Source organism: Sinohyriopsis cumingii, chromosome 13, assembly GCF_028554795.1.
Source record: "Sinohyriopsis cumingii isolate HCF-2022 chromosome 13, ASM2855479v2, whole genome shotgun sequence".
Taxonomy (NCBI): domain Eukaryota; kingdom Metazoa; phylum Mollusca; class Bivalvia; order Unionida; family Unionidae; genus Sinohyriopsis; species Sinohyriopsis cumingii.
This window is the reverse complement of record NC_142973.1, coordinates 63776374-63848462: the sequence shown is the minus strand read 5'-3', so window position 1 is coordinate 63848462 and position 72089 is coordinate 63776374. Positions and strand designations below refer to the sequence as shown.

General features: G+C 37.5%; 1 protein-coding gene across 1 annotated transcript; it reads left to right on the top strand.

The window, feature by feature from the left end:
* The first annotated feature begins 30674 nt into the window (after positions 1 to 30674).
* LOC149785717 (atrial natriuretic peptide receptor 1-like) lies at positions 30675 to 68663 on the top strand. Its single transcript, XM_089979924.1, has 12 exons — positions 30675 to 31708; positions 52124 to 52243; positions 52758 to 53048; positions 56950 to 57254; positions 58048 to 58183; positions 62480 to 62571; positions 63291 to 63435; positions 63872 to 63956; positions 65269 to 65374; positions 66228 to 66308; positions 67404 to 67481; positions 68547 to 68663. Exons 1-12 carry the CDS (start codon positions 31438 to 31440, stop codon positions 68661 to 68663), a joined length of 1827 nt encoding a protein of 608 aa, XP_089836050.1. The 5' UTR covers positions 30675 to 31437.
* The last annotated feature ends 3426 nt before the right edge of the window (positions 68664 to 72089 follow it).

Below are 72089 nucleotides of genomic sequence, written 5' to 3'. Positions count from 1 at the left end.
GGATGGGATATGCTCTAGTTTGGGGGCATGATTGAATTTTCGTTTGAACCTCCCCAGAAAAACTGTTAGAAATATGGAACAAGAGATCTCAACATAGGGTTAAGTAGAGGATAATGTAAAAGTAGAGACAATCCAGGGACAATTTTGGGCCATCTGAAATGAGTGTTTTAACATTACATTTTCCAGAAATAGTTTTGAATATAGTCAGAACAGAGATAATTATTCAAACTTCAATGGACGTGTTAAGCTTTTGGCAGTAGGACAAAGTTGATCCTGATTGGCTAAGCTAAACGAGGGGGTGTTTCCCAGACGAAATTCAAGCTTTTAAGTAATTTTCCTCGCAACAGCAGTCAGTCCAAGTTTTTCTTTCGAAAGAGATGTACTTTTATCGTTAACTTGTCCAAGGGACTGGTGTCTGGAAAGTTAGCAATATAGAAAATGGAGCGAGTCTCGGAAAAGCACAATGTATGATCTAAATCACCTACAACATGTTCATCGATGTACGTTTTTAATTATTTGTTGAATTTAATCATTTTAAATTCATACATCAACTTTCCGCGAGTTCAGAAGTTAATGGTTTGCATGCCTTTGTCTCGAATGTTTTATGACTCATGTATTCTAAGGATTTTATGCATTACGTCTGATACAGATTGTGTGAATATGTGAATTTATCGGTCTTAAATTATATGTATCATATATGTTAGGGATTTTACTAGATCTGGAAATATTATGTCAAGGAATTACTAGTTAGGACAAGAAGTGAAGTCTATTAATTCATTTGTGTAATAAAGTTGTGAATTATTTTCGCGTATAATTTTGTTACGGTTCCAGTTAGGAATGAGGCTAGCAGCTAGTAAAAAGACAATAATTTTATGATGATAGGTTGTATGTATATCAGGTTGCAAACTGATCATATTGGCTTTAGTTACGATAATACAATATCTGACATAACAAGAGTGGGAATACTGTTCAATAACAGAAAAGAAAAACCTGGCGAATATTTAGGTTGCGTTTATTCTATTTTTTTGAAGGAAAAAATAGCTCCATACGTGCACCAAACAGTGGAAAGGAGAACATACAAACAGTTAACAGTTGATGAGCCAGAAGAGGCTGGAGAACTAGAGAGAAGAGGAAAAGGAATACGGCAACTCTGACCTCTCACCAACGTTGACATCGAGAGGACCGGTAGCTAACATGTTATACTGGCATACTGAGCAATGAATTCGATCGTTCACTCGATTTAATGATGAAATTTGTTCTATCGGTATAACGGAACGGCTAATTGCATTTCGAATAAAATATTGTAATTCTGTTTCTAAGAGAAAGTGATTGAATTTGTATATTGTGTTGTTCTATTCTATATCTCTGCTCAGAATTCTCTTATTCCATCCATTATTTTCGTACTTCATTATTATTAATTACTCGATTCAGGCAATACCACAATAGTCGAACATCTCCTAGATGACGATAACCAAAGAAAGGATCCACATAGCAAGTGGAAGACTCTTAGCATTATAACAAAATAACGTTGATATTAAATAAAAAAGCAAACATTTCTGAAAATATTCGAAGATAATCAGGAGGACAGTGTAAATTTTACCTCAACCCTTCGACCATCTTAGCGTGTTGAGCTTAATTTGTAAGGATTAATTACAATGGGGAATTTAAACCAATGTTAATACAAGTTACAATAATCTCAAAGTTAAATTAAAGTTATACAGGTTTAACTAATCTCAAAGTTAACTAATAGTTTGTACACGTTAAAAATATCTCAAAGTTAAACAAAGGTTTTATACGGCTTTAACTAATCTCGAAGTTAACCGAAGGTTTATTCAGGTTATAATAATCTCAAAGTTAGCTTGGTATGAAAACTGATGCACAGTTATTCATTAATAATACAGTTTTTTGTCGATGATTTTGAATTAATTACTTATTCTAAATCATTAAACATTTTATTTATCAAAATAAAGTAAAAAAACACGCGCGTCCTAATACTTCCGCACCTATAATTATTGGATAATTTTGGAGCATTCAACAATACGTTTTTTCATTCGGTACTCGTTGGGTAATGGTATTTCAGTGAAAATGTTAAGTTCCGCTTGTCCTCTCCTCTACCTACCCAGCTACCCAATTGGTATGGGAACAAACCTGTTAGTGCGATTAGTGTAATCCTTGTGTGTTCTTGTTGTCATAGTTCATGGTGTACCGTATTTACTAGCTTATAAGACTAGTTCAACTGGAACAAAATACAGACCCTGGTCTGCCGTAGTATAATGTGACAGAAGACCAGGGTCAATTTTGTTTGTTCTAATGATTACTCGTAGCAATCTGCACAGATCCAGATTTGCCGGCGCATTATGCGAGGGCAGAACTGGGTCTGTGCAGTTTGTTGTTCTACTCGTCTTCTAAGTGAGTACATACGGTATTCTTTGCTTTGACAACAACAATGAGAATCTTCGCCGTATCATATCAGTGCTGTACGTCCTCAGTCTCATCACAAGCAGAGTGTTGTCTTCTCTGTACACTTCGTTTCTCTTTTTGGCGGTGATACAGGCGACCGTTAGTGTGCGATACACGCTACAGAAAAGGCTGGAGTTCGAATCCTACCCTTAAATCAGCCAACCACGTATGTTATGCAGGGTAAAGGTTCAATGAATTATATAGGGTACCTACTTGATACTATGCAGGGTAAAGGTGAAATGGATGCCCAGGAGACCACGTATATTATGCAGGGTAAAGGTGAAATCGATGCCCATGAGACCACGTATATTCTGCAGGGTAAAGGTGAAATGGATGCCCAGGAGACCACATATGTTATGCAGGGTAAAGTTTAAATGGATTCCATAGGGTACCTACTGTATACTATGCAGGGTAAAGGTGAAATGGATGCCCAGGAGACCATGTATATTATGCAGGGTAAAGGTGAAATGGATGCCCAGGAGACACGTATATTATGAAGGGTAAAGGTGAAATGGATGCCCAGGAGACCACGTATATTATGCAGGGTAAAGGTTAAATGGATTCCATAGGGTACCTGCTGGATACTATGCAGGGTAAAGGTGAAATGGATGCCCAGGAGACCACGTATATTATGCAGGGTAAATGTGAAATTGATGCCCAGGAGACCACGTATATTATGCAGGGTAAAGGTGAAATGGATGCCCAGGAGACCACGTATACTATGCAGGGTAAAGGTGAAATGGATGCCCAGGAGACCACGTATATTATGCAGGGTAAAGGTGAAATTGATTCCTATTAGACCTACTGGATACTATGCAGGGTAAAGGTGCAATCGATACCTAGGGGAAATGTTGGATAACATGCAGGGTAAAGGTGAAATTGATTCCTATTAGACCTACTGGATATTATGCAGGATAAAGGTGAAATAGATGCCTATGAGACCTACTGGATATTACCGAGGGTAAAGTTGAAATGGATACATAGGAGGAGACCTACTGGATATTACCCTAAGCTGCTCAACCAACTCTTCAGAGTATGGTGCCTGTAACTCATCTGATACCTGCTGAAGAATTACAGAAAGTGCGGTTGCTTGTTCCAAATTTTAAGGACTTGAGTTAAAAGAAAACAAGATTCACAGTCTTAATCTGAAATTTTAAAAGAAATAAAATGGTTGTACTTTTTAATTAAAGTAAAGAACTTGTTGTTATTAAAATTTAGCATCGTTAGTTCCTACCAGCCTGTAAGTATTTTTAGATATAATTCATAATTCTGTTCTCTAGTTGTAGCCCATCTAGTGATGTACATTATACACTCCATTATAAAGCCCATGAGACATGCACATCACACACTCCATTGTAAAGCCTATGTGAATTATTCACATTACACACTCCATTATAAAGCATATGAGACTGATGCACATCACACACTCCATTGTAAAGCCTATGTGACTGATGCACATTATACAATCTAATATAAAGCATATGAGAATGATGCACATCACACACTCCATTGTAAATCCCATGAGACATGCACATCACACACTCCATTGTAAAGCCTGTGTGAATTATACACATTACACACTCCATTGTAAAGCTTATGAGAATGATGCACATCACACTCCATTGTAAAGCCTATGTGACTGATGCACATTACACACTCCATTGTAAAGCATATGATAGTGATGTACATTACACACTCCATGCTAAAACCTATGAGAACGATGCACATCACACCCTCCATGGTAAAGCCTACGTGAATGATGCACACTACACACTCCAATATAAAGCATATGAGACTGATGCACATCACACACTCCATTGTAAAGCATATGATATAATATTTAAAACTGACGGTTTAAAGCTTTAGTTAGAATACATCGCTAGTAAGGTCCCTTGAGAATAAAACGCAATTAGGGTTCCATGAGATTACATCGTAATTAAGGTCACTTAAAATTTTTGATTTCACTAAGTTGTAGATTGGATAATAGACTGACGTAATATTTACGGCAAGAGCCAAGGTAGATATAACATTATGTCAAAGCAAACTTTCTAATTGATTGCAATCATATTTTGCGACAATACATTTTTATTGCACGCAAAACAAACTGGCAAATTTTGCAGTATCTCTGCAGCTTGTATAACGATATTCTTCATGGGCGGATCATGGATATTGTGTTTGTGAGTGTGCATGCATGACTGCGAGTGTGTGTTTGTTTGAGGGGGCTATAGAAGTAAACAATGAATTTGGGGGATGGAACCATTGTTGTTAGATCAGGAGGAGATACATCCGGAAGCTCATGTATTTCATGCCATACTTTGAACCAACTAACTGCAAAGGAAACTTACTATAGGAAACTTTCCGATTCTTTCGCACTTATTTTTCTTTTTTCGGGGTGGGGTTGCAACTGTTTTTGTCAAATATTCGCTCATATCTCAGTAATGTTTGAAATCTACACTCAAATTCTTGATCTTTTGATCTATAATAAATGTTATACGTATGAAAATGTCTATTTCAATCATCTATATTAAGATTGAAATCACTATACAGATATCAGAAAACGAAACTGCACGATCAAAATCAATTTATTTATTGTATTTCTTTCTTTAATAATTAAAGAGAGCACAACCAATTGCAACCAGCCAAATACATCATTCGTTCATGTTAGTGTTGTACAAAATGATGCCATTGTGTACCAGATAATATCACATCCATAGAAATGTATATTTTACGGACATGGATGCTTATTTTATTGTTTTGTTCCTAAGTTAAGCTTCGTAATTTGGTTCATTAAGGTTGCGAATAGCTGAGTTTTAAAGTCTGCTTGCTTATATAGTTCTCATTGGCCTCGAGTCCTTATCTTTAACGTTTTTCGACTCCATGTTTTGGGAATAAGCGTACAGCGCGGTTAAGGCTGTGGTGCATGCGAGCTGGACGATATGTGTTATTAGTACCCGATATAGGATTTATTCATGTCTGCAAAGAATGGCAACTTTTTAAATTGTAATATCAAGAAAAGAGATTCATTACATTTTTAATCCGAAAAATGGAACTTTAAAACGGCCCGAATCCTAAAAGGAGGTTTTCATTGAAGTCTAAATTCTATGTTACAACATGTATGGGTTTATTTTTCACTGTAACTAAGCCTTCTATTTGCAACATAACCTCGTTTATCCAAATTACTCCGCGGAATACGAAAGAAGTGACAGAACTTAGTCCAAAATAAATCGACTCGTCGTAGATAAACACGAGAGGTTCAGCATAGACTAAGTGTGGATAAACACGAGAGGTTCAGCACAGACTAGGTGTGGATAAAAGAGGCTCTACTGTGCTACAAGCCTCAAGATTCATTATTAGACATAATTCATCTTTTGAATTTGTTTTCTATCCGTATTGTATAATTTATACTTCACGGAAAATTTCAAAATGACTTGTCATATCAACACAAGGAAAACTTACAGTTATAGTTTTTATTTTGTCAGCAACAGAAGCAAACTTGGATAGAAGTTGCCTGCGCATACGTGTATGAATACACTAAACTGTCTCGCCTGCATTACTAGTCTATCTTCATATCAGGCCATGGTATCTGCTTTACGTTGATGTGTGTACCCGCTTTATATTTGAAAGTTTAATTGAATTTTGTTGTATTCCTGATTTTTTTCGGAACGCGATCACCGTGCTGAACATGTAAAATCGATTAAGTTCGAGCTGTTCTTAGTAATATTCTTATAAAAATCGATCGGCAACTTCCACGTACGCTAATCTGTTGCTTTGAATGTTCCATATGCCAGAATTTTTGTCTGAAAATGTTCACTTGTTGGAGAAAAGAGAGTGAATTCACAATAAAAACGGCTGTATGTAAAAATATTCCCAATATCATAGATCTTGTATTTGAGATGGTATGCTCGTTTTCTTTACAGGAAAATATGTACGCTTGAAACTGATACAAAGCATTGTAGAGTGATGTACAGAATGACAACAATTTAGGTTCTTTGCCAGAGCTAACGTGTTTGCACGCGATGTTACTAAAATGGCATATAAATCAGAAGTGGTTTAAAAAAAACTCGTATGATAATTTAATCAATCACGTGATCAAAAAGGAGATTCACGCTATTCTATCGCCCAAATGACATAGTTTTATCTTACCCTTTGATTAAAAGGCCTACAGGTACATAGTTGAAGCAAATAAATTCCTGATAGATAATTAGTCATTGAAAATGCTTTTGAAGACAAACATAGTCTCAACTGATTTTGGACACGCGTTTGCAACTGAATGCATTAAAACTTCCTCTTTGCATTAAATTACATAAGATATCATACACCGGAGAAAACTATGGAGGATAGGAGTATCTTCCTTAAATGTCTTTTATTTCACGAAGCAAACAAAAACAATTGGCACGTGGAAGTTAAATATATAATCGTGTGTCCTATTTAACATCCATTAATCCGAGTTAACATATCGATTTTAAAAAAAAAAATGCTTTTTTTTTATATAATCAGTACCATTGGAAGACTTCGCATACCTGTCGTCAGAGGGAATCTGAGTGATTGAAACAATGTTAATAACTTCAGTGAGCCCTTAAATTAGTCGCTTATAGTACGAGACAATCTGATTAAAATCAGATCTCCACTATCCTACATGAAGATCTGACAACGACCTCTTAGGGGTCATGTTCTTGTGGCCTTTGAATTAACCAGCTGAAATACATCTTTCGGAAATTTGGAAGTGAATCAAATCGTTCGGCACACACTGATTCTCTTCTTTCATATTGTACAGTCTCACAACCGCAAACATATAAGCCTTCATCTGATTGGCTGATTTTTTTTATTTATAGCGATTATAGTACTAATATGGGTCACTAGAACATGACTATCACGTAGGAAAGAGGGGTTCTGATTTTAATCAGATTGTTGTACGAGACAGTTAGACATTTTCCCTGAGGCCTTAATTTCCTCGGTTCTTGTACGAGACAATTAGACATCCTCCCTAAAGCCTTAATTTCATCGGTTATAGTGTTAGACAATTAGACAAATTCCCCGAGGCCTTACATTCATCTGTTATTGTACTACACAATTAGACGCTAATGGAAAACAGCGATTGTGCTTGTTAATATTTGTCGTGCAATATTCATAAAGGACAGAAAATGATTTGTTGTTATATGTCAACTTTGTCAAGCATGTACATTTATACTGTACTTACTATAGCATTTTTCAAATATATGTATTTGCAACACACACACACACACACACACACACACACACACACACACACCCCACAGAGGGAAGAAGAAAAAACAAACCCCAAATATACTAATCCCAAATATACTATCTACATAGGGGAAGAGGGACAAAAAATACACTATCCACACAAAAGTACGCGAACGCATACAGACACACACTCTACTATCCACACAAACGTACGCGGACGCATACAGACGCACGCACACACACACCACAGACAGAAGAAGAAACAACAAACCCAAAATATACTAACCACACCAAGGGAACAGGGAAAAATAACCCCAATATCTACTATCCAGACAAACGTACGCGAACGCATACAAACCCCAAATATATTATCCACACAAATGTACGCGAACGCACACACACACACACACACACACACATAAACACACACACACACACACACAGGGAAGAAGAAAAAACAATGGCCTAAATATCTGGGAGGACCTACCCCAAAAGAATTAGCCTGAGCCGAATATTTCTACTTTGGCGAAGGGGATACAGTCAAGAGCTTCAGTTGCAGTGTGTCACTTCACGAGTGGGAGAAGAAAGATTCGTCCTACCTGGAACATGCTCTCCGCATTTCCACTACCTACCTTTAGTGGGACGACCTCAATAATCTCTGGTTGGATACTTTACAAGAGAACATTTATGACTTGCCTGTGGAGTTGAGAGAACGCATTTACCGAGAATTGATCAAAATACAAATGAAATGCAAACTCAGAATCATATCTCCATTTTTAAATTATGTTCTTTTCCAAAGCAAACGAAGACTGATTATGAGAGGACAATAAGAGACCGTAAGAACATTACACACTGTCCCTAGGACACCTTTGTTACCAAACACTTGTTGTACAGTGACTTGTTTATATTCATTCCACTCTGATCGTTTTGATGTGTATTTTATTGCTGTACTTAAAAATTTGGCTTTTATGTATTTATTTGTCTTTCGTGTTGTTCCATTTTAAACATGTGTTGAAATAAACGTGTAATGAAAACGTATAAAACTCTTGTCTTGTTTGTTTTCGTGTCAAAAGTAACATTCCCTGCACTATGGCTACCTCTGCTGGGAGCTGCTCATAAAGTACCTGCCCCCAAAATCAAAGTCCAAGATAGATCGGGCATGTTACAGGGTTTATTGAATTTGTTTAAGCAAGAACTGTCCCGATTTAGTCCGTTGAGAACCCCTCCACGACGTATGATGCCTGTCATCAAGTTGGTACGACGTAAAGATAATCAGTGGCGACGCAATCTAGTATTGCCAGTAGCTTCTCGTAGGTCGGTGGTTCTTTCCGGAATTTTCCCAGGTTCTTCTTCCACCATTAATACTGGCCGCCATGTATAGCCTATCGTGTGCTGAAAAATGACTTTAAACCCAACAACAACAACAACAGCAATCCAGTATAAAAAAGACCTGCGGTAAAGGATGGGGATCAGTGTTTTTGTGATCCTGAACACCCAAAGATATCCCCTAAAGAAGTGCACACCACTCTCTGGCTAAACAAGGAAAGAAAAGGAAAGGAATGCCTCCTAGTTTAGCCAAACATTGGGACATGTTGTCTGTCCTGTCCAAAGCTCCTTCACCCATGCGAAAACAACTGATTCAAACAGCCTCCAAAGACGTCGTCGATACTGTGTGTGAATGTTGCCTGAACATCTTTAAAGGCACGATACCTTTGTGTCCATATCAGAAAGAATGCTTAGCCAAGCCTCCACACGTTCTTCGCCAAATGGTCCAAAAGTAAATACCCATCCGTCAAAAGAAGATGTTGGTACAACGCGGAAGAATTTTGCTTATGTTGTTAGGAACCTTGCTGAAAGGAGTATTGGGAACAATGGTGGGAGCAAGATAAAAAGGACCCAGAACATAAAAGGGACCTCTGGAGTCAAAAGATCTCAGATGTGACCATTGAAATCCGGTGGAAGGACGAAAACTGGCTCTAGTGCCTTACAAACGTTGGATGAAATACCATCGTTGGCAAGAACAACGGACGCCGCATTTGCCTCTCGATCCTCATTTGACCGATATGTCCCAGTTACAACACGAATTACAATCCCTGATGTATCGCAACGATTTGTCCAAAACAGAAAAATCGCAAAGGTACGGTCAACTGTTGCAACCACTGCAACTCTTTCACCAGGGAGCTTTAGACGAAACAGCTCTACCAACTCTGAAAGTTTTTAAAACCCTGATGAAAAGTCCATCACTACCAACACCGCCACCATCACCGCCAGCGGCCAAGACAGACGCAGTGCCACGAATGCCTGAGGAAGAAGAGGTCCAAGAAGTCTTTCAAACAGCGTCAGCAACTCACATTCCTAGTAAGATATTGCAGCGTCCTTGTTGACCTCCTCCCATACTCCCCAGCGAGAAGAACTTAAAGCTTGGGTTAAAAAGATGATGTCCACTCATTCCTCCTTCGACAGAAGTCAAAAAGAAAGAAGGGAAACCAGAAGTGAAACAAGAAAATAATACCAAAGCCATCCCATTACCACCACCACCACTGCCACCACTACCATCGACTTCTACTCCTGTTGCACATCGAACACGTAAAGCCGTTTCCAAACCACCATTTCGCCCGATCCAAAGTAGCATTAGCGAGGAGTGGGTGATTTATAAAAATTTTGAGGTGTTAGCCAGCCCCCATCCTGCAGGTTACGGAGGAGTTCAGAAATTGTATCGTGCTGCCAAAACCCGTCTGAAAAGTCTCCGTTTACCTAAAGTGCAACGACGGTTACAAGAACAAGTTACGTACATTTTACACAAACCCATTCGACGAAAATTTTCCATAAGTCGAACCCGAGTGGAGGACATCGATCAACAATGGCAAGCCGATTTAGCCGATATCTCCCATTTAGCCACCTACAATCGTGGCTACAAGTACTTGTTTGTGTGATCGACATCTTTTCCGAATTTGCCCCAGTCGTACCATTGACTTCCAAATTGAGCAGTGAGTTAGTGCGAGCCCTCAAACTGGTATTGAAACAAAGTGGCGTCACCCTCTTCGACGTCAAACCGACAAAGGGCACCGAATTTTTGAGCCAAGCTTTCCAAAAAGAATTAAAGAAACGAAACATTCATTTTTTCACCACCGAGAATCCCGAAACCAACGCCAGCATCGTGGAACGTTTTCAACGCACCGTGAAAGAACGCATGTGGAAATATTTTACGCATCAACACTCAAGTACATCAACGTCTTACCGTACCTAGTCCAAGCGTACAACCAATCTTACCATCGGATCATCGGATGTGCCCCCAAGAAGTGACTCCCGACAACGAAGTGACTGTTTTTAAGCGCCTGTTTGGTACATCCCCGACGGTGGCTGTCCCCAAGAAAGGTGGAGTGTTGGCAGCAGGAGATTGGGTGCGCATTGGCAAAACCAAATGTACTTTCGATAAAGGTTACTTACCCTACTGGACCACCGAGTTGTTTCGTGTCACTGGACGAGTGCGTGACCGTCATGCTACCGTCTGTAAATTGGAAGACATGAACGCATGACCAAAAAAGAAGACGAAGTGTACGACATCAGAAGCATTCTCGAAAGAAGAACTCGAAAAGTGGGAAAATGCCGTGTCAAAGATGTCAAAGTGAGTTGGAAAGGATATCCTCCCAGTTTTGATTCTTGGGTCGCCGCGTCGCAAGTCATCGACTATAAAAAGAAGTGATCATCATGCCCTCCAACATAGCCTCAACTGCTACCACCTCAGCGACCACTCCTTCACCCACTTCTTCTCTGCAAAATCTACAAAAGCAACCTGTGGGTGTGGTGTGGAAAACGTGTGCCTAAAACGCAAGTCGTCTTTTTCTGCCAAATCTTTGTGGTGTATTGTGTCATTGGTGCTGCCATTACCAATTTGAGTTTGCAACAAGGAGACAAACAATTGTGGACCATTTTACTGAGCAGTTGCATCGGTTACCATCTCCCCAATCCTTCCCTGAAATATGCCTCAAACGGGAACATTGTGATTCTTGTGTCCAGCGTCAGTCACCACTCGAACAATAACCACAACAATAATTCTCTTTTAGACATTCTTCTAACTTCGAGTGACCCCTCGGACATCAGCAGAACTCTGGAAATATGAACAACAACAACCAGTTTTACTTAACGTTACCCATTGACAGTTCCATGGAGGTGTTTCCGAACAATACTTTGTGTTGTTACACGGCCAAATTACCTTAGGCCATCCAATTAAATCACGAAGCCCATTGGGAAGTGGCTTTGGTGGAAATGATTTACCCTACACAAATCAAAACATCCCTGAAACTCAAAACACTTTCCAGGTCGAAATCCTGAACGTCCCATTGCAAGAAGAAATAAAAAAGTCGGGATTTCAGGTGACACTAAGTCAGAAAGCAATTCATCATTCAGCATCTACACGTCGAAAATTTCGGCAGGCTATTATTTTAGCGGTGAACATTTGGTGGACACAATTGCTGACAGGTTCGAGGCAGAGTTTGGCAAATCCCTGAACAGAGTCAATAAAAGTGTTAAGATTGAGTACCATAATGTGGCTCGTCGCCTACCACGACCAATGACCAGGAAGGTGGAAACACATATCACGTTCAACGCGAATTTGTACATCCTCACTATTTAACCGTTAGTAAGTCAAATTTTAACACTATAAACATTGCTATAAAAGGAGATCTGGGACAAAATATTCCTTTCTTTAAAGGGAAAGTCACGGTGAAAACTCCATTTTTGAAGATGAGTATCTAACGAGTTCTATGTCATTCAACCAGTGTACCGAGGCGCCGCTCGACAGGGAGGACATGGTTTAGGAGATATGCTGAAATCAGTCTTTCTATCGGTGGCCCCAATTTTGAAACCGATGGCATCACGATGATTACACGCTTTGAAAGATGCTGCATTGACGCACGGCAAAGAATTTCTCCAAAATGTCATCATCGAGAATCAAAACCCCAAAGAGGCATTCTTGAGAGGAGGCAAAAATGTCTTGCTTTAAACGGGCAAGGACATTTTGGGCCGACGAGAAACTCCTATAAATGCCATGGACATTGCCGAGTCAGGCATTCCTGCTTCCCTGACGCCACAGCAAGGACAACGCAGAAAGAGACGACGAAGACACCCTTCAAGAGGACTTCACACCCATAGAGCTAGAAAGACCAAGAAAAGAAGAACCGTTCGAGACTTAGACGTTTTTGATTATTATAAAAATAGAGTAAAAAGAAAGAAAGAAAATAATGCACCGAGGGTCTTGCACCTGTTCCAAGTCGGATATGGATCTGTTTGACATGCCACCCATCATAATGACGATGCAAGAGTCCCGATGGGTCGAATTTCATCCCGTTTCCTCTGTCTAGAACTCAGGATCAGCTCCCATCGAGTTTGAAATCAATGGACAGCCCGAAGATTACATCGATTTGAATAGCAGTTACTTGTACTTGAAAGTGAAAGTGATCGATACATCGACGGATGGTCCCGATATAAAGGACGAAGATAAAGTAGACCCCGTCGTTAATTTCATGCATTCCTTGTTCAGTGGAGTGGATCTGTACTTGATTAACAAACTGGTCACTAGCAGCATGGACACTTACCCTTACTGAACGTACCTGGATAATCTCTTGACGTACGGAAAAGAAGTCAAGAACACCCATCTAGATGCTTGTGTGGTATGGAAACCTGACACAGCAGGGAAATTCAAAAATACTGATTTGATTACAGTTAAAGAACCAAACCACACTGTGTGATTCAACAGTCGACGAAACAAAATCAAAGGACCCAATACAATTTTAGAACTGATGGATCGTTTGCATTCAGACATGTGGTTGCAAGAGAAGTATCTGCTGAACGGAGTGGATGTCCGTCTTCGACTGAATCGTAGCAGTGCCGCTTTCCAGTTGATAGTTGAGTCTGCCTATTATAAAACAGTCATTCAAGAAGACAGACTCTATGCACGACGTGTGAAAGTGTTACCTAAAGTGAGAAACGACATCAGTCACACTTTGAGCAGAACGACCTTAGAGTATCCGATACGACGCATGGAAGTGAAAACTTTTACCATTCCTGCTGGACATCAATCGAAGATCGAAGATCATCTGTTCCAAGGACAGTTACCCAAACGTTTGATCATTGATATCGTCAAAAATACAGCCTTCAATGGAGCCTTCGAGGAAAGTTCTTTTGAGTTCAGCACTACAACCCGTCCAAGATCAAAAATAGTTTATTTCTTTGTAAAATTGTTTGGTTTCTTGCTTGAAAAAGTGTTTTATGGTTAATTGTTGGTTGTTAGTTGTTCGAATAAAAATGTTGTGGTTTTAAAAAATGTGCCTGTCGTTTGTTTTCAGTTTGTATCAGTATATATACTCTTTGACTTCTCTCCATGCCTCAACCTAAAATCAACTCTATAGTATTCTGATGTAACAAAAAATCGTAGAGATGTTTTCTATCAAGTCCGCGCTTGAACCATATAAATTGAGGCAGTCTCCAGTAGACCATAGTGTCGATCAAGAGATCAGGAAGCATCACATAATCAGTAAGCATATCAAATATGATGTACTTATTCGCAGCAAGCCCTGCATGCGATATGAGGGGTTGGCTTAAATATCGCCTCAGGATGGAGAATACGAGCTCAAGTAAGGCGGACTACGCTCTTTCTAATATGGGAAGAAAGTTCACACAGCAATAACTGGAGAAGTGGCCCCAGAGACGATCGATGTACAGGAGACCACCAAACATTCAACAAAGGGAGCGAACGAGGGATTCGCATAACCAATATGCTAGTAACATCGATACCACTAGAACCCCCTACTAGAGTTGAAACATCAGAGACGCAATATGTCAATGAAAAAACAACTATGGAGGCCCGCCTCAACTTGCCAATAATAACATCAACTTTAACGACTCTGTGAGCAATACTCAACAAGCAGAGGCACCCCAAAGGAACAAGGAAGTTAAAAACAAAACAACAGACACAACTAAGGGGGCAGAGGCAACTGAGGTTAACCTTCAAAGGAAACACTATAGACAATAAGAACGAAAATCCGAAAGACATTAACAAAGAATCAAGGAAATTGTCTTCAGTAATCCAAGCTGTAAGTTTGCCCATTCCAACATCAACGTGGTCATCATCATCGACTGAGGTAAACCAACTCATCGCCATGGCAAGGCAAAACTTACAAGAGAAACCAAATGTCGACTCGAGGGCAACAATGCTACAGTCACATATGAACTCAACAACAACAACATCATCAACAACAACAACACCAGTCGTAAAAGTGGCACCAAAGAATATCAAGGCACTAACACCAAGTAAACTTGAAACATCAAAAACAGCTACTAAGGCTATTGAAGAGAAGGCAGTAAAAGAAAAAGAAAACCCAAGAAAAATTGCCTACCACTCTAGATTTTCCAGAACAGGCTATACCAAGACATTTGCAACAGCAGCATCAGCAACAACAACAACAACAACAACAAAGACGGAAAACCCGACCTACAGCCAAACAAAGTGCAGAGGTGGTCAACTACATATTTGACCAGGAAGAACAAATTGGAATTGGCTACATGATGACTGACCAAACTGCTGCACTAAATTTCGTTGAACACCTAGGACGGTAGGTGGACAAATACACAAAGACAGAACGCCAGGGAAAGTTAGTTACACCATGAGAATTACCTTTCCTGAAATCAGCATACATTCTCCACAAACTAAATGATGAACTCCGATGCCACTAGTGATATTGATAACCAAGGAACTGATAAAGATACATAGCATGGCAATCCCAAAATTCAAAGTAACACCTGAATTTTAACACCTGACCATCGGCGATATCATCTGCCCGGATATCATGGAGACAAAAGAAGATGACAAATGGGAGTTTACACCACCCAAACATCTGAAGGGACTACTATTTCCAGATAAGGATTAACCTCAGTCCTTTTTAGGGCTGCCTAATCATTGACTCTTATCAAGAGATTTCAATTTGGCTTGAAATATCGACTCGATAATACCATTGCAAACCTAATACGATCCTTTGGCCACCGTTCAAAATTAAAACCATAATTCCTAACTAGACACTCCAAATTTTTTTAATGGTCACTCAGACCTAAATTTCTTTTGATTTAAATAAATTAATACACACTATGTGCTTTTGGAATTAAACTAAGATAGGAAAATTTAAAACTTAAATCCGACACTCTAATCACGATTGTGGGTAACACAGAATTGGTAATAAGGAATACCCAATATATAGGCAACTGGGCTGAATTCGGCATTATTAATTTTGGCGTTTCAGGTACGTGCCGGGGACGTTTGGTCCTTCTTTCCGGGTTCCTGTCCTCCCAGCCTGTTCGGACATTAAAAGACGAGTGTGCGGGCCGATTACCACTCATATATAAATCAGGTGCCCCGACGAGCGTGTGCGCACGGAACCGGTGTGACATTATAAGAGCAGTGCCCAATCCTGCGAGACGTCTTATCCTGCAGTAATACAGACACACAGACATTTATTTACCTTGAGTGCGTGTTGGGTCCAATCCCACTCAAGATAGCCTTTCATGCAAGTCGAAAGGGATGTAGTTTCCCACGACCTGTCGGCTAAACAAACAGCACTCTATGAATGCATAAAGGTGTTGGGGGAAGTGGCACTGTTCCTTCCCCCATCGAAAAAATCACTCGGCCCCATTTCGGGCATTAACCAGTCGTGCATGCCCGTATGGGTGAATACGACTCTAATTAAAACGACCGACCGACCGACAGTGGAGCATCCTCATTCGATTCAGCAAGAGGACGTCGACCAGCGAACATTGTGGAGCACTACATCCGAGCGTCCACGGGCGGCTATGAATTAATCACGAAGAATGAAGAAATGATGAGCTACCAGCCAAACAAGCACTGACATGTTTGGTCGGGACAGCAAAGAGTAGTGCAGGATTACTTCGCTGGAAAGCTGCCCTTGCTGAACCATGGTTTTCTAATATGCCATTGATGGTTATTTCAGAGCCGATCCTGGTACTGTGACGAAGTTGCATGACAGGGGCATGGAAAGCATGCTGCACGAGCGGACAATGGGACTCGCAGAATCGTGGCAGAACAAAGACAGTTGTCCGTCAATACCTACACGACAACGGGTCTCTACTATTGAATAATAGTGGAGTATACTGTTGTTAGTTAAAGGAACCTTACTCTGCAGTACTCAAGCAAGTACATACCAGCTGGGAAGTTAGCGGTCCGCTCGTCGATATGGACCCTAAGAAGAGGTAGTTTAAAGAGTGGGACAAGCGACGAATGTGGGACTGGACGATAGCTCACCATGAACCAAGTGTTGCCTTACTTCTGAAGACCCCGGCTATACTCGATATTGGAAAGGTCAAGCAACCTACCAGAATTGCCTTAGAAAATCATGCAGTTTCCATTTGGCTGCAAACTGCTTTAGATAAAATGTCTATCTTAGAACTTAATTTGATAATTTTAATACCGCCATCAAAATGTAATTACTGTTTTATTTCTTATGCGTGATTCAAAACATTCCGTAGTCATTGTGACTTAACTGATTGGTATATTTCTGTTACGATGTACACTTTGAACACAAAATTCTAACTTTATTTAAGAATCATTTTTGAAAATTTCAGACTCAGTTAGTTGGATTAATTGCACAGGTGGCTTACACATTATTGTTATTTTCATGTCCATTCGAATAAAACTGGAGACGATTTGTTTAAGTACAATCTGGCATTTGAGAGCCCTGTGTCGTTTGCGTTACCTTTCCTCCCTTGCCTCTCCCGGAATATTGTACCACGACGGAGATGTGGAACTATTTCCACCCGTCTAGCCTGGGTGTCCCTATGTGACGTCATACTGGCGACCAATCGCTACCGGTGTCACATACTGCTTTGGTTGACACCCAGCTCAGTGATGGCAGACTGAAATTCTTCTACTTAGGCATCAGTGTGTGTTGGGTCCTTTCCCATTCATGTAAGCCCTACATTCAGGTCGTTAGGGACTTAAAATAATAGTACTACGACCTGACGGCTGAATTAATCAGTGCTCTGTGAGCACATAAATGCATGGGGGATGAGGTACTTATTCCTTCCCCCAGGAGTAAGTAAACATCCTGCCATGCAGGAACAAAACTGTGGTACATGTACAAAAGTACGAATACCACATTAATTCAATTAAAGATAGAGTGAGCCATCCGTTGTTGACTCGTTCACCTATGAAGATGGCTTCTAATTTAGTTAAACTAAACGAAGCTTACATGCATTTGTATCGTGTCAGGCAAAGCTTCATATCCAAACCTGAAGAGATAGAGAATGTCAGGATGCTGAAAGTGTCCAAGGACCTGATAGAAGAGGTCTTCAGAGAGGAAATCAAGAAAGAGAAAGAACAATGGACGGAGAAGTACAGACTTCAGAAGCAGAGAGAGCAGCCGCAAAACAGCAGGAACCAGACAGAGGTTTTGTCGACTGCTGTGTGGACACGAAGAGTTCTCCTTTTCTTTCCGAAGAAGCAGACCATATCCTGTGGGAATGCAGCCTACAGACGGGGACGCAATCTTAGACGATAAAAGATTGCCATAACTCCCCTTCCACAGAAACAGCCCTTTTCAGGGCTACCACAATACTCCAGAAAAGAAACTATTCAAATTGGCAATTAGTATGAATGTGGAGTAGTGTGATTATAAACACTCACTCCTTTACTGATATATGTGTGTGCTTGTGTTTGTGTGTATGTATTTGTGTGTTTGTATGCGTTCGCGTTCGTTTGTGTGGATATCAGTGTGTTTTTCCCCTCCCTTCTATGTGGATAGTAGAGTAATTGTTTGTATGCGTCCGCGTACGTTTGTGTGGATAGTAGATAGTGTGTTTTATTTTCTTTCCTCTTTCCATGTGTCGATAGTAGATTTGTGGTTTGTTTTTTTGCTCCTTCCCGTGTGGGTATAGTAGATGTGTTTCTTACCCTCTTCCCTCTGTGTGGATAGTAGAGTGTGTGTGTTTGTATGTGTGCGTGTACGTTTGTGTGGATAATATATTTGGGTTTTTGTTTTTGTTTTTTATTCCCGTGTGTGGATAGTATATTTGGGGTTTGTATGCGTGCGGGTACGTTGTGTGAATAGTATATTTAGTTGGGTTTTTTTTCCTTCTTCCGGTGTGTGGATAGTATATTTGTTTTTTGTTTCGTCTTCCCTATGTATGAATTGTATATTTTGGGTTTGTTTTTCTTCTTTCCTCTGTGTGTGTGTGTGTGTGTGTGTGTGTGTGTGTGTGTGTGTGTGTGTGTGTGTGTGCGTATGTATGCGTTCACGCACGTTTGTGTGGATAGTATATTATGGGATTGTGGGGAGACAAATAATGTAACCCCTTGACTGGGATTTCCTTGTCTCGGTCCAAACCCCAACATAGATTCTATATGTCTCTACTGTATTTCTCTCTCCCTAGGGTAGTGCGCATTCAGGTCAGCCACTTGCAACATTGTTACCAATCTCCAGTGCCCTGACGTCTCCTCACCTGTTCCATTCCTATTGTCCCTACATAAAAAAAAACTTTTGTCTTGTCGCTATAGTGAACCAGGGTGATTTCAAAAATGTTGTCGCTATAGTGGCCCGGGGTGTGTGTCTTGTAATGCTAATTCCCATTGTTGCTAAAGTGGCCCCATTCACTACTGACCTGCTAAATGATCATATGATGCAATGCTGTGTTTTACCTGCCAGAGGTCAGATTTTCTAAATGATTATGTGCTGTAATAATGAGCTGTACCAGCTAGAGCTCAGACTTGCTAAATGATTATGTGCTATAATGCTGTGTTGTACCAGCTTGAGCTCAGATTTGCTAAATGATTATGTGCTGTAATGTTGAGCTGTACCAGCGAGAGCTCAGACTTGCTAAATGAGCATGTCCTCTAATGCTGTGTTGCACCAGTTAGAGCTCAGACTTGCTAAATTATTGTGTGCTTTAATGGTGTTTTGTACCAGCTAGAGCTCAGACTTGCTAAACGAGTATGTGCTGTAATGCTGTGTTGTACCAGCTAGAGCTAAGACGTGCTAAATGACTATGCACTATAATGCTGTGTTGTACCAGCTAGAGCTCAGACTTGCTAAATGATTATGTCCTGTAATGCTGTGTTGTACCAGCTTGAGATCAGAGGTGCTTAATGATTATGTCCTGTAATGATGTGTTGTACCAGCTAGAGGTCAGACTTGCTAAATGACTATGTGCTATAATGATGTGTTGTATCAGCTAGACCTCAGACTTACTAAATGATTATGTGCTGTAATGCTGTGTTGAACCAGCTTGAGATCAGACTTGCTAACTGATTATGTCCTGTAATGATGTGTTGTACCAGCCTGAGCTCAAACTTGCTAAATGATTGTGTGCTGTAATGGTGTGTTGTACCAGCTAGAGCTCAGACTTGCTAAACGATTGTGTGCTGTAATGCAGTGTTGTACCAGCCAGAGCTCAGACTTACTAAATGATTATGTGCTGTAATGCTGTGTTGCACCAGCTAGAGCTCAGACTTGCTAAATGATTATGTGCTGTAATGCTGTGTTGTACCAGCTAGAGGTCAGACTTGCTAAATGACTATGTGCTATAATGATGTGTTGTACCAGCTAGAGCTCAGACTTGCTAAATATTTATGTCTTGTAATGATGTGTTGTACCAGCATGAGATCAGAGCTGCTAAATGATTATGTCCTGTAATGATGTGTTCTACCACCTAGAGCTCAGACTTGCTAAATGATTATGTCCTGTAATGATGTGTTGTACCAGCTAGAGCTCAGACTTGCTAAATGATTATGTCCTGTAATGCTGTGTTGTACCAGTTAGAGCTCAGACTTGTTAAATGATTATGTCCTGTAATGCTGTGTTGCACCAGCTAGAGCTCAGACTTGCTAAATGATTGTGTGCTGTAATGATGTGTTGTACCAGCTAGAGCTCAGACTTGCTAAATGATTGTGTGCTGTAATGCTGTGTTGTACCAGCTAGAGCTCATGCTTGCTAAATGACTGTGTGCTGTAATGCTGTGTTGTACCAGCTAGAGCTCAGACTTGTTAAATGATTATGTCCTGTAATGCTGTGTTGTACCAGCTAGAGCTCAGACTTGCTAAATGATTATGTCCTGTAATGCTGTGTTGTACCAGCTAGAGCTCAAACTTGCTAAATGATTGTGTCCTGTAATGCTGTGTTGTACCAGCTAGAGCTCAGACTTGCTAAATGATTGTGTGCTGTAATGCTGTGTTGCACCAGTTAGAGCACAGACTTGTTAAATGATTATGTCCTGTAATTCTGTGTTGTACCAGCTAGAGCTCAGACTTGCTAAATGATTATGTCCTGTAATGCTGTGTTGTACCAGCTAGAGCTCAAACTTGCTAAATGATTGTGTCCTGTAATGCTGTGTTGTACCAGCTAGAGCACAGACTTGCTAAATGATTGTGTGATGTAATGCTGTGTTGTACCAGCAAGAGCTCAGACTTGCTAAATGATTATGTCCTGTAATGCTGTGTTGTACCAGCTAGAGCTCAAACGTGCTAAATGATTGTGTCCTGTAATGCTGTGTTGTACCAGCTAGAGCTCAGACTTGCTAAATGATTGTGTGCTGTAATGCTGTGTTGCACCAGTTAGAGTTCAGACTTGTTAAATGATTATGTCCTGTAATGCTGTGTTGCACCAGCTAGAGCTCAGACTTGCTAAATGAGTATGTGCTATAATGCTGTGTTGCACCAGCTAGAGCTCAGACTTGCTAAATGATTATGTGCTGTAATGCTGTGTTGCATCAGCTAGGGCTCAGACTTGCTAAATGATTATGTGCTATAATGCTGTGTTGCACCAGTTAGAGTTCAGACTTGCTAAATGATTATGTCCTGTAATGCTGTGTTGTACCAGCTAGAGCTCAGACTTGCTAAATGATTATGTCCTGTAATGCTGTGTTGTACCAGCTACAGCTCAAACGTGCTAAATGATTGTGTCCTGTAATGCTGTGTTGTACCAGCTAGAGCTCAGACTTGCTAAATGATTGTGTGCTGTAATGCTGTGTTGCACCAGTTAGAGCTCAGACTTGTTAAATGATTATGTCCTGTAATGCTGTGTTGCACCAGCTAGAGCTCAGACTTGCTAAATGAGTATGTGCTATAATGCTGTGTTGCACCAGCAAGAGCTCAGACTTGCTAAATGATTATGTCCTGTAATGCTGTGTTGTACCAGCTAGAGCTCAAACGTGCTAAATGATTGTGTCCTGTAATACTGTGTTGTACCAGCTAGAGCTCAGACTTGCTAAATGATTGTGTGCTGTAATGCTGTGTTGCACCAGTTAGAGCTCAGACATGTTAAATGATTATGTCCTGTAATGCTACGTTGCACCAGCTAGAGCTCAGACTTGCTAAATGATTATGTGATATAATGCTGTGTTGCACCAGCTAGAGCTCAGACTTGCTAAATGATTATGTCCTGTAATGCTGTGTTGTACCAGCTAGAGCTCAGACTTGCTAAATGATTGTGTGCTGTAATGCTGTGTTGTACCAGCTAGAGCTCATACTTGCTAAATGATTGTGTGCTGCAATGCTGTGTTGTACCAGCTAGAGCTCAGACTTGCTAAACGATTATGTCCTGTAATGCTGTGTTGTACCAGCTAGAGCTCAGACTTGCTAAATGATTGTGTGCTGTAATGCTGTGTTGCACCAGTTAGAGCTCAGACTTGTTAAATGATTATGTCCTGTAATGCTGTGTTGCACCAGCTAGAGCTCAAACGTGCTAAATGATTGTGTCCTGTAATGCTGTGTTGTACCAGCTAGAGCTCAGACTTGCTAAATGATTGTGTGCTGTAATGCTGTGTTGCACCAGTTAGAGTTCAGACTTGTTAAATGATTATGTCCTGTAATGCTGTGTTGCACCAGCTAGAGCTCAGACTTGCTAAATGATTATGTGCTGTAATGCTGTGTTGCATCAGCTAGGGCTCAGACTTGCTAAATGATTATGTGCTATAATGCTGTGTTGCACCAGTTAGAGTTCAGACTTGCTAAATGATTATGTCCTGTAATGCTGTGTTGTACCAGCTAGAGCTCAGACTTGCTAAATGATTGTGTGCTGTAATGCTGTGTTGCACCAGTTAGAGCTCAGACTTGTTAAATGATTATGTCCTGTAATGCTGTGTTGCACCAGCTAGAGCTCAGACTTGCTAAATGAGTATGTGCTATAATGCTGTGTTGCACCAGCTAGAGCTCAGACTTGCTAAATGATTATGTGCTGTAATGCTGTGTTGCACCAGCTAGAGCTCAGACTTGCTAAATGATTATGTGCTATAATGCTGTGTTGCACCAGCTAGAGTTCAGACTTGCTAAATGATTATGTCCTGTAATGCTGTGTTGTACCAGCTAGAGCTCAGACTTGCTAAATGATTATGTCCTGTAATGCTGTGTTGTACCAGATAGAGCTCATACTTGCTAAATGATTGTGTCCTGTAATGTTGTGTTGTACCAGCTAGAGCTCATACTTGCTAAATGATTGTGTCCTGTAATGCTGTGTTGTAGCAGCTAGAGCTCAGACTTGCTAAATGATTGTGTGCTGTAATGCTGTGTTGCACCAGTTAGAGCTCAGACTTGTTAAATGATTATGTCCTGTAATGCTGTGTTGCACAAGCTAGAGCTCAGACTTGCTAAATGATTATGTGCTGTAATGCTGTGTTGTACCAGCTAGAGCTCAGACTTGCTAAATGATTGTGTGCTGTAATGCTGTGTTGCACCAGTTAGAGCTCAGACTTGTTAAATGATTATGTCCTGTAATGCTGTGTTGCACCAGCTAGAGCTCAGACTTGCTAAATGAGTATGTGCTATAATGCTGTGTTGCACCAGCTAGAGCTCAGACTTGCTAAATGATTATGTCCTGTAATGCTGTGTTGTACCAGCTAGAGCTCATACTTGCTAAATGATTGTGTCCTGTAATGTTGTGTTGTACCAGCTAGAGCTCATACTTGCTAAATGATTGTGTCCTGTAATGCTGTGTTGTACCAGCTAGAGCTCAGACTTGCTAAATGATTATGTCCTGTAATGCTGTGTTGTACCAGCTAGAGCTCATACTTGCTGAATGATTGTGTCCTGTAATGTTGTGTTGTACCAGCTAGAGCTCATACTTGCTAAATGATTGTGTCCTGTAATGCTGTGTTGTAGCAGCTAGAGCTCAGACTTGCTAAATGATTATGTCCTGTAATGCTGTGTTGCACCAGCTAGAGCTCAGACTTGCTAAATGAGTATGTGCGATAATGCTGTGTTGCACCAGCTAGAGCTCAGACTTGCTAGATGATTATGTGCTGTAATGCTGTGTTGCACCAGCTAGAGCTCAGACTTGCTAAATGATTATGTCCTGTAATGCTGTGTTGTACCAGCTAGAGCTCAGACTTGCTAAATGATTATGTCCTGTAATGCTGTGTTGTACCAGCTAGAGCTCAAACGTGCTAAATGATTGTGTCCTGTAATGCTGTGTTGTACCAGCTAGAGCTCAGACTTGCTAAATGATTGTGTGCTCTAATGCTGTGTTGCACCAGTTAGAGCTCAGACTTGTTAAATGATTATGTCCTGTAATGCTATGTTGCACCAGCTAGAGCTCAGACTTGCTAAATGAGTATGTGCTATAATGCTGTGTTGCACCAGCTAGAGCTCAGACTTGCTAAATGATTATGTGATATAATGCTGTGTTGCACCAGCTAGAGCTCAGACTTGCTAAATGATTATGTCCTGTAATGCTGTGTTGTACCAGCTAGAGCTCAGACTTGCTAAATGATTGTGTGCTGTAATGCTGTGTTGCACCAGCTAGAGCTCATACTTGCTAAATGATTGTGTGCTGTAATGCTGTGTTGCACCAGTTAGAGTTCAGACTTGTTAAATGATTATGTCCTGTAATGCTGTGTTGCACCAGCTAGAGCTCAGACTTGCTAAATGAGTATGTGCTATAATGCTGTGTTGCACCAGCTAGAGCTCAGACTTGCTAAATGATTATGTGCTGTAATGCTGTGTTGCATCAGCTAGGGCTCAGACTTGCTAAATGATTATGTGCTATAATGCTGTGTTGCACCAGTTAGAGTTCAGACTTGCTAAATGATTATGTCCTGTAATGCTGTGTTGTACCAGCTAGAGCTCAGACTTGCTAAATGATTATGTCCTGTAATGCTGTGTTGTACCAGCTACAGCTCAAACGTGCTAAATGATTGTGTCCTGTAATGCTGTGTTGTACCAGCTAGAGCTCAGACTTGCTAAATGATTGTGTGCTGTAATGCTGTGTTGCACCAGTTAGAGCTCAGACTTGTTAAATGATTATGTCCTGTAATGCTGTGTTGCACCAGCTAGAGCTCAGACTTGCTAAATGAGTATGTGCTATAATGCTGTGTTGCACCAGCAAGAGCTCAGACTTGCTAAATGATTATGTCCTGTAATGCTGTGTTGTACCAGCTAGAGCTCAAACGTGCTAAATGATTGTGTCCTGTAATACTGTGTTGTACCAGCTAGAGCTCAGACTTGCTAAATGATTGTGTGCTGTAATGCTGTGTTGCACCAGTTAGAGCTCAGACTTGTTAAATGATTATGTCCTGTAATGCTACGTTGCACCAGCTAGAGCTCAGACTTGCTAAATGATTATGTGATATAATGCTGTGTTGCACCAGCTAGAGCTCAGACTTGCTAAATGATTATGTCCTGTAATGCTGTGTTGTACCAGCTAGAGCTCAGACTTGCTAAATGATTGTGCGCTGTAATGCTGTGTTGTACCAGCTAGAGCTCATACTTGCTAAATGATTGTGTGCTGCAATGCTGTGTTGTACCAGCTAGAGCTCAGACTTGCTAAACGATTATGTCCTGTAATGCTGTGTTGTACCAGCTAGAGCTCAGACTTGCTAAATGATTGTGTGCTGTAATGCTGTGTTGCACCAGTTAGAGCTCAGACTTGTTAAATGATTATGTCCTGTAATGCTGTGTTGCACCAGCTAGAGCTCAAACGTGCTAAATGATTGTGTCCTGTAATGCTGTGTTGTACCAGCTAGAGCTCAGACTTGCTAAATGATTGTGTGCTGTAATGCTGTGTTGCACCAGTTAGAGTTCAGACTTGTTAAATGATTATGTCCTGTAATGCTGTGTTGCACCAGCTAGAGCTCAGACTTGCTAAATGATTATGTGCTGTAATGCTGTGTTGCATCAGCTAGGGCTCAGACTTGCTAAATGATTATGTGCTATAATGCTGTGTTGCACCAGTTAGAGTTCAGACTTGCTAAATGATTATGTCCTGTAATGCTGTGTTGTACCAGCTAGAGCTCAGACTTGCTAAATGATTGTGTGCTGTAATGCTGTGTTGCACCAGTTAGAGCTCAGACTTGTTAAATGATTATGTCCTGTAATGCTGTGTTGCACCAGCTAGAGCTCAGACTTGCTAAATGAGTATGTGCTATAATGCTGTGTTGCAGCAGCTAGAGCTCAGACTTGCTAAATGATTATGTGCTGTAATGCTGTGTTGCACCAGCTAGAGCTCAGACTTGCTAAATGATTATGTGCTATAATGCTGTGTTGCACCAGCTAGAGTTCAGACTTGCTAAATGATTATGTCCTGTAATGCTGTGTTGTACCAGCTAGAGCTCAGACTTGCTAAATGATTATGTCCTGTAATGCTGTGTTGTACCAGATAGAGCTCATACTTGCTAAATGATTGTGTCCTGTAATGTTGTGTTGTACCAGCTAGAGCTCATACTTGCTAAATGATTGTGTCCTGTAATGCTGTGTTGTAGCAGCTAGAGCTCAGACTTGCTAAATGATTGTGTGCTGTAATGCTGTGTTGCACCAGTTAGAGCTCAGACTTGTTAAATGATTATGTCCTGTAATGCTGTGTTGCACAAGCTAGAGCTGAGACTTGCTAAATGATTATGTGCTGTAATGCTGTGTTGTACCAGCTAGAGCTCAGACTTGCTAAATGATTGTGTGCTGTAATGCTGTGTTGCACCAGTTAGAGCTCAGACTTGTTAAATGATTATGTCCTGTAATGCTGTGTTGCACCAGCTAGAGCTCAGACTTGCTAAATGGGTATGTGCTATAATGCTGTGTTGCACCAGCTAGAGCTCAGACTTGCTAAATGATTATGTCCTGTAATGCTGTGTTGTACCAGCTAGAGCTCATACTTGCTAAATGATTGTGTCCTGTAATGTTGTGTTGTACCAGCTAGAGCTCATACTTGCTAAATGATTGTGTCCTGTAATGCTGTGTTGTACCAGCTAGAGCTCAGACTTGCTAAATGATTATGTCCTGTAATGCTGTGTTGTACCAGCTAGAGCTCATACTTGCTGAATGATTGTGTCCTGTAATGTTGTGTTGTACCAGCTAGAGCTCATACTTGCTAAATGATTGTGTCCTGTAATGCTGTGTTGTAGCAGCTAGAGCTCAGACTTGCTAAATGATTATGTCCTGTAATGCTGTGTTGCACCAGCTAGAGCTCAGACTTGCTAAATGAGTATGTGCGATAATGCTGTGTTGCACCAGCTAGAGCTCAGACTTGCTAGATGATTATGTGCTGTAATGCTGTGTTGCACCAGCTAGAGCTCAGACTTGCTAAATGATTATGTCCTGTAATGCTGTGTTGTACCAGCTAGAGCTCAGACTTGCTAAATGATTATGTCCTGTAATGCTGTGTTGTACCAGCTAGAGCTCAAACGTGCTAAATGATTGTGTCCTGTAATGCTGTGTTGTACCAGCTAGAGCTCAGACTTGCTAAATGATTGTGTGCTCTAATGCTGTGTTGCACCAGTTAGAGCTCAGACTTGTTAAATGATTATGTCCTGTAATGCTATGTTGCACCAGCTAGAGCTCAGACTTGCTAAATGAGTATGTGCTATAATGCTGTGTTGCACCAGCTAGAGCTCAGACTTGCTAAATGATTATGTGATATAATGCTGTGTTGCACCAGCTAGAGCTCAGACTTGCTAAATGATTATGTCCTGTAATGCTGTGTTGTACCAGCTAGAGCTCAGACTTGCTAAATGATTGTGTGCTGTAATGCTGTGTTGTACCAGCTAGAGCTCATACTTGCTAAATGATTGTGTGATGTAATGCTGTGTTGTACCAGCTAGAGCTCAGACTTGCTAAACGATTATGTCCTGTAATGCTGTGTTGTACCAGCTAGAGCTCAGACTTGCTAAATGATTGTGTGCTGTAATGCTGTGTTGCACCAGTTAGAGCTCAGACTTGTTAAATGATTATGTCCTGTAATGCTGTGTTGCACCGGCTAGAGCTCAGACTTGCTAAATGAGTATGTGCTATAATGCTGTGTTGCACCAGCTAGAGCTCAGACTTGTTAAATGATTATGTGCTGTAATGCTGTGTTGCACCAGCTAGAGCTCAGACTTGCTAAATGATTATGTGCTATAATGCTGTGTTGCACCAGCTAGAGTTCAGACTTGCTAAATGATTATGTCCTGTAATGCTGTGCTGTACCAGCTAGAGCTCAGACTTGCTAAATGATTATGTCCTGTAATGCTGTGTTGTACCAGCTAGAGCTCATACTTGCAAAATGATTGTGTCCTGTAATGTTGTGTTGTACCAGCTAGAGCTCATACTTGCTAAATGATTGTGTCCTGTAATGCTGTGTTGTACCAGCTAGAGCTCAGACTTGCTAAATGATTATCTGCTGTAATGCTGTTTTGTACCAGCTAGAGCTCAGACTTGCTAAATGATTGTGTGCTGTAATGCTGTGTTGCACCAGTTAGAGCTCAGACTTGTTAAATGATTATGTCCTGTAATGCTGTGTTGCACCAGGTAGAGCTCAGACTTGCTAAATGAGTATGTGCTATAATGCTGTGTTGCACCAGCTAGAGCTCAGACTTGCTAAATGATTATGTGCTGTAATGCTGTGTTGCACCAGCTAGAGCTCAGACTTGCTAAATGATTATGTGCTACAATGCTGTGTTGCACCAGCTAGAGTTCAGACTTGCTAAATGATTATTTCCTGTAATGCTGTGTTGTACCAGCTAGAGCTCAGACTTGCTAAATGATTGTGTGCTGTAATGTTGTGTTGTACCAGCTAGAGCTCTATCTTGCTAAATGATTGTGTGCTGTAATGCTGTGTTGTACCAGCTAGAGCTCATACTTGCTAAATGATTGTGTCCTGTAATGCTGTGTTGTACCAGCTAGAGCTCATACTTGCTAAATGATTGTGTGCTGTAATGCTGTGTTGCACCAGTTAGAGCTCAGACTTGTTAAATGATTATGTCCTGTAATGCTGTGTTGTACCAGCTAGAGCTCAGACTTGCTAAATGAGTATGTGCTATAATGCTGTGTTGCACCAGCTAGAGCTCAGACTTGCTAAATGATTATGTGCTGTAATGCTGTGTTGCACCAGCTAGAGCTCAGACTTGCTAAATGATTATGTGCTATAATGCTGTGTTGCACCAGCTAGAGTTCAGACTTGCTAAATGATTATGTCCTGTAATGCTGTGTTGTACCAGCTAGAGCTCAGACTTGCTAAATGATTGTGTGCTGTAATGCTGTGTTGTACCAGCTAGAGCTCATACTTGCTAAATGATTGTGTCCTGTAATGCTGTGTTGTACCAGCTAGAGCTCATACTTGCTAAATGATTGTGTCCTGTAATGCTGTGTTGTACCAGCTAGAGCTCAGACTTGCTAAATGATTGTGTGCTGTAATGCTGTGTTGCACCAGTTAGAGCTCAGACTTGTTAAATGATTATGTCCTGTAATGCTGTGTTGCACCAGGTAGAGCTCAGACTTGCTAAATGAGTATGTGCTATAATGCTGTGTTGCACCAGCTAGAGCTCAGACTTGCTAAATGATTATGTGCTGTAATGCTGTGTTGCACCAGCTAGAGTTCAGACTTGCTAAATGATTATGTCCTGTAATGCTGTGTTGTACCAGCTAGAGCTCAGACTTGCTAAATGATTATGTTTTATTTCTGTGCTACAATAAGCTCTACTACTGGTCACTTACATGCAAAAGGCAATGTATGAATGAAACCCGATATATCAGAATAAACAACAATCTGGAGGTTCTTAGGGAAAAGGGTTTGCTAATAATAAAACTGTTCATGAGTTTTAAAGGTTCGATTCGAAGCCTTCATTTCTTTCCAATGTCGTGCAAAATACCATGCCTCTAGAGAAATCCTCAAATGCCCTTATTTACAACAAGTTTTAATCTCTGATCTTTCAGGGACTGCATAAGTTGGCGAATAACCGTGGAATAATGTTGAAACACTTCATTAAGAATAAGAATCAAGTGTCTAATTGGTTTTAACATCAAGGTGGTTGAACCCGAAAGTAATCAGGTGTTCTCGGGTTTTATTTGCGTCGTGATGTCATATATCTTGAAGTGATTATTTTTTATGCATATCACGTACTCCTTGCGAAATAAAAAAGCGTAATGCTCTTCCACCATTCTTGTAAATAGATGCAAATAAATATTCCTGCACCAATCATATTTAGCAGATTCGTTCTCTGTTTTAAAAATAATACAATCACATATTTTATCTGATCATCTTTAACGTTTATAAATCTGCAGAATTACTACCTCTAAGTAAGCAATGCCTTTGACGAAGTACACTGTCATCGCAAATTGTTGAAGACTTTGTGCAGTTAGTCTGAGAACGTTATTCTGTCTCCAGAAGCAGCCAAATGATCCCCAGTGACGCGTATGAATTTATGGACCTTCACCATGCGAAAATGTTAGGCTTTTTCTTAAGTCAAAAGCCATACAATAAAACTACGAAAGCACATTTGCACGATAAATTTAAGCACAAGAAGGTTAGTTATATGCAATTATTTTTCATGTTATGATCAAAAGAAATAAAGAATTGACTTATGTCCCATCAATAACATTATCATTTAAACGTGACTTTCATCTGAGGACAGGTGGTACATCGCTATTAGAAGGTCCAAACCCATTAGGATGCAACTAATCATATAAATGATATAGTTGCCTTTAGACGACGGCTAATCGTACCTGTGGTGGAAGGAAGAATAGATCACTAATTTACAGCATCAATTTACTACGATCGATTCCATGTAACTGATGATGAGATTTGTTAAATATGAAAATAGACGTCGACAAATTACATGCAATCCAGTTTCCATCACACACGCCCAGTTAACAACGCAATAGCACATGATCTAAATGATGAAATAGAACACAATAATTATGATCTTTCACTTAAAAGTCACAAATGGGATTAGGGCGACATCTGGTGCTACATGTCATGGAATAAATGCTTGACAAAAAAGATGTCAAACATTAAGATGGGAACAGTTTCCTTGTTCGTAATGCTCTGGTGAAAAAGAGAACTTCATTCTTTGAAGTCCTTCATTCGACAACTAGTCATTAAAAATATATAAGAGAATTGGAATGTAAACAAGTATTTTTATTGGACAACAAAATTCTGCAAGAATTTTACCAGAAACAGAGGACACCAAAATTCTGCAAGAATTTTACCAGAAACAGAGTTAAGATTTACATATAAGAACGAAAACTGTTCTATCTCTCAACCAGCGATACGGAATTATACTTTTATCGTTTTTTGTCAAGTTTTGAATTCGTAGAGTGTAAACTTAATGTGTTGGAACTTGTTACACGCTTAAATGCTCTGTCACGTCGAGCAATTACGTCATATTTAAAAACTGAAATGCATCAGCAATAAATTCCTTAGAGCAGTTAGAAGACCTGCATTTTGTCAGGTAATCCGTTTCGTATTTATTTTTTGCAACTGAAAATATGTCTTAATGTAAACACGCATAGATACAAAGGCATATGATACGTCATCAATGTCATCTTTTTGTCAGAAGGTGACCATGTATTACTTACCGTTTGTCCTCACTATTGTATGGAATCTGGGTGGTTGCGAATCGGTCGTGGAATTCAAAGTCGGAGTTTCAATCATCAGCGGACTGGGTTCTCCTTATGACATCGAGAGAGTGGGACCCGCCATCGAGCTGGCTTTTCAGAGGGTCAACAACGACATTCTTAATTCAAGTTATGCCTTGGTTAAACTGGAGCGATCTTACGGGAAAATCTGCAGCTCAACCAATGCATCCGGTGAGTATAATATTTTTCTTCAAGTCCGAAAACAGACTGAGCACTTAAAAGAAAACAGAAAAAGGTGGCATTTTATTATGGAGTTGGCACTCAGAACATTTCCAGATGATAAAAATAACGCCATAAAGTCCGAAATGTATTCAAAGCGAATACCAAACAAGTTGTACTAATTTGATCTTAACCAATGTAGCAATTGCGAAACAATAGTCAAATGGATGACGAGGACATAAACAGTATTTGTCTGGTTAATTACTGGAAATATTGTGTGTTTTTTTCTCTAACATTAATTCATCTCTTATAATCAAACGACTTTAAGAGTACTTGCATTTATTGTTTGATTCTTAACAAATTTTAATATGGTAATTTATCTGGGAAACAATGACTTGAAAAAGGTATTCTACTCTATAAATAAAAACTCGTACATTTCATAGCTTTTCATAATCCCCGATGAATAATGATTTTGCCAGAAGTTGCAGGATCAAAACCAGGTAATTGACCAAAAGGTACATGTACATTTTCCGAGTCATTCTATCTATTCTAACATGTTTAAATAAACAAAATATTGTTTTGTTTACAGTTATCGAACTTCATTTTAGTATTGAGTTTAGACATCACTATACCACGAAAGTTTCCATTTCAGCCATTGGGTGAAAGCTCATGTGATGTACTTTAAATAACAACTTCCGCCCTTGCTCGTCAGATGGGCCATTTTGGGGGAGATTCTTGAATAAGGAATATGTTTACCTTGGGAATTGGTCGGCCATTTTGGCAAGCGTGATTTTAATCATGCAAAGTCTTTACTCCGTTCAAAACGTAACCTAGATTTATCAGTGGATTTAACAATAGAAAGATAGAGTATAAAGGCGACCATATTTAGCGTAGTTCTGGCACGGAAGCAATATGGCTGACAGGAAATCGTTATCAAAGTTCACAGTTGGCCATTTATCACTGACTAGGTTTTGTTTGAATAAGTCATGTTTGGAACACACTTTTGGTCAGAGCACCAAAACAGACCCATAATATCGTGTTCTTATAGGCATATACCTACTTTCTGTTGTGCTTGTAGCTATAGATATGTATTTAAGTTTTTCATTTATAACTTTTGGCAGACTGTGGTCTCCATTTGATCACCACTTCAAATGCAGACACGTATATTTAAGTCAAAGCCTCGCGTATGTTTGCTTTATTAAAATTTTATTCCATTCCATTTACCATTATTTGTAGCATCAATACCGGGACAAGGTACAGTCTCCAACAATACGTGATATATTTGCTTCAGTGTTTACCACAAATTGGCACCTCATTCACCACAATTTTCGATACAAAGAGAAGCCAACTAAAGCATGCCTATTGACTGTATATAAGAATATGGCTGTAAAAATATCCTCCCATGTTTTGATTGACTTGAATGTTAAAATCACATTTGGCGTTGCTATTTGTCATTCGACATTAGATTATTGATGTTTCTGTTGATAAATACACGTGCTTCTTCTGTTTTACTTAAGGTGATGAAAAGGGAGTCATTTTAAGCTAAGTAATGCAGACCACGCACAGGTCAAAGTGACCGATCGGTGCTCCATAGTTTCCATACCATAATCCTGTATGCTTTCCGTGCGAGAGAAAAACATACAAGGCATGAGGTGCTTCGTGACCTGTACAGGTTATATTACTGTCAAGATATTAGATTGCCTTCTGCTGTTGTTGTTGTAGGGTTTAACGCCATTTTTCAGCACACGATAGGCTATACATGGCGGCCAGTATTAATGGTGGAGGAAGAAACCGAGATAACTTTAGAAAGAAACACCGACCCACAAGAAGCTACTGGCAAGTTTTCTCACATACCCACATTAGCCGAATCCGAGACTCGAACCCACGCAGACAGAGGTGAGATGGCAGTGATCTGTAACGGAGAGCGCTTTGGACTACTCGGCCACTCGAGGCCCCAGATTGTCTTCTGCAATATTTGAAAGTGAAAAAACAAATATAAAATGGATTTTTCGCCGATTCGAAAGTTAATCCACCTCATAATCAAAGATATCGAACGGATTCAATATGGTGGTTTTCTTTGATGATATTGCGTTAGAGTTTAAGAGATTCTATGCCATGTCGTTTCGCAGTATCCATACTCCTTGATCACATATATGTCATTTCCGCACAATTAATATTTTCATATTTGGATTTCAACCAAATGAGACGCGTTGTTCTACCATGACACAATCTCCTGTACAAGTGCCTCCATCATCGTTTAACGGCTCATTTAATGTGGTCTGAATCTCCAAAACACCCAGTTTCATTGCCGCACAGTAAATATTTCGACCATTCTATACTTCATCCAGATAATATATATATATATATATATATATATATATATATATATATATAGAGAGAGAGAGAGAGAGAGAGAGAGAGAGAGAGAGAGAGAGAGAGAGGGGGGTGGGTGGGTGGGCAGGTTCGTTAGTTAGTTTAAATATGAGCATTTTATTACCTTTTGGTGATGTTATGTTTCCTGATTTCCCGATGCAGTACCTTGCGTTTCAACACAAACTTTTTTTTATAATCGTTTCCAAGCAATTTCTGTAGGCAGCTGTATATTTGCAAGGTTCCATATCCTGATGTTCAGATTCGTGTATGTAGCAGCAACATGAAGTCAATCAGCTACTGGATTCTGGACAATAGTGGTTCTAAGGCGCAATACTAATACCTAAATTTCGTTTTAATTTTATGGTCCTACTTCTTCTTATTTCATTTTTGGACATTCAAACCTCCAATATATAAATAATTCTGACTATAATACAATTCTGCGTTTCCATAAATTTATCACAAACATTAACAAAACAGTGGCAGATTTGGAGAGCTAAATCAATAATTTATTGCGTTATAATATTATACGAGAACATTGAAAGTCAAATTGAGAACGACTAGACCACTGGCGGGCCTCGAATAATGAACTTCAGTCTGTGTAAAGCAGAAGACTAATTTGATTTATTTAAACAACATAAATAATGGCACAAAGCTAAATTGTATTGAATTCAATAGTTTCAGGAGTTGATCAAAATATTTATTGTGATTAACATGGAAGCAACAATGTCGGTATGCATAAGTCATGAATTAGCTTGTAAGTTTAGATGACATTAAAGTGTGGTCAAAACAAGTTATGTTACAAAAAGCATCGAAGTGGATAAAAATGGTGATCATTTTTGTTTTTGAATTGCCATCATCAAGAAAGATAAATGTTTAAGAAAAGATGCTGATTTACACTTTATATTTAATGATGATAACATGGCGATAGAAAATATAAATCTCACAGCAACATGGTTGAAATAGCATAGTATGAGGATAAATAAACAGCACAACTTGTAGAGGTTGTAAATATTACAAGGACAGTCTACAGATATCCAACAAAAACTGGGACAGAATTTATGACGAACAAAGATAGCCTTAAAATAACACATGGTGACTCCGTATTTAAAGTGATTGTTTTCGATCAGTCATAGGAATTTTAAATTTGCAAAATCTAAAACCATTCATGCTTATAAAAGAACTGAATAAACGTTGCAGACACTTAAAATAAAAGTACTTGCTTTAGACGGCGGTCCTGCTGGCTTGTTGGGAAAACCTCAAGACAGTAAATTAATCTCTTTTTATTCCGTTTTGAATGATCCACATCCAATACACCCAGAGACTGAATTTTTTTTTAGTATTTCAGTTCCCTTAAATGTTGCTGAAAGTCCAGTTACGTATACAAATATCCACCAATCGGGGGAGGGGGCGCGGGGAAGGGGGGGGGCACAAATTAAACGGGACAGAAAGAAGAAAAGCAATGACTCGAAATAATGATTAATACAGCAACCTACTTTCAAATTACACTATCTCAGTTTCATCTTAGTTATTTGAACTGTGCCAAGAGAAGGTATGCTTTTTGATGATACATAGATTAATTAAAAGCCAAGAAGTACAGGACTTTACCCATGTCATGCGATGTTACACGATAAAATGATTGACATACGTTACCTTGGTTACTTGTTGTTGTTGTTGTTGTGGGGTTTAACGCCATTTTTCAGTACACGATAGGCTATAGATAGCGGCCAGTATTAATGGTGGAGGAAGAACCCGGGAAAACCTCGGAAAGAACCACCGACCCACGAGAAGCTACTGGCATGCTTTCTCACATACCCACATTGGCTGAATCTGAGACTCGAACCTGCGCAGACAGAGGTGAAATGGCAGTGATCCGTAACGGAGAGCGCTTTAGACCACTCGGCCACTCGGGGCCCCCACCATGGTTAGCATATCAAATATAATTAACGATACAAATATGGTATACAGTATACTGAAAGGTTTTTTCCTATACAAGCCATTAAGCAGTTTAGAAAACTACATTCTTGCAACTGCATAGGATGACTGGTTTAAAATGAACATTTGGTAAAAGCTATTAAACTGGAAGGTTTAGATGCCACCATCAGGTTGAGGGATATTCAAACATTCAAAAGGCAAAACTTAGCAGAATTGGTCAAATCAATACACAAATTCATGTTTTTGTAGAGACGAGAAGACTGCTTTTGGAATTTAAGATACCTTTACATTATGATGACGTATTTGATTCAGATACTTGAGATTTAAAAAAAAATAAAATGCAATTTTTTTTAAATGCCATAATTCAAGAATAAGCCAGAATAACACAATAATGTACGAAATAATTTGAAAAACCTATATCTTCTGTTGTGTAGGTATTTACAGAACGTAAATATGACAATGGGAGGAGGTAGTGTTAAATATAAAACGTTGTTAGCTGATGAATTAATTCAGTGAAAGAAAAAGATCAACCTAATGGCTGAAAATTTCTCAGCAAGATCGCAACGAATTTCCAGATGAGGGAATGGAAAGAAACAAATTATATGGTTTTCAATAATCCGCATAACAGATTTACAGGTACAAAACAGAAAACGTAATGAACATTTGTATGTGCCAAAGAATGATTTTCCTGTTGAGATGGAGGAGTTTTAGTAGGAGGTTGAGATGGAAGAGAAGAAGAATAATAATAGGAAAAACAACATTTTTAACCCCAATCAGTTGTAGGCACGGCCAGAGTTGAAATGATCATTGTTATCACGGTAATTGTATGAATAGGAGCTATGTAACGTCTGTTTCTTAAAATAGTCTTTCAACTTTAAACGTAACGATAGCTTTTGTGTAACATTTGAATTAATGCTTTCTATGTTTTCTCCGAAAACTATCACCTGCATTAAATGTACAACTAATTGCGCTTTTTTTTTAAAATTCCAAATGTTTTTACGAGTTGACCTTTTCTTTGGATCTCTTTCTTTTTGATGACGTCATTTTTATGTCCTGCATCTGTTAGTCATAATGCGTAACGCCAGATTTCATCGGTTTAATATTTCTACTGATTTAATATAGTCGTAGTTAACTTACATGTAATCTTCAAAACTTTGATACTCTTCAAAATACTCTAAGGACTCTCCATACTCAGTGATGTTTTAGTCATTTAAATAGCAAAGAAATGAAAAATGTGCATATAGAACAAGAATTGGGATTATTCGAAGTATAAAATATTGCTATAGATATATGCATTGCAAATGGAACAGACAAAGACATATTCGGTAAAATAAAATCATAGAGAAATAGTTGGATTAGATGGACCAGAAACACGCGGTGAAGACCTTTGTAATATGCATAACTGTGATAGCTGGTAAAATTGGCAAGGCATTGGCAGCTGTTATGTTTGATACTGTAACATCACAATGCGAAGAAATCAAAGTAGAAAAGGATATTGAAAAACTGCATTTCAAAGAAATAACGGGACGTCTGTTTAACATAATATGTTCGGTTGCTTTCTTGTTGAAGCATATGTTTTGACCACATTCTGTCTATTATGCAGTGAAGCTGATAATTGTTAGAGGCCAACTATGAAGAAGCTTTCCTGAATGATTCAACAGTTGTTTTCAAGTGCATTGCTATCTCAGATTCGGAAGGTAGTTGTTTTCAAGTGCATTGCTATCTCAGATTCGGAAGGTAGTTGTTTTCAAGTGCATTGCTATCTCAGATTTGGAAGGTAGTTGTTTTCAAGTGCATTGCTATCTCAGATTCGGAAGGTAGTTGTTTTCAAGTGCATTGCTATTTCAGATTTGAAGGTAGTTGTTTACAAGTTCATTGCTATCTCAGATTCGGAAGGTAGTTGTTTTCAAGTGCATTGCTATCTCAGATTTGAAGGTAGTTGTTTCTTTTTCATGTTTTCACTGGCTTCACATGATCAATGTTTTAGAATTTGTACAAAGTAATGATTATTGCTTCATCTATCACCAAGGTTATCAAAGTAAGAAACTGTACAAAAATATGAATAATATTTCGTCTGTCATCAAGGGTATCAAAGTATAGAATTTGGACAAAAGTATGAATAATATTACCTCTGTCACCAAGGGTATCAAAGTATAGAATTTGGACAAAAGTATGAATATTGTTCCATCCACAATTAGGATATAGGTATCATTGATTTTCACTTGTATAGTGATAATGAATTATGGATTTCAATCAAATGTTGATATTGAGTATTGACTAAAAAATCAAACAAGTGTATAGGATGGCGTCCAGTTAACGATCACGACGTACTTCCGGTTCCACTGATCTCGTTCAATGGTCAAGAAGTCACCTTACATTGCCCGCCCCTCTCATTCTGCCGAAGGATCCTTCAAGAGCCTCCCTATCCCCTGCAGACCCATCAGTCCCAAAGCTTTTGTCCCTCGCTGGAAGAAAAACCAATACTGTCCTCCGAGCCGATATTATCATGGACAGCAAATTAGGGTTACACGAAATCCCACACGGTTCTACGACTCACCAGCCAAAATCAACTACAACTATAATGACTAGAAAATTTTAGCACACGAGACAGTACTTAAGTACGAATGCAATAATTTACGATACACATGCACGCTCGTGAATTTGCTTCGTTACATATTAAATCATTTCATCGGAACTAACGGACGATATTGTTATTATAAATACCTGGTTTATACATAAATCTGTATTCGACAAGAATAATCTCACTGAATTATAAGCACTCGAACATTACTCATCCTTCAATACATGCAACCTATAAGTGAATTCAGTTTGATTTTTGTTGTTGTTGTAGGGTTTAACGCCATTTTTCAGCACACGGTAGGCTATACATGGCGGCCAGTATTAATGGTGGAGGAAGAACCCGGGAAATCCCCGGAAAGAACCACCGACCCTCGAGAAGCTACTGGCAAGCTTTCTCACATACCCACATTGGCCGAATCCGAGACTCGAACCTACGCAGACAGAGGTGAGATCGCAGTGATCCATAACGGAGAGCGCTTTAGACCACTCGGCCACTCAGGGCCCCGAATTCAGTTTGCCTGTTATGTTAAAGTTGGTTAACTTGAAACAGACTAAAGTCTATTTCATAGCATAGCGTCATAGGACAATGGCTGACGATCTGTAAAATTTAGAATAAACAATTCTCTCATGCAACACGAAAAGCAAATAAATATTTTAGCTTTATATTTCACCTACTTCTACAGCTGAAGATTGCTTTCGTAAAAGGTTATTGATGTATGTCTTTCCAACATACAATCAATACCTGCTTTGCTTGGACAGAGCCCGCTTAAGGTATTTTGCAGTTATTTTTTATTACAGGCAATTGTTACAACCTTACAAAAATTACTTGCCAAAAGTAAAAGATCTACCTATTGCTGATTTTGGTTTAAGAAAAACTTGGAGAACGTTTACAAGAATTTAAAAAATCCAATGCTAATTTATTAAAAGAAGATGAAGAAGGGTCTAAAACATCAAAGACTAGGAAAAGCAGAATTTCTCAAGATGAAAGAAATAATAGACAAATTGGATTTCATTCAGTTTACGACATTCAAACACTAAGAATGTTTGATATCTGCATTCTCTCATCTTATTTTTTTTTTGTCATACAAGAAAATTTGCTTGTTTTAAAGCTATTAAAGTAACAAAAACTGTGCAAAACCAATTCGCAAGTCACTTTGAAAATCAACAAGACTAAAGAACATATAACGACCTTGTCCATATATAGCCCAATGCCAGAAATACTTAAACGTTCAGGTATTAAATAGCATATACCTTCAAACGAATGTAGAGTGAAACAAATGTCATTGTCAGCTATGTTTACCGTGAAGCAGTTAATCGGGTATACCAGTCGCTTACATCATGCAGTACAAACTCTTCTTTAGGAAGTATATATGTCAACCATTATACATGAATAGTGAACAAATTGCAAAACGGATTATTCCATTTTTCACTTAGTTCACGATCGACAACCTAACAGAGCATGATTGTACCTGAATATACATATTAACACTGTAGAGGCAAAGGGAAATTATACTTGGTGAATGTGTGCGAAACGTAAAATCAAATGTACATTGCTATACACGTTTTTAGTAATAGCATAGTAGCGCTTAACTTCTGTGCATTATTTTCAAAGCACTCTGTGTTAGTATCTCTGGACAACAGGGAAGATGATAGTAGATTGTTGCATTTAATGTTTGAAAGCAAACGAAAGACAAATGTGAAAAATACACCAATGCAGCATAAGATGGTGGAGCAGCTTAAACCGTGATCCGAATGCCATTGTGTGCTTTCTATTCAGACTGTGCATTCAACACACTGAGAAGAGAGTATCCAACACATGAGCACAACATTGAATATGTTACATTGATGTACCTCTGACACAGCACAGATAGGACTTTGTCCGTTAAAGTTCATAATTCTAGGTTGCAAAATATTTAGGACACTAAAAGTTATATACTAAAAGTGACTGAGAACTATACAAGTATTAGAAAACACATAATCGTGGTACTTATCTTCATTTTGTGGGAATATGCTTGTATTATAACATACACATCGTCTATTCTTTTTAGAATAAGACTCCCGCACCCGGTAATTATTTAAAAGAAACTTTTAAAGTTTTTACAGTTACTCACAGCTCAGGCTGTTGTAACATCCATACCCACTGCATAAACATCTTCATTTGTCTGTGATTTTATTGTTATTTTACAATGTTTAAAAATAAGTTAATATTGGTATGACAGAAAATACCAGCACTATCTAACTACGTAATACAGCAACTGCGAAAAATAAAATTATTAGAAAAGCATATACAGTAATGTATTTAACTTTTCACAGGAAATATTAGAGATAAGTAAATATTTTATATACACTTTCAGTCATAAAAAATATTTTTAGATGAATTAGTCTAAACAAATTCTAATACAGATAGGCATTTAGAAGCATTAAATACCTGGATTGTCTTGTTACATTGTCTTTATAGATTTATTTTTGAACAGTAAGGAGGAAAATGTTACCAATCCCTTTTGTTTTTCACTTTCACATGAATAAAACATGAATAGAAACAAACTTTACACATATTGTGGCTTTCAAATTGGACATACACTCATAATTGTAACTTGTGAGTAACTAAAGCTGCAAATTCTGGATTGGCAGAGGCACATTTCCGCAAATTTCCTTTTATATACCACCTACATTTGTAAATAATGCCTCAAGAACAGTCTGTTTTTTTCTCTAGTGACTGCTTCATTAATTAACTCCAAAAGCTTTCCATTACTGAATTTGCTTTCAGTATATACACTGTACAAAAAATGCCCACCTTTTGAATAATTCTTTTTTTTTGCAGGCAATAAAATAAGTTGTTTGCACTTGCTATGAGCAAAAACCAGGAAAGGGATTATACTTTATTTGCTAATTTGTTATTTCTGATGCTTTGACCTTCTAAAAAATACCATATATATTAACCTGAGATGAAATTTTAAATTTGACATGTTATCCCTACATCATAAACGGATGTAAACTCCGAATAATAGAGACGGAAAAGTGATAGACTTTCACGGTTGGATGGTAAAATCTCAGCTCCACAAAAACAGATTGATTAGAAAAGAGAAAAGACTTGAGATGAACGGGAACTATTCAGAGATTTTAAACCGTTTCTAATGCCTTGGAAAGTGTATGAATACGAATAGGACAGCCAGCAGAGCAGAGGATACAGCGATATAGCTGCTTGGAAATTTTTTATTCCGTTGATCTGAAACGATTTTTTTTTACATTGAAGACATTATTAAAACACGAGGTACATAGAAGACCGTCTAATTTAGTGGTAGTATTCATCGAGTTAAAACCAAAATAAACATTCAAGACTGAACTGAACACGGAACAGATTATAAATGTCTTGCATTAGAGGTTATAATGCATGTATAAAAACAGCAGAATTTGAGAAGAGAGAAGAAAATCAAACCAATGGCTAACATTACCTTGGGATTTACTGCATCACGTATGAAGAGCAAGAATACCATTAAATTACTCGTGAATTTATGAAGCACTTGCTTCAATTGTCAAAAACTACCAATATTCTAATTTGCTTTTGAAACTTGAATACCAAGTAGAAAAAGGGTTGTTGAGAGATTCTGAATCTGAAACTACACCACTAACAGAGTCTACAGCTGTGAATTTAAATAGTCTCTAAACGTTAAGCTGAATACAAGTTAACCACAATAGACGCCGTGAAGCAATATGCTAATGAGATCAGAGTATAAAGAAAGCCTGAAACGTAAAATGGCTACAGGAGCGAATATGGTTGCAGAAGTAATAGTTAATGGTGTATCATTTATAGAAAACAACTATATGTTCAAATTATTTGACCCTAGTTTAGCTGATGATAAATCCATTGAACATTTGCAGAGAAAAATGACAGAGTTCAAATTAAACTAGAAGAAGAACTCCCATTACCTGACTGAAAGATTGAGAGAACAAGACTTTCGACAACGTAGATGATGGTAATAAATGATAAAGGTGTAACAAGAATTTAAACAACCTAGATGACAGTAAATATATGGTAAAGGTTTAAACACCCGTTAAATAATGATTCCTGACAGGCAAGAAATTATACTACAGAGTGCTAAATGCATTATTTCAACATACCTTTTTCAGGTACACACTGTGCAACATTTAGTCGGCACAAATGTTACAGACCAGAATTGTAAGTCAAAGGTCAAATAAATTAATTATACAAGGTAGTTGCTTCACCTTGTATAATTAGATAGAATGTGACGCTAATGATTTATTGAATAACAATTGGGCCATAATCCTTGTGAAAGACAACAATCTATACCTCAAAAGCAATGATCGTTTCAATTCTAAAAGTCTCTAAGGTGGTAGAACTTGGTAACCAAAGCTGTAAACAGGAGAACTGAACAATATTTGTCTCTAGTAGGACACGATTACTTTTGAATCATTTATGCAATCAGTTAATGTCAAGTACAAACATTGAATTGCTTTCCTTTATGATTATATTACGCAAGAGAGACTTGAAGGCTTAGCAGTCAATACAACTTTAACGCAGATCACGCTTGCTTCTCCAGGAATGACATTAAAAGATGTTTTGATACGCTGCAAAAGGATACAGGATGTGATCCAGAAATATTTGAAAACTCAACTACAGACACAAAACCTCAGTTGCTAAAGAAGGTTTGCCAATCTTTGTTTATTCCCTGGGTTTTCAATGTATGTATCAGTTGCCGGAACCACAAATGTTCATACTTTTCGCGCTGATGGCCTTTGTATCTGGACTACTTTAAGAAGTACACATGGCAACATAATACAATGCAGTGGTTACCATTCAAAAACAGTTTACATCAGTAAATGAATAGAAACGAAGCTGCACGCGCTTACAAAACAGTTTTGTTATTTCAGATTCTTGTGTAAACAGTGGAAAACCAATTATGCTTTGGGTATCTTTAAGTATATTTGAAAGAGTCTCAGAACGTGATCACTGCGAGGAGTTGTTGATTCTGAAATAAATGTTTGGACTGAATCTGATTTAATACAAGAATTCAAGTCGTGTGGCAAAATGATTTTTGTCGACTCTCTCTAATTTCTTTGTGGGTCTTTTCTGAATATGATATTTACGTCTTGTTGTACTTTTACATAGCAAACTTGTCCATCTTTCCTGAATATGATATTTACGTCTTGTTGTACTTTTACATAGCAAACTTGTCCATCTTTCCTGAATATGATATTTACGTCTTGTTGTACTTTTACATAGCAAACTTGTCCATCTTTCCTGAATATGATATTTACGTCTTGTTGTACTTTTACATAGCAAACTTGTCCATCTTTCCTGAATATGATACACTGGTCAACAGTGAAATCATTACTGACTTGAAAAGGCCCTAATCTGTAGTATTTTGGTGTGCCGAACACGAATATAACCGTGAAAAATTTGTATTGGCTCTCGTTTTGAAGATATTCATATACCTCATTTTCTATGTTTCACTGTGTAAATTTCTCCAGTAGGACTGCAGCAACATCCGGAATAATGATGTAACATTGCATAATACCATCATGCTCACATCATCCACAGTTGATTGCATCATTTTCTGATGCAATGCAATACTAATGCCATGCGGCTGCTGAAGTAAGTTGACGTCAGCAGTGTACTAGACATGTGTAGGCCTATTATACTAATGCCAGGCGGCTGCTGAAGCTGACGTAAGCAGTGTACTATATAAAGCCCAATCAGATAGGTTCAGCATTTAAAATATTTTAGACGTTGTGCGAGACAGTTCAAGCTACTGTTACATAAAACTTATTATTTTATCCATTTACGTACAATAAAGAACAGTAATGCCTCGAAAGTGTGTTAATACCGCGGACAATTTTTGCTATATTTGTGGGGAAGTGACATTTGCCAACCAGAAGAAAAGTATCAATTCTCAAGTGAAGAAGGCATATCATCTTTACTTCGGATGCAAGGTTGGTGACCAAGACAAGCCTTGGGCTCCGCATATATGCTGTGCTACATGTACAACACAGCTTTCACAGTGGTTGAATTGCAAAAGGTCATCAATGCCGTTTGCAGTCCCAATGGCGTGGAGAGAGCCAAGCAACCACCTAAATGACTGTTACTTCTGCTTGGTTCCTCCTCTTTCCGGCGGAATAACGAAGCGAAAGAAGTCGAGAATAGTCTACCCAAACATTCCGTCTGCATTGAGACCAGTTCCACATGGTGAGGGACTTCCTATTCCAGAACCTCCAGCAGAATATTCTCTTGATTCATCTGACGAAGACAAAGGTGAGTCGACCTGTTCTTCTCCTGGTCCATCAGCATGCAGTGATCCAGATTTTCACTGTGGTGCATCATCAACCCCACACAGAATAACACAGGAAGAACTAAATGACCTGATTCGTGATTTGGACTTATCAAAGAACAAGGCAGAATTGCTAGGATCAAGACTCCAACAATGGAATCTTCTAGAAGAAGATGTCACAATTACTGCATATCGAAAGCGCCACCAGCAATTGGAGCCTTTCTTCAGAAAGGAAAGTAATATGATATTCTGTTCCGATATTGAGGGCCTCATGAATGCTTTAAAAATCACTCATGACCCACAAGAATGGAGACTATTTGTGGACTCTTCGAAACTGAGTCTCAAGGCTGTGCTTTTGCACAATGGAAACATTCTTCCATCTATTCCAGTAGCGTATGCTGTCCACATGAAAGAGACATACGATAACTTAAGGCAGCTACTGAATTCCATTGAGTATAACAAGTACAGCTGGCACCTCTGTGGTGATTTGGAGGTAGTTGCCCTTTTAATGGGACTGCAGCAAGGATATACAAAATACATGTGTTTCTTATGCGAGTGGGATAGCCGAGCAAGGGAAATGCACTACATGAGGAAGGAATGGACTCACAGGCAGAATGTAGCCATTGGAGAGAAGAATATCCAACACCCAGCTCTGGTTGAGGCTCAGAAAATCTTGCTACCACCCCTTCACATCAAACTAGGTTTGATGAAGAACTTCGTGAAAGCCATTGACCGGACTTTGCCAGCATTCCGATACCTGCATGAAAAATTCCCTCGACTCAGCGAAGCAAAGATTAAAGAGGGAGTTTTTGTGGGTCCTCAGATTCGAGAGCTTTTCAAAGATGACCGGTTCAACAACTTGCTGGAAGGTGACGCGAAACAAGCATGGAATGCTTTTCGCCTAGTTTCTACAAACTTCCTCGGAAATGTTAGGGCAGAAAACTATAAGGAACTAGTAGAAGACATGTTGATGAAGTATAAGAAACTTGGCTGCAATATGTCTCTAAAGATTCACTTCCTTCATTCCCATTTGGATTTCTTTCCTAGCAACTGTGGTATTGTTAGTGATGAACACGGCGAACGTTTTCATCAAGATATCGCAACAATGGAACAAAGATACCAGGGAAAATGGTCCACTACAATGCTGGCTGACTACTGCTGGACACTCCTCAGAGATGCTCCCGAACAGCTGTACAAGAGACAGGCGAAGAAATCTAAGATGTAGTCAATGACTTGATTTTTTATAGGTAGGCTATTACAGTTGACCTTTTACTATTGGAATGCATTTCGTTATGTAAACATTAATTTCTTGCAGATTACAAAAAAACTAGAGCCAATTTTGCAATTTGACTGTCATATTCGTGTTCAGCACATAAAAATTGATAAGAATTGACTAATTTTATTTCAGTAACATGACTTTTGTAAAAATTTGTTGTCCAGTGATATTTACGTCTTGTTGTACTTTTACATAGTAAACTTGTCCATCTTTCCTACTTATGATCTTTCTCAAAATCTTGTCCAGCATCATTTAAATTTTCATATAAATCGTCGTAAACTCTTAAAAAGTTTTAATTTGTTTTAAATGAACCTCTAAGTCTTTTAGCGATAATCCTGTTTTCATTTTGTTTATTCGTCCGTATCAGTTATATTCTAGCTGGAAAACCTACTAAATGGGGATTGTATGGTCGGTTTAACTTCGTTTGGTATTTATTAGTTATAATAATTTAAATTTTGATTTTTTAGACAAGATATTTATTTAATTACTAAACATGTATGATGTGTAAAATATGTTTATTTTTTATAAATATAAAATAGAATTAATACATTTACTTTTGCCTTAATTTTAAGCAAAATCCCAAACTTAGTGACCTAGTGACCCAGATGCTTAGGTCTGCTGATCAGTTTATTCCCCAGCTTCACTCAACGTTTGAATCCAATATATCCACTGAGGTCACAACGACAACGAAGGTTGGGCGTTACCCTCGAACTTATTGCAGATTAACAAGAGTCCAAGCCAACACTTCTTTATATGTGGGCTCCTCTCTAGCTCCCAGCTGTATTATCTGATAACCATACAGGTGTCCCCCCATGTTGCCAAAATTTATAAAGGCTTTTATATATATGTGTTACCCCGAAAGGTATGTGGTGTTGTTTTTCCGTAAAAATAAATAAATCAAAAGGATGTTTGATTCAAAAATTTATTTAGATATTGTTTTATAATTTGGGGTTAATCTTCCCTTTTTGGTACTTGTCGAGGTATCCGGTCTGGGTCCTCAAAGTTCCTATTTTTTGTTGTTGAAATTTTAGGGGTTGTACATCCGGCAATAGACATATGTCTAAAGCCGATTTCCTTCCCCTGTTCCCTTTTGTAATCTTTTCCAGAGATCTCCTACTGACCTGCGTTTGCTATGTGTATTATGTTATAGTGTGTGTTTGCATCTGTTTTCGTGTAAGGAAGCCATCTAGATCAAATTCATTTCTTTTTATTTAGCTAGTGATTTTAAATGTATATAATTTGTTGTTTTTTCCGTTTGGTCATGGGAGATTCGTGTAGTACTATCCTTAAAAAAATTATATTTAAAAAAACTAAAATAAAAAAGCATACCTTTGTCAAATTGTTTTGCTTCCATGACGTGGGTGTTTTTTACTTCTTCAAATCTCTCATAATCACGCACGTACTTGCAAAGGGGTACTAGGCCTAGCCCTATCTATAGGGCAGCTTTTGCTTTATTCCTCAGTTGCCATGCTGCTCTGTATACGTGGGCACAGTCTTGTGTGTCGCCTCCAGCGATTTTTTTTATATAGTCTTTTACATTATCACTGCCTCCAAATGTAGAGATTATTTGTCATGGAATTTACGGGGCTACCGTCTCTCAAGTAAATCAGGATATTTGCCTTTAGAAGAGTGTCCCTGATATCGTTTATCTCCAGATAGTTGAAAATAACATCAATTCAGTTCCTCCCAATAAAGTTATTGATTATATCTGCCATTTGTGCGAGAGACTGCTCGTGCTTAGCGTGCGCCTCGTGTTGGTTGGTGCTTTCCTTCCATGCTCTGAGCCAAGCAATATGAATCGTAGGAAGCATCTACGTGTCATTTCTCGTATTAATACCATCCCCCACTCAATGTTCCGGCTTCACCCCAGTCTAGTTTTTTGTTATCATTGCGGATTCCGCTATACTTATCTATGTTCTGATGGGGTACATGTAAGGTTTGCTGGCAATAATAACCCTTCGTCCAATCTTCCAAACGACTAGGCACTCCCCCAGTTATTTATACATACATCAGCGATTCATATAGAAACCATTCCGATGAAGATAATGTTTAGGGTATAAACAAATTTACATATAATGTACTAATGCACTAAATAGGCCTATCTGTATGTAATATGCCAAACAGTTGCCAACGCAGTAAAAATTATATGCATATTGTCAGACGAGTAAACTTGTGAAGGTCCATCATCATTTAAATATCACACTGACACATTATCTTAAGTCAATCAGGTTTGACGATTTTCAAAACCAATGTCAGTCTTTTTAATGGTTCCGATCACGGTATATAGTAAAATATTTATTTAGTATAATAAAGCCTTGCTTGCAGCCTAAAGCAATTAAGATGGCATTCATGTGTAGCTTTAACGACTTTCTCGCCGGCTGCTTAGGAACCAAAATCTAAAGGTATTTATTTACCTAAACATATCATAGCAGACAACACTGTATTTACTTGAACTTTTCTCCGAGCGGTCTAGGACGTTTAATGATTTTCAAAATATTGCCATGGATTTTCAATTTTGATTTTTGATTTCATCAGTTCTTTACATCAGAACATTAAAAACAAAGTACTCAGTGGTTTAGTTCTCCCACGTATGTGCTATTAACAGTTATGAAACTTGATTGAGGGTGTACTGTAATCGATGCATTCTTTGTACAAGAAGGAATTCGTGTTTTTCGAATGCCCTTTCATGAGTCTGAATCAACTTTTTTCAAACCCCGTATAAACGGATACTGCACGTGCAAAACTAAAACCATGCATTTTAAAACCGAAATTCACTTTGAATGTCAAATATGCAAAATTAAAATATTGACAATCTTAATGTCCAATTTTGAAATAATTTGGGTACTGTGTATTTCATTTTACTAAAAAAAAAGTCCCATTCAGTTTCGATTTGTAGACCTTAATCAACACTTTTCTGAATTATCCATTATTTCATTCCCGTTTGCATATAATTATGGATTACTCCAGAGTGTCATCTCCTCCTACTCACCCAATCCAACTTGTCCTCTCAAGCTCACCTTACAATCTCTCCAACTCACTTCACCAGCTCACCGTACGATCTCCCCAGTTCACCCTACAATTACTCAAGCTCACAATACAATTACTCCAGCTCGCCCTACAATCTCTCCAGCTCGCCTTCCTCAGATAAGGGCCGTCCATTTTGGTACGTACACATGGATGGGGAGGGGGATTAACACAAATGCATACGCTTGCGTATGGGGGGGGGGGAGTCAACTGATAATGTACGTACGCATAGGAAACGGTGTGGGGTGTGAAACCTCGATACTAATTTGTCTAATACGTAACAAGTTCGACTGGGTTCAGTTGGCATTTGAATTTTAACGGACACTGGACAAACTTTTTAAAGTTACGCAGCTTATTGGTTTGATGCAGCCAGACATTCAACATCGGTGGATTATCTGTTTTATTAAACACGTTAATATTATTAATCCTTAGTCGTTTCTGCGTGGATTTAATATAGGACGTTCTGGGGGGGGGGGATGCGTCAAGCGTACGTACCCAGATGGGGTGTGGTTACAGAAAAGTACGCATGTGTACGGGGGAAGAGGGCTTAAGCTTTGTCAAATTTTGCGTACGTACTAAATGGATGGCCCATATTCCTACGATCTCTCTAGCTAACCCTACGATTTCTCCAGCTCTTCGTATGATCTCCTCTGTTCGCGTTCTTCAGCTCACTTTAGGATCTATTCAGTGCACCCTACGATTACTTCAGCTCACCTTAGGATCTATTCAGTGTATCCTACGATTACTTCTGCTCGCCTTCTCCAGCTCACCCAGCGATCTCTCCAGCTCATCCGTTTTGAACGATTTGGTATGCCAAACAAATCCGATATGACGCACAATACTGATGAAATCTCAAATAACTTTGATTGTCGTCCTCTTTGATTCAGTAACGTACCTTAAGATAACCAAAGACTCACTTTTGTTTTTACACAGTAACTCTTTTTATTCTCGATGCACTTTAAGTAAACTTTCTATGCTGATGTATGTAGAAAGGCTGTCCTATAAAACTAATCTTCAGCAGTCTACAATGTCATTTTATGCATAATTTGGTCTCAATGACCTCACTGACTGGCTTTCGTATTTTTTTATATGTTTATGCTTAGACTTTTTCTAATAAAACCAAATTTCATGCAGTCTGAATTTCGATTAAATATGGTAGTATTTTATAGTCATCATTCTGTTTCACAATCTGTTGAAGCAAAACTGATAACTTTGTTGGATTCAATTGTTAAGATTCTACGCCGTCAGTTACGTCACATTGTGGCATCTGCTGTGAACCACAACGAAACGTTTTCCTAGATGCTTTACTTTTGCAGCCAATTTGGATATGGAACTGTGTATATGGGTTTGAATTAAGAAGGTCTCAGAGACCTAAATAAAATGTCTGCCATTTTTTTATATATAGAACTAACCCATTTTTATCTGATGTAATTTATCCTGAATTTATATGTTTTACAACGTTCACTGCGTGTTACATACAATTAAAGGGGGACCCCGGCTGGCCGAGTTGTTTAAAACGTTCGCCTTTACCAATTACTGCCATCTCACCTCTAACCGCCTGGGTTCGAGTCTCGGGTTCGGACAATGTAGATATGTGAGAAAACTGGTTATAGCTTCCCGTGCGTCGGTGGTTCTTACCGAAGTTCTCTAAGGTTCTTCCCCCACCACTTATGCTGACCGCCATATACAGCCTATCCTGCGCTGAGAAATGGCTTTAAACCCCAAAACAACAACAACAACAATTAAAGGTTTGTCTCTACTTGTATTTGTAACAATTCTTGTTTTACCAAAAAAAAGAGCTGATGTATCTACATTTAAACTTAATTTGTATTTGTATCTACATTCAAACTTAACCTGTATCTTCATTTAGACTTAATTTGCATTTACATTTAAACTTAATCAAGGTCTACAGTTTTTGTATATTTTTCTTTGGTCGATCATCACAGTAAAAACTAACGCAGTCTATTAAATAAAAAGTGTACCAAGGAAAACATAAACGCCTAATTTCGACCATCCCATCGAATGTTTATATTTTGGCTGCATATATCAGTTGAAAGAAACACAGTGGAGTGACTTCCGGGCGGGAGTGGTTGTTAGGCCACTGTATTCATTTAAACCTGTAATAGTTTTAAAATACTTTTTTGCTGCATGTGATCGGTGTGTATAACAAGAGAGGATCGGTTCATGCTCATACCAATTGCAAACATTATTAGCAAAATACACCTGCGTCTCAGTACCCGCCATCCTTAACAGAAGCTAACTTGACTCGTCAGCTTGGCATTTGCTGTAATGCGTGGTATACCGCTAATCGTGTTTTTCACTTGTCGTTATTCAACAACACGTTTGCTTTCAGGAAATGCATTGCAGACACGAACATCTCTGTCAAACACGTAATGATGAATTAATTAAACATCTCATTTTCAACTTGAGTCTCTAAAATGAAAGTCGTGTCTTTAATTTTTAAGACGAATTTCCTGCGTCTCTACCGGGAACGACTCTGTCCTGTCTGTCGTTATAAAAGGCAAAATCACTAACATGCAAACGTGAGCTTAGATTTAAGCCTTTCAAATGTGAGAATAATTTGTAAGAAAGGCACAGCCTACTGATTGTTATGATATTTTCCCGTTGCTTATTCTGTACACAATCCTACAAAATATGACGATGTGATGAGCATTTATTTGTCCTCTCTCCTGTCTAATAAAATAAAATATGGGATGTCAATGTTTTACGACTTTATGAATCATATTTTCAAACAAAACTGAAAACTTTACGAGGGTTAGGCCTAGCAGAACCTTGGTCAAAATGGTGACATCCAAAAAGATAGCAACGGCCGCCAGAACAGCGGACCAATGGCCTACAATGAAATATGTTCGAAATCAAAGCTGACTTTTAAAAGGAGCCCTGAATAAGCTAAGCAATGTTCTGTATAATCATATCTTCTTCTTCTACTACTAGGTGTTGTAGCCGATATGTACTACAAACAGAACATCCATGCCATCATTGGTCCGGCTTGTACGTATGCTTTGGACGCGGTGGCTAGACTGGCTTTCTACTGGAACATTCCAGTAGTTACAGGTAAATATTGTCATAGAACGGCATCATTCGTACCAGCTCAATAGTAACATTCACAAACTAGATACCACATGAAATAAAACATATAGAGCGGATTCCTTTTGAAATGAAGACACAACATATGTAAGATAACCATTCTTATTTGTTCTCGAGTCCTAAATTTAAGTGACGTCTATTCGTACTGACAGTGCATTATATAGTATTAGCAATACCCACAACATCGAACATTTATTAGTTTGTTTTATGTAATTAATACTGTTTCCGTACTTAGAGAACTTATTAATATGGAGTTCTTTTATAACAAAAGCAAATTCGTCTTGTAAAATTATTTGATTTCCGGTCACGTTGCAAAATCATAAACGCAAACAATAATCATGCGTGTTGTTTAGGCCTGTCTGTTTCAGTAAAGATCATAGATATGAGAGAAATATAAATAATTCCAAACATCTTCAACTATATAAAAATTGTTGATATGCTTATTTGACTATTTTGTAGAGTCCTCTTCTTGATTTTCCAGGACTCGGTGATGGCGGAATCTTCGAGAACAAGACGGAGTACCCTACTCTCACGAGGCTTTCATATTGCCAGTGTCGGCTGCGAAAGGTGCTCGGGAGCATATTTAAATATTTCGACTGGACGGATATCGCCATGATCTATGATATTAACCATCTCCACTCCAACGTCCTAGCCAACTCACTCATTGTCGGTTTCCAGAAGCAAGAGCTTTACCCGTATCTCCATGGCTACCTTGAAAGCACAAACGCAAGCTTCTGTGACATTTTGAGGGATGTTTCCAAAATGGCACGAGGTTAGCCTAAAAGAAGCATATATTTTAGCGATACTTTATTATCGCTCAGAAAGATTTTGAATTACTAATACATTAAGTTGTGTTTATTTTATATTTATGGTGAAAATGTAATATAACAACTTTTTGGACATATATCCATTTTTGTTGTGATTTATATGTTCGATGTAGGATTTAACTGTATTATTCGATTACAGGAGAAAGTTGAAATCATGTCATTTTAAGCGCAGTCTTCCCAGAAGAAAGTTGTGAAGTTTTAATGAGGAGGTGACTTGTTCCTGTATATATATATATATATATATATATATATATATATATATATATATATATATATATATATATATATATATTAGTTATATGGGGCTCTAGAACCTCAAACGGGAATTAACAGTAGCCCATAGATGTACATAGATAAGCCAAATTGGTCTCTAATGAGAAATCCTGCTTAAAAAGTCAATAGGGTGAACACTGAGGGTAAATAGGTAACATCGTTTGAAGTGGAATACCTCTGTTGAGGGTACATAGTTACATTGTTAGAGTTGACCTTAATATAAATGACTCTACATACGTACGGGAAGGCCTATGTTAAAATTGTCCGTAGGTTAACATGCTTGAGGTACTATGAGGCATAAAGTCATTAACATTGCACTGTAGTTTAACATGAGGCAGTCACTTGGGGGCACAGTAGGAAATCCTTCCCAGTGCTAAATTCTCGTTGTGCTCTATTGATTGGGGTCTAACTGGAATTAACATTACGCTATAGGTTAACATGTGGTGAATTCAGGTCAGAGCTGCATGAGTGTCCCTGTCGTTCAATAGTCCCTATTAAATTCTAGTTGTGTACATTGATCGTGAAACTCCGGGTGCAGTATTTAAGATTGGAGACTGTTATATTACTCAGTGGAATAAACGAAAAGGGTCTTTTCCGTCGTCGGCAAGCGCAGTTTATCGTTGCCATGGTGGCTTAAAACTAGGATTTGATTGGCCAAATATTCCGTAGTAAAATAGTTCCCTGATTAAGGGGAGTTGCATAGTTTTACCGCGTGAAATGCTGACGATACTTTACGAAAAGTTAATGAAGAGAAACCATGCAAATGTGCGTTTGATAGACAATTGAGAAGTTATGGTCTTTTATTAATTACAGTCATATTATTATAGAATGGACACTTTGGACTTTCCAGTTGACAACAGAACTTGTATAGAGGTCTCTGGAACTTGAAACCATTAACTTCTAGCGGAATCGCGACAGGATTTGACATCGCTTGGGCTAGTAAAACGCCTTGGATTGTTATAATATCTACAAGGCTTCTATTTTGCTAAGTTAAAATGTTCTGTGGTAAGTTAAAGAGCAAACAGATGCCATTACGATTTCAATACCTATACTTTTATAAGAAACTTTGTGTGTGTGTGTGTGTGTGTGTGCACATGAAAAAGAGAATGTTACTTATTTTGTGAGTTTCTTAAGACAAGGTGGGCACACCATTCACAAAATCAATAATAATAATAATAATAATAATAATAATAATAATAATAATAATAATAATAATTATTATTATTATTATTATTATTATTATTATTATTATTATTTAATATTCAGAGATTTCGAGTGATAGGGAATCAACATTATCTTGTAGGGAGAGACATAGAATTTACATTACGCTAGAGAGAGAGAGAGAGAGAGAGAGAGAGAGAGAGAGAGATGGTACATGGGGATGGTAACTGACAGAAAAGTAGGATGCCATTTTTCTTTTAATTTGCGGCAATATAGCACAGTGAGAAATTAACATTAGGGTAACCGTTTTGATTAGTGTCTGAAGACAAAGTAAATTTTAGTTTGGAAATGTTCATTGACAACTTTTTCATTCACCAGTTTCCGATAAGTGTTATATATTGCCGAATGACTGCAGTAACAATTGCTGTATGCCTCCAAATTCAAGATATGTCATAGTGTGCTGCACACACTTTAATACTCAAACCTCATTACAAAACTCTCTAAACCATAGACTAGAGATCATTAAAATCACGTTTTGCTATATCGGCAGTCTGAAACCACTGACTAAAAATAGGGCATACATTGTTCCAGTTTTAGTTAATCCATTTTTTTGGAGCACACGTTTTGGCTCTAGAATGAGAGTGCAGAATAAGACGGGGAATGCTGAAGTTATTGTTACATTGTAAAACTGTGCTTATTTTGGTTTGTTTGTTTTTTGTGAAAACTTTATGTTGAAAGTTATACATTTTTCTCGTGAGACATTGCAGTGCCAAAATATGACTACCAAGACACAATGCTATCTGACATGCACAAGTACAACTAAACTCAAGAGTTTCTATAAATCATGAAATTTTTCAATATCATTCAAAAATATTTTGGGGTGCAATTTTTTAAAAGATTACAAAACTAAAGTAAAATTTCAACTAATCATTGTTAATACTGCGAGGTATCTTACAGCTGGGACAGATACCATTATGATTTCAATCTAAATAGGTTTATTAGAAACTTAAAACTATATACAACAAAATCTCGCGACGCGAAATATTAAACTATAACTATTGACACGCGTTTAGAAACTAATTTTTTTGTCAATTGACACACACACAGACAGAGCTAAAGAGAAGGCTACACAATTTAATGGCAGTTTCTTAAAACTAGTGAAGTTATGTGTGTTTTGGAAAACTGTGAACATCATATATAAATCTTAAGTTGAGAGTCTGTGCATGTAACAAAACTCAAGTCACCTAGCTTTCTATTGCACGGGGACAGCAAGTCATTATCACAATCATCAAGTAATTTATCTAAATAATATCTCAAACAAGAATCAAGATAATATATACGTCTAAATTCATGATTTGACTGCTTTAAATAAACGTGGAATTTGAGTTAGAACTAACTGTACTCATGGAGCTCTTTGTGCGGATTCCAGGTTGGATACAGTTTTTAAATGGATCGATCAATATTTTTTGCTCCTTTCATCCTCAAGAAATTCTGAAATAAAAAAATAGACCCTTTTCACTTTTGTGACCTTAAACCCACCATCATTCCACAACTTTTCACTTCCAATATCTTTCTGCAGTAATGGATGTTGGCCTCCATCTTGAAGTGAAGAATTTACATGGATTGTATGCATATCAATTCATTGATTGACATTCTGATCTTGTTTTGAGAAGATAATGTTTCGAATGTGTGGAACACAAGTGTTCATATCTTTTTCAATAAATATGTCGCCTCACATCATTTGTAGGTGCCGTATTGCCATGTACCGAACACAGAGATGGGAATTGTATACCTTTACCGTTTTCGCATGATTTATATCTACTTCAGATACGCCAGTGTAATCATCTAATTTCGGAGTATGGCCTGACGGAACCATCTTGAAAATCATCCATGTTACTTTATTTGCATTGTGTATGCATCTAATGTTGTACTAGGATCAACGCACAAATGCATTTATTCTTATCTGCTTCTAACGATATTCTAACCGGACTACATATATCAATGAAACTGGGGGGGGGGGGTACTATATGACGTTCTCTAGTATGACCGCCCATTATGTCTGCAAATATATAATATTAATAAAATCTATATAATGTTCTTCAGCATGACCGCCCATGTATCCATATATATATATATATATATATATATATATATATATATATATATATATATATATATATATATATATATATATATATATATATATATATATATATATATATATATATATATATATATGTATGTATGTATGTATGTATGTATGTATGTATGTATGTGTGTGTGTGTATGTGTGTGTGTGTGTGTGTGTGTGTGTGTGTGTATGTGTGTGTGTGTGTGTGTGTGTGTGTGTGTGTGTGTGAGGGAAGGAGGCATGGAGTATAAAGAGAGGAAAATATTATTTTATCTTTGCAGTAGTTTTATTGATAGTTCCAGGAGATTCAGTTCGCAGAATAATGTTAGCAGCGCTTGACCTCGGTTTTATCAGAAGTGGAGAATATGTTTTCATTGACGTGGAGTTATTTCCCTTTCCCGGAGATTATTGGGGAAATCATGACTGGAGGAGAGGTGACGATAGAGATGCAGACGCCAAAGAGGCGTTTAGTGTTCTTTTGAAGGTGTCTCTTCATCAGCCCCATGGAGAAGAATGGAATAATTTTACACTTCGTGTCAAGCAGTTGGCATTGGAGAATTATAACTTTAACTATGGTGATGAAAAGGTTAGATTTATTAAGATCCTTACTTTTTAATTGTTTATGCCAAGCAACATGTTGTAAGCAATCTTCAGTGCTATTTAAAATATCTTTTTATAAAAACTTATTTGAACAGACTATATAAACATAAACTATGAACCATCAAAATTTCCTACTCAAAGAAGTATGTTTACTAGTATTGCTTAATGCAGTTAGAACTTTTTACGAGAAGATGTGTTTTCATCATATTTTAAATACTGTCTTCATAAACCATGTTAAAATTAATAGTGTTTGTGAGTTTAAAACCAGAAGCATGCCGAAAATGGGTCTTCGGTGTCTTTTTTAACTATGACATTAAGGCTTCACAGTGATACGGGGAAAGTAGCAAAGTTTCCCTATGTTACATTTCGACCTAACGCAAGGACTACCTCAGGTGGGGAGCTGTGAGGCCTCAGTGGTTAACATGTCGGACTCACGACCGAAATGGTGCGTGTTCGAATCCTACCATCGGCTCAGCATAGGTGAGCTACTGTGGTACGTCCCTTGAGCATGGTACTTTATTGCAATTGTCTTGGCACTAAATAACCTAGTTGTGCTACAGTAACGATAAAGCACTAAATGAAACCAAACCTTCCTCAGGGGACTAAACAGAACAGACACACACACACACACACACACGCATTTGCACACAAACAGTTGCATACGTAATACAATTTATATTTACATGTTGGCACAGAGAAGAAAAGTAGACAGAATAATGAAGAGGTCAAAACTATAAACACGGACAATAAATATATAAATGCTGGTCCTTCTCACATAGGTAAACTTTTTCGTGGGCTCTTTCTATGACGCGGTTCTTCTATATGGCATGGTGCTCAACGAGACCTTGGATGAAAATCTTGATCCACACGATGGCTACAACTTTACCAGACGAGCATGGAACCGGGTCTTTAAAGGTAATTTTCAAGGTGATGTGTCTATCATAGCATAAAGAAAAGCGCAATAAAAAGCGGGAAAAAATGGCGACAGATTATCGCAAACATTTATATAAACAATGCCAAAGTAAATTTTTATATATGTGAAAACTTTTAAATTTGCAGAAAGCATTTAAAACAAAATACCAAAGGCGTTTAACATGTATTAACATTGTAAATCTCATGACAAGTTATTTTTATAACTTTTAAAATGTGATTACCCGGTAAGATCATCAGCCCTTGGTATTTAATACTTTGGTCGATTATGCCGGATATAAACACAAAGCAGCAACGTTCAATGTAATTTCGTTAAATGTAGGGAAATTTCATATTTAGGGGTGGAAAGACAATAAGATAATAACATCAATTGTTGTACAGGTGGACAGGCAGTAAGATAATAACAGAAATTGTTGTATAGGTAGACAAGACAATAAAGTGATAGTAAAAATGTTGCAACGAGAGCTTTTCCACATTTAGACCGAGAAAGGTCGCATCAAGAAAAGATAATACAAAGTGCTGATGTTTTATGGCTTCCATTTCTTGTTGGAATTTCCGTACAAGTGCACCTTTCCTACATGGAATATCAGGCATTCAGTACACTTCATCTTTATTTTGGTACGAACTTTCAATTAATCTTTTAATACACAAGTATCAAACACTCTTGACTCTTGAATTAGTTTGTCTCTCTCCGGTCAAGTTGTATGTTAATGAATATCCATGTCATGCAATCAAGAAACAATGGGGCACGTCATGTTACCTGGCTGTCATCACGTAACCAGTTTCATAATGAAACTTTGTTGTCTTCCCAGTACAAGATTATTTTTCTACCCTCAGCTCTTATCATATCTAATCTGCTCATACTGATTACATTTCTTCTTAATAAAGCTCACATAACATGCATTACTGAAGGTAAAATTGTTAAGAAGAAATCTGAATTAGATGGACCAGCCATCATACAGGAAAGGGCTCCATTACACAAGGATTAAATGCCAGTAGTTGTCGTGGCTGCTAACATCCTTCATCCATAAGCTGATTAAGACATCATATATTGGCATCAAATGCACGTGTTCTTTCAGTACCTTTCGCAGGTCATTTTTGAGTGGAATAAACTAAGTCATTGGCAACAACATCAAAAATAAAAAGCATAAACTAATGAAATAGTGTACTGCGCGCACTAATCTATCAAGGTAACTTAATGTATTATCTTTGATGTAATTTATCATACTAAACGGTCATTGAGGTAATTTATCGTGTTTTTAACGTTGTCATGACAACAACCTGCCATACTGATATGTTTTACGTTACTGAAAGTATTTTAAATTAATAAAGCATGGAATTTCTTTTTCTATAAACAACTCCTAGCTTTCATAGAAAGCACATAATGCAGATATAAATGAAAATGTAAACCGTTTTACCTTTTGGCTAGATTTAGTGTTAAAATTGACCCAATGTCTCAAAAGAGTTTATTGTGGTTATTAGAGTTATAAAGGGCTGAAAATTGACTGTATCATTGTCGAGAGAAGGGAAAACAATCAATGCAGTGTACTGGAAAATAATTTTGTAGCATGCTATCCCTAAAACCTTACACAGGCACTAGAATGCACGAATTCACGAATATCGAAAATACTATGCGTGATGTATGCACAATTTTGTTTAAAATGATTATAAAAAACAGCAAATAATCCGGAACCAAAAAACCGTTCTGTTTCTGAACATTTCTGCTTAAATGCGGCTTGCTTTTGCTTAAAAACGTTTTCCTTTTCATTAAATACACTAATGATTTCATAAGAGGAAATGTAGATGGTGTAATTTGAATACATGGTTGTATATGAAGAAATCTAGATAGTGTAACTGGATTTGATGAAAGTAAGCTCGCGAAATGTTAAATTAAAGCAATGGCGTAAAATAGTTATTATATTATCCAGATCTGAATCGAACTAAATGCAACGGGGACACATATAGACCAATCGTCACCCTTGCTGTTGTAATCCTATGTTTGAACAGACCAATCGCCATCCTTGCTGTGCAGTCATGTGTTTGAATAGACCAATCGTCATCCATGCTGTGGATTCCTATGATTAGCACGTAATTCTTAAGGTCACTCACAAAATCAAGTTTGACATCTGTTTTGACAATTGTTCTGAAAAATGAACTCAAGTAAATTAAATGAGAAAGCGCAGATTTGCAAGTTTAGCAATTCCATACTTGTAACACATGTAATCATATGCAGGTTATCATATACAAAATATGTATGTGTTGTCTTATATTTCACGTATTACACTTGAATATGTGTGTTGTCATTAGTTTCATGTATTACACTTGAACACCTGTGTTGTCATATTGTTCACGTATTACACTTGAACATGTGTGTTGTCATATATTTCACGTATTACACTTGAATATGTGTGTTGTCATTAGTTTCATGTATTACACTTGAACACCAGTGTTGTCATATTGTTCACGTATTACACTTGAACATGTGTGTTGTCATATATTTCACGTATTACACTTGAATATGTGTGTTGTCATTTGTTTCATGTATTACACTTGAACACCTGTGTTGTCATATTGTTCACATATTACACTTGAACATGTGTGGTGTCATATATTTCACGTATTACACTTGAATATGTGTGTTGTCATTAGTTTCATGTATTACACTTGAACACCTGTGTTTTCATATTGTTCACATATTACACTTGAACATGTGTGTTGTCATATTGTTCACGTATTACACTTGAACATGTGTGTTGTCATATGTTTCAGGTATTACACTTGAACATGTGTTTTCATATGATTCACGTGTTACAGTTGAACATGTGTGTTGTCATATGTTCACGTATTACATTAGTTTCATGTATTACACTTGAACATCTGTGTTGTCATATTGTTCACGTATTACACTTGAACATGTGTGTTGTCATATATTTCACGTATTACACTTGAATATGTGTGTTGTCATTAGTTTCATGTATTACACTTGAACACCTGTGCTGTCATATTGTTCACGTATTACACTTGAACATGTGTGTTGTCATATGTTTCAGGTATTACACTTGAACATGTGTATTGTCATATGATTCACGTGTTACAATTGAACATGTGTGTTGTCATATGTTTCACGTATTTCACTTGAACATGTATGTTGTCATATGTTTAACGTATCACACTTGAAGATGTATGTTGTCATATGTTTCACGTATTACACTGGAACATGTCTGTTGTCAAATGTTTCACGTACTACACTTGAACATGTGTCGTATGTTCATATATTACACTTCCTACAAATGTTTAATACATATGATTAGAAGGATACGTCAAAACGTTACATAATATATGTTAAACCAATGCTAAGTTCACTCATTAATAAAACTAAAATGGTCTTGTCCTAATGTATGGAACAAATGCCCAATTCGTTTGTCCAAGTGATAAAAGGCACCAATGAATTATGTACCTGGTATACGAAATACGTATGGTTTAATCAATGGTGTACATATGTAATGCCATTCGTTTAACAAATGGAAACATTTATGTTTCATACGTGCGAATCAAACATGTTTAAAAAAATGCATAACGCAAATGGCACGTCTGTGGGAACTGTGCCATCTCATTCCAAACAGCTTACAGTCTTCTTGAATTTTACATTGAATCAAAAGATGCAGTGATCGATTCAACTGTCCCATAATTTGATTTTACAGCAACGTCTGCCAAGTACCTGTATCTTTTGCGTTCAGCAACCATTGCAAGGGTTACTTCAAATAATTCATCTTTCTTCATTTTGACATCCAGTCATCCACCTTGACATCCGTTCATCTATCTTGACAAATGTTAACCTAAGTTATGATACCCAAATCTTGTACATTTTTGTGGCTCCCAGAATACAAAATAATTTCAAACTCAGATACAACCAGTCATTATGATTGTGTAACGTCATGTTAATTGATAATATGACGTCACAATAAAGAGTTAGTCTGAGTTTTTAAATTGTAATTTGAGATTAGGTCTTATGTTTCTTTTTTGCCATAACATGTTGTTGTCACAAACATTCCTTAATTTATGATATTTTTATCTTTCACATTTTTTAAATATAATAAAAATAAATTTGTCAAGATTTTTGGAAAAATAACGCATTTCGTTCGGGTGATATCATTTAAGTCAACTTCATAAAAGATACCCGTGGTCATATAAATTTTTCTGTTTCTTTAATCACAACATTTGAAACCAAGGTCTCTATTGCAGAAATAGATACGTTATGTGTTGGATATATTTTTTCTTCAGGTGTGACTGGTACTGTTATCATTGACAACAATGGCGATCGGGAAACGATTTATTCTGTTCTAGATATGGACCCAACAACTGGAGATTTTGAGGTACTTGAGCAGCATTAATTTTAGTAAATGAATGCTTTTAAATTATCAGTGATGACACAATCATTTGCAATCCGCTAATATTACTTGTACGAAGCGTGATCAATGGAAATTCCTCACTTAAACAATGACTAGACAACACAACTTTGTGAGTGTTACATACTGGTTATACAGCTCAAGATTCTTGCAAATTATGTAACATCAAATGCAGTTAGCGAAAGTTCACATCAAATAAAAAATACGAAAGCTTCCTAATTAATATACGCGGATATATCTCGATCACGTTCAATATTATGTATAAACATCTTCCCTTATTATTTGACTTGCTTACAAGGTATACTGAATACCGGAAAAACATTGAAAGAACAGCCATTGAGGGAAGAAGAAAAAAAATACAATCCAAAATAAACATAGACTTATAACTTGTATACAATTCAAAAACTGTTGTCAACTTTAGATAATTTTCAATCATACATGGTTGTAAACTCGCTTACGTACCACTTGCCTTGATGTTTCTGACTTCATATTGTTTGAATAAATACGAATCAACCCTGATTTTCAGAACATCAGATCACCTGACTCAGTATGTAGGTTGAAATAAAGAGTAAAATAATAAAGAAGGAATTGTTAATGAGGGTGGGATAGGTAGACGGAATGAAAAAAGAAGCACATGAAAATTAGATGTATCAACCATTTGTTGTTATCTACGTCTGTTTTTCTAGGTGGTGGCTAATTACTTTGAAGATAGTCCTTATTACACTCCTGTACCCGGAAAGCAGATACACTGGGCAGGCGGGAGACTGACAGCGCCTCCTAACAAGCCTCTCTGTGGATTTAGAGGCGAAAACCCAGCTTGCAATATTTCAGGTATTAACTGTTACAACACTGCTCTATAAATTTATTAACTTTTTTGGAATAAGTCTCGGCTATCAACTCAAGTTATAGTATTCTTAATAATGAATGTTATGAATTTGTGATGCTTGACATCTAATTCATCATAAAACACATTCCTATATTAGTCACAGTACGAAACCACGGATGGAATAGGGGGAGGGAGGCTTCGGTAGTCTCCAGCCCCAAAAATTGTGTCACCCTTCATATGTAGAAACACTTTAAGTGTATTTCTAACCATAAACACGATTTTTAAGTAAGAATGTGAATCAGGCTGAAAATGGCAAATGTTGATTTTACATACCAAAAAAAACGTGTGCATTTTACCTCTTAAAACTTTTTCAAAATTTAAAAGTTTCTTGGAAAAGAAAAATAAATTCTTTACTCCCTGAGATTTGGTCTTACATTTCAGATGATAATACGAACTTAGTTTACATCATCGTTGGAATCTGCGTCGCCTCCTTCGTCTTCTCTTGCGTAACTATCGTTGTTGTCAGGTAAATAATATAATATCCCCATACCTCTCAGTGACTTTTCTATTTTTCTCCAATATATAGCTGTATGACTTTCAATCATGAGTTACACAGCCAAGTAGGTAAAGACAGTTACATACACACATCTTGATAAAATACCTGGATGAACGTCACGCTCCGTTTTCAACCAAGTCAGTCTCGGTCACTTGTTTTCAAAATAGTAATAGTCAATTCTAAGTTCCGTTCAAAACTTATTTTCCATTTGACCCCAATATAGGTTGAATGTATAAATGCATAAACTTTAAAAGAACGTGTTTGTTTTGGTTCTTTTCTATGCTCACTAAATTTCAGGAACAAAACTTTGTTCTATGAGTCGTGCCATTTTGCTTTAAGTTTGACATTGATTTTAGTTTTGTGTACTGAAAACCATTTCCAGAATGCAAAAAGACGATGTTCTCATTAAAGAAAATTGGTTGGCACAAGTAGCATGTACTGCGGTGTGTGTTTTAAGGTAAAGAAGATACTTAGGTAGATATATTTATATGTAATTTCTGGTTTATGCTGAAAAACCAGAGCAATGCCTTCGATTGCTTCGGTTCGAATGCAAGTGCTGGCTTAATAAGGGGTCATTGGTTATGTATACAATCTAAGATTGAACTGGAGAGCTTTTGTTTGCGATTTTGGTATTTTTAATATAACATTAACACTTCTAGTCATACCGCTACTATGCCGTTTGGCAGTTTAAAGTGATGTCTACCATTGAGGCATCATGCCGCCGACATCTAGCATCATGTCCCACCCAGTCACATTATCCAGACACCAGTCTGACAAATCCTAAAACTAACTTCTTAATCCTAGCGCCAAGCGAGGCACCTGTTAATACCATTTTTATAAGTCTTTTGGTATGCCTCGGCTTGGGTTCAAATCCGCGAACTCCCGCATCTGAGGCGGAAGCTCTAACCACTTAGCACACCGGAGCGATCATCAATTTTTTCTCAGATTCCTTGTTTGAAATTAATTTTTTTCTTTCTATGTTTATTTAACAATTTTTTTAAAATCATATTAATTATAAAAAGCAAGAAGCAAAAGTGTAGCGAGTAAACAATTCTAAAAATCCTAAACACATAAATACAAACCATTTGAGGAAACAATCATAAGACATCATATAGAATTTCTTGCGAATAATTAAGTATACAGTCTTTGCCTTATCTATCTCGTTGTGACTTACTTTTTCAACCTATATTTAATATTATTAACGGGTTAAAAGTTGACTAGGTACAAATGACATTTACGTTATGAATTCAAGTCAATTTGTTGCTGGTTTTCTTTCTTCAAGAATACGTCGCAGGGAAAATGGACTGAAGGACATGGTATGGCGGGTCGATTACAATGATCTGATTTTTATAGAGCCTGAGAGGGATGGCTTCAGCAGATTGTCTCAGGTGAGATTTTCTCTATAATGTCACAAGTTTGGTGAATGAATGAATGAATATATATATATATATATATATATATATATATATATATATATATATATATATATATATATATATATATATATATATATATATATAAGTAGAAATTCAGCAAGAATCTGACTTATGTTTAGTTTGTGATAAATTAAAATGTATTGTTAATGACATTTTAATTTAATTCTTAAAATTTCTCCAGTTCCCTTATGTAAAGAATGCGATGAAATTTGTTAATCTGTTTGCACACATCCATCTATCAGTTCCCTCTACATGCATTATCACTTTTGTTTAATTTATAAAGTACACCTCATACGTTATAATATACTGTCTACTTTTATTGTAGAGGAGTAGAATCGTAGTTATTAGGACCTTCACGAAGTAAAATTAAACCTCACGTGTATACAACGAGACAAACATCTGGTAAAATATGACAGCCTAGGATAGCAGCCATTTTGAACATCTTCGTTAACATTGGTAGTGACACTTTACGCCAAAATTAGCATGGCAAAATCTCCCACTCCATCCCTAAACTACATTATTCTGGGTTTGTTTTTTGTATTGGCAGGCAGCTACGTCCGTTTCAGGCTGTGTGCAAATCACACATATTACTACGCCTAATACGTGCACGGTTATTCTATGGATTGCGGGTATTAGAGCTAAATACCTCATTGGTTTAAAGAAATATCCACGTTTGTTATTGCTGTAACTAAATGTTTGTTGGGCTTACATTAATGCCCATATTGTTATTGCCGCAGCTACAGTGTAGCTAGAGCTTTAAATGACAGTTACAATAGAATTAAACCATTATTCCTTCTGATTCTAGAGAACCATAGCTCAGTCTGGCAGTTGGGCTAATGACAGCGTGCGTCAGTTTATGTTCAATACAAAGTTTGCTCGCTATAAGGTAAGTAAATACGGCAAGAAAACAATGACATAAACATCAGATAGCTTTCTTTCCCTCTCTTAATTTCACGACCAGAGGTAATATCATGAGTCCCGGAATAATTATAATGTTGAAGAACAAACATACCAATGCAGCACAAAATTGGTTGCTTTTGGGAGGCATGATCTTCTGAGACATGGACATTATTTTAAGTTTTATTTAACATTTTCTTCATTTATTTATCTGTCGTAAAAAGATCTGAAAACTCCAAAGTAATCAAAACTTAGTAAATTTATTTATTTTTGATGTTGTCTGCTCATCACTTTAAAAAGTTAAAACTGAATGTAAATTATCAAAGTGATATCTAATTCGTACATGTACATAAGGTTTCATTTAAACATAACGAAGGGAAACTTGGTTTGTCTCTCTTCAAATAAAATCTTAGCGTTTTTGTGTAAGGATTTGGATTTGTGTAAGGATTAGTTTCCGTTCCTAATAAAACAAACTAACACTAAAGCTGAGTATATACATCTAATTATATTTCAAGCACTGGCTAAAGACAGCTGTTAGGTCCCTAATCAAGATCAATTCAACGAAGGGCATTTTCAGAAGAAATTATCTATAAATTTTTTTACTAAAATTAACTTCAAGTCTCAATGTGCGTTTTGTTGTTAAAAATTGTACTTTTGTTTGAAAAGTACATGAAAGCTAAAAGTTAAAAGTTATTTAATATATGAAAGTTACAAATTCTTTGATATCACTCATATAAATCATAGCAGCTGCAGTACCTATCAATTTCTACTCCACGGTATGGTGTGTTACAAAAATTAGAATCATTGTGATTTTTCTAATTTTCCTGAAGACTTGCTTGTGGGTGGGAAATATTCTTAGCATGAGAGACAAAGTGAAATCAGAGCCAATATTTAAAATGACATAGCTCTTTTTTCACCATGTACACTTTTCGTTTGGATGGCGAGGTCCAAAAGTGCATGTGCCACATACTCCTACTAAATTATACACACATATATATATATATATATATATATATATATATATATATATATATATATATATATATATATATATATATATATATATATATATATCGAACTGCAGGGAAACTTGGTCGTAGTGAAAAGGCTAGCAACAGAGAAGCTGGATCTTACCCGTGAAGTTTTACTTGAGCTGAAACAGGTAATTTCATTACAACCTTCATGCTAGTTAGTATTTTCTTAAAATAGAAGAGAAGGAAGTATCATTTTGTACATATTAAGTTTATTTATTGACACCCATTTTAAAACTATTATCATGACGTTTAGTGGAAGACCCTTTTATAAGTTACCATAGCTCACATCCATGGACAAGGAAAGCAATCAAATGGACGGAAGGGGGATAAATAGAAAGAAATAAAGAACATTCTGAAAATAATACTTTTAACTCTAGTAGATTCTTTTCAAATAAGATAATTTCAAGCTGCTAACTCCTGCAGTTTCGAAACGCGATTAATGTATGAGCTAACAGAGTATGAATATCATTCTAATGAATTTGAAAAGGAGGTTCTTACAGTGAAAATGTATTTTTCTTTGGAGATTTGTCCAGATTGTCACGCTTACAGGGGAAGACAACTTCTACGCGAAATGGATAAAAAATTGGTTAAACGAGACAACTTCTTATTTCCAGTGACATTGTGCACAACATCCATGTGAACATATGTGCTCTAACATATTTTCCTTTCCTGCAATTAAACCAGTATTTAATATCTGCAATTAAACCAGTATTTAATATCTGCAATAGCAATGCGGCTGGAAGTTTAATAAATAACTCAACTATGAAGAGGCGCTCGGAGTAACATCAGAATAATCTGAAACCATTGAGTCAGTGTCTATAGCTACGAAAATGGGAAATATTTGCAAGGAATATTTAAGGAAACAATTTGTTCAAACTTCGCCAGATATATGCCTGTTTAACAGTCCAGGATGAATCTTCAAGACATGATAAAATTCTACCATGAAAACGTAGTTACGAGCATGAAAAAAATTAAGTGGCCAATAAAGTAATAAGAAATTTTCCTTCAAAAATAATACGAAAAGAAGGCAAGTTTATGTGTCCTCTCTGGCAGTTCATGTAAGTTTGTATGAAGTTTATCTTTGTTTCAAAATGTTTTCTCAAGATATCTTATTCTGGGATTTTTGTATGTGTACATAGCATCAAATATTAGAATGTACTCTTCAAATAAACCACAAGATGTTGAACTTGCAGGTAAGAAGTATGCAGCACGACAACTTGACCCGCTTTGTAGGAGCATGCGTGGATCCCGGAAATGTGTGCATATTGATCGAGCACTGCCGTAAAGGAAGCCTACAGGTGACACATTGACACATACGACCGTCATATTTCAGTTTTTGCTTTATACTCACAGATTTTTTGTTGTATATGTCATGCACTATCATAATAATTATTTATGAATAACCGCTTTTTGAAAAAAAGCAGTACTGTGAACAAGCAAACTCCCCTCAAGAACCCTCTTGCGAAAATCTCCCCCCAAAAAGTGTGTAACAATCCACCCCACCCCCTGCGACCCTCTAGAAATCTTTACCCGTGAAGTTGTTTTATGCCCTTTTCAGGGTTGTATTGTCAGTCGCGGATTGGTCGAAATGCCGCTGACGAAGATGATTTTGCATGACCATTTCACAAAAAAAATGGTGACGTCTAGACACAAAACATAAACGATGGTGATCGTAGAAAAATCTGAGAGAAAATATCGAAACCGGCGAATCAAACAACTGAATGACATCCATCGTCGTTACCTGAAACGTGTTCGTGAACTTTACAGTGCATGATGTAACTCATTACCAGACCACCGACATCTTATGCTGAACCTAGTTTGCGAAACCCGAGAGCATGTAGACAAAGACAATTATATAAAAATGTCGCTGTGATAAATGTTCAGCAACGATAAAAGAATACAAATGAGTGGTAAAATCTTTGACGTAAACACGTCCTGGATCCGTTCTGCAGGAAATCTTACCGATAAGTGTCTATAAAGGTATTACCGGAAATGACCGGAATATTATTTCCGGTAATAAGTTATAGATGTTGCTGTCGTGAGAAAATGATGATTATTATCAGTAATGTTTTTCAGTAATTATCAATAATTTTAATTACAATAACTTCCAATAATTACTTTTGATAACTTCCAATAATTACCTTTGATAACTTCCAATAATTTTCTATAATAAAATGCCTATCAATGTGAGAGAATTCATTCAGAAAGAATATAGGGTATTCCGGCATTAAGAGAAACACAGAATGCAGATATTATTCGCAAGTATTATGGAATTGGTTTAGCGACTCTCTATAAAATCTGGATCAATATATCTAACAAACGATTTGTATCATAGGTTCCATCACGGGTACAGCGGCAATAACGTCGCTGACATACCCTTTGCTTGATGTGTATTACAAATTGATCACACAGAACAGCGTTAATGGAGGAAATTTGAAGAAGAAAAATGTTAAGAGCATTACTTAGAACAACATAATAACTGTGTAGAAAAAGCATGTACGTATTACCCAGGTTAGGTTGATAAAAAAATCAAACATGAATGCACAATTATCGAACATGAAGGTACGAACAAGATGTTGCACTTAAGGTAAGAAGTGTGCAGCACGACAACTTGACCCGCTTTGTAGGAGTATGCATGGATCGCGGAAATGTGTGCATATTGATCGAGCCTATAGGTGACACATTGCACGATGAAGCCACATACGGCTGTCATATTTCAGTTTTTGTATTATTTTTATACTCACAGATTGTTTGTTGTATATGTCATGCACTATCATAATAATTATTTATGAATAACCGCTTCTTCAAAATAGCAGTACTGGGAACAAGCAAACTCCCGTCAAGAACCCTCTTGCGACAATCTCCCCCAAAATTGATATGATATCAATAGATAAACAAAGCAAATCTGAGAAGTTGGAACGGCAGAAACGCAACCTTGATTCTTAATCATATCCTCAAAGAAGTAGATCTCAAGTCCACCACGCGTGCTGAAAACTCCGCCAAATGAATAAAAACAAGTACTTAATCACTCCTGGAATGATCAAGTGCCAGCAAAATTACCTACGATTATCGTCTTACGTGATTGGTTAACTCTTCATGTCATTGCATATTTAATTTATATTGTGTAGCTGACTTCTGTCGTTTACGTGATTAAGTGTTGTGAAAATGGGGTTTTGTCCTACCTGATGTTTGTCATGATTCTAAGAAGTACACATGATGTTTACTTCAATTTGAGTATAAATCCTGATTTTATTTACGAGTTAGTGGGTTTTTCCAGAAACTCTATTACGTGGAGGGTCTAATGAAGTTTGTATATCAAGATACCGTAAAAATTATTAATTCTTGTTTTATTACCAGAATGTGGATCCATTTACAGTTGAGTTCAGATAAAATTTGAGATGAAATATTTATTTAAATTATTCATTGAAATTACAAAGAGCTCATTGACTTTTTGGACTAAAACACTACTTTGGGATTATTGAGAGCTCACTCAAAGACATTCTGGATTCACCACAGTGGTACATCAAGACATTTGAGAATGTTGGACTTCATTCGGAACATTCTATACTTTTGGACTTGTAATAGAACGTCTAGTATTATTTGGGATTACATTGTTTAAGACCACTGATTTGTTACCGTACAATGGAGGATAACAAACACCATTGTGATGGACAAAATTATTTGCATGAACGTGAACGGGAAAAGATAATAAAATATCAAAATACGGTGATATTTACTATTAATAGGCGCTAAGATGAACAAGATGAAATACTATTGAACAAAATTGAGCATCGTTGTTAAGGAAAACTGTTTTTGAAAAACATCATCAAGATGGAAAAATAAATTACCGGCCGAGTATAAAATTGTAAAAGAATTGCAAAGTATGATGAAAACCAACGAAGACCTCACCACGAGAATGACCATCAATGTCTTCACTGTCCTTGAAAGAATTAAAACTTATCTTGGCCTAAAATATGAAGAACGAAACGTTGAACGAAATCGAATCAAAGATATATGCGAGAGTATCAACAAAATTTTAGAATAGCAACAAGAACTTGAGCAAATCAAATATGTACTTTTTACATTAACAGAATATGAACCATGGCCTATGGTGGGAAAAAAATAAATAATCATACGATGATTAGTAAATTCTCATGTATTTTATTTACCCTGTGTGTTTACAGATCGTTTGCACCAACGTAGCGTGTTTTCGCGACAGAGCTTGCCCTGACAATCAGAATCCAAGTCTGATCTGATTCTTTAGCGACATACAACTGTGCAGTTGCATGTCCAAATTCCTCCACGGACCAAGCGAGCTGACATTGCACGTATGGTCACTAATGAACAAGACTGCAGGCGTATCTCAGCTGCTACCACCGCCAAGACTGTCTCGTATGTTCACCAATGAGTCAAAGTCCCTGAGTTTAAGTTACACAAGTAGATTATAATGAAATCATCGCACTCGCGTACAAACCAGTCAATGGCTCTATCGAGCTTTTCTCCAAAATGAGTCCGTCGATCACATCAGAAGTTACCGTGAAACGGATACGGCAAATAGCTTGCCTCGCACGCGGATATGATCATGGCCCACGATGACACTATCGATCTTTCTGCGGAAACTCACTGATGGGTCTGCAAAGGATTGTTTAGCAAAACGGCTTCACCGTCCAAAGTACAAAGGAGCCGTGCACGGCACATGCAGCCTGCAGCTACGAATTTATCCCAACAAAAGCCGT

Coding starts and splice junctions, on each gene's coding strand:
- LOC149785717 (XM_089979924.1), top strand. CDS start 31,438: ATGTCATCTTTTTGTCAGAAGGTGACCATGTATTACTTACCGTTTGTC. Junction 57,255..58,047: donor TTAACTATGGTGATGAAAAG/GTTAGATTTATT, acceptor CTTCTCACATAG/GTAAACTTTTTCGTGGGCTC. Junction 63,436..63,871: donor CCCAGCTTGCAATATTTCAG/GTATTAACTGTT, acceptor CTTACATTTCAG/ATGATAATACGAACTTAGTT.